The 60,948-nt window shown below is 43.8% G+C and overlaps 1 protein-coding gene across 2 annotated transcripts; it reads right to left on the reverse strand.

The window, feature by feature from the left end:
* Window positions 1–4,229: 4,229 nt before the first annotated feature.
* On the reverse strand, window positions 4,230–40,217 carry Ildr1 (immunoglobulin like domain containing receptor 1). Of its 2 annotated transcripts, XM_052158788.1 has the most exons (8): window positions 39,967–40,217; window positions 25,673–25,843; window positions 24,519–24,668; window positions 18,893–19,012; window positions 18,278–18,424; window positions 13,113–13,244; window positions 12,136–12,911; window positions 4,231–8,269 (listed from the first exon to the last, which is right to left on the reverse strand). In XM_052158788.1, the coding sequence occupies exons 1-8, from the start codon at window positions 40,019–40,021 to the stop codon at window positions 8,228–8,230; spliced, it is 1,593 nt and encodes a 530-aa protein (XP_052014748.1). In that variant the 5' UTR covers window positions 40,022–40,217; the 3' UTR covers window positions 4,231–8,227. The 2 variants fall into 2 exon arrangements, with proteins under 2 accessions (XP_052014749.1, XP_052014748.1); XM_052158789.1 differs by lacking the exon at window positions 13,113–13,244 and having other exon boundaries at window positions 4,230–8,269.
* Window positions 40,218–60,948: the final 20,731 nt, after the last annotated feature.

A 60,948-nucleotide genomic window follows, 5' to 3' on the forward strand; every position in this document is an offset into this window, starting at 1 on the left:
TTATACTCCTGAGTCATAGTATCAAAACACCATGAGACTGGCACAAACCAGACATGGGCACAGTGGAATAAAATAGAACACCATTAACATAAAACCACACTGCTCACACTGCTACAGTCAACTGCTTTTCAGCAAACGTGTCAAATGCGTGTGTTCAAGGAAAGACAGCCTTTCCCCACTTCATATATGGATGCATTTTGTTTTGATCAAATCTACTTTTCATTCTCTGCCTCCAACTTCCCCTGGGTGTTTTCTCCTATTTAACTCTCCCAACTTTATCATCCTGAATATTCCAGATGTTGGAGAATAAAGATAGAAATGCTGCAGAAAATCATTTCAAAATGAACCAAAGACCTCAGTGTATGATGGAACCCTAAATTGACAGACAAAAGCATAGGCAAGACACAGACATAGTCAAGGACTTCCTCCAAATGACAATATTAGCTCAGGACATAGTAGCAAGAATTGACAAATGGTATCACATGAAGTTAAAACGTTTGCCTAGTAAAGGCAATAGTTAACAATGAAAATAGCTTGTGGAATGGGGGGGAAATGTTTGCCAACTATTTCTTGACAGACAGTTAAATATGTAAAGAACTCAAACAGTTAAATACCAAAAGAACAAACAGTCCAATCAATGAAGGGTGAAATGAACACACAGTTCTCAAATGGGAAGGCACAAACAGACAATAAATACATGAGACTGGGCTTGGTGACCACGTGCCTATTAACCCAGCATTCAGAAGGAGCAATACAAGGCCAGCCTACACAGCAAGACCCTGCCTCAAACATTAACTCAACAGATCATCAATTCAATCATAAAAGCCTTTGCGCCTAAGTTCAGGAGAGATGTCAGAGCCTCACTGTGTCTTTTTCTGGATTTTTTCTGGCTGCTAATTGGGGTGATGAATTTTACCTGCTCTTCTGTGTCAAAGACTGGCTTTGACACTCAGGTAAATTGAGGTGGGATGTAGATTTCAACAGAAATGGCTAAACCAAAAAGATGTTGCCTTCTAGTATTTAACACACATTTACTATTCTGGGGCCAGAGCTGATGGCTTCTGGCAATTGACTCCTGCTGACAGCAGGGGATTAGAAATAGGAACTTAACTACTTAGGGTTTTTAACTCTTTCTTTCTAGCTTTCTTCCTTCATCCCCTTCTTTCCTTTTTCCTTCCTTCCTTCCTCCTCCCCTCCCTACCCCCCCCCTCTCTCTTTCTTTCTTTCCATCCCAAATGCTGCCCCTCTCTGGTTCCTTCTTGTAGAGTTCCTTCCCCATCTTCATCCTCCATCTTCTTCGTCTCTGAGAGGAAAGCACCCCCCCATTCCCCTACCCTGGTGCATCATGTCTCTACAGGATTAAACATATCCTCTCCCATTGAGGCCAGATATGGTAGCCCTCTGCTACAAATGTACTACCAACCAAAGGGCTCTTTACTCTTTAACTCAGGGGCCACTAGCCACAGAGGATTGGAGCTCATTCACTCTTCATGAGCTGGAGATAAAGAAAAAGGAAAAGAGAAAGTCAGATGGGCATGCACACATGTATGTATGTATGTATGTATGTATGTATGTATGTATGTATGTATGTACACACACTGGATGAAGCAGAAAAGAGCTACACCAAGCTTTTATTTTTGCTTTCAGCTTTTTATAGCTTTTTAGACAAAAGTTCCCTATGTAAGACAAAAAATTACCTCATAGATAAAATATTATACAAGAAGGAGTTACAGCAGGATATTAATTATAAGTTCAAAGCAGTGTTCCATTTGACAAGCTCATTATAGGTTCAAAGCAATCGTTTTGCATGGCCTTGCTTTATCACAGTGCACACCTGTGGCCTCGTCCTTGGACCAGTCATAGAAAGAATGTTTTTCCTTGATCATTCATTTGTTCCAAGCCTATTCTTCTTCCTAGTACAATTTCTGTGCTTATAGTGCATGAAAGGTCACTGCACTTCTTCTCATGCAGCCTTTGCTTACTATTCTATGAGAAAGGGACACATTCTATTCTTGATTCTAATTTTATTACATCTTTCTGCCAAAACAACTAAAACTTTCTATCACCTTAAAAAACTTTCTATCAATTATTCTAACTTCCAGAAATTATTTTAATCAAATCAGGAATTCTATAAAATTATTAATATATTTAAACAGCATTAATTCTATGAAAGTTTGTTTTCATGTTGATGTGAAGGAAATTTTGCCCAGGAATCAATCATAGCAGACTATACACAGAAAGGATCTATCTTTGCTCAATCACACCATGTAGAAAAAATGTGTAATACAGCAATAACAAACATGAGAAGACACATTAGTAGCAAGAAGTCACCCTGGGATGAAGCTCATGGGGCCATGGTTTTCCAGGACCCATCCGTTGCAGCCATGAAGAACGATGGGGCACCTCCAGGAAGATTACTTGCTTGCCATGGCCTTCCCTGTATGGCTTTCTCCACTTCGGTCATTTTTGTTTTGTTTTGTTTGTTTGTTTGTTTGTTTGAAGATTGCAGAAGGCTGTTGTTAACTCCCTCTCAAAGATTTAGCCTAATTCTTCAGTAAGACCTTCAGGGCCTGGAGATTTTGAGGAGTGTTTCAATAAAACTTTAGTTTCCCTAGTGGTAAAAGGGCTGCTTGGTTTATAGATTTCATCTAGGTAGACATAGTTCTCAAGGCATTAGTGCATTTCTTCTAAGTTGTCAAATTTAGAATTATATATGGGATACTCTTATTAATCTCTATCTATCTATCTATCTATCTATCTATCTATCTATCCATCCATCCATCCAACCATCCATCCATCCATCCATCCATCATCGTCATGGGAGAGAGAGAGGTATCTATGCATACTTACCAATGCCCTCTCTTCCCCCTTCCTGTGTGTGTGTGTGTGTGTGTGTGTGTGTGTGTGTGTGTGTGTGTGTGGTGTCCATAAATGCTTATCAGTGCCCACTCTCCCCCCCAAGTATGTATGTGTGTATGTATGTGTGTGGTGCGGTGTGTCTGATGTCTATGTATGCTTATCAGTGCCCGCAGAAGCCTGAGGAAGGTGTTGAGTCCTCCATCACTGGAGCAGACGCTTGATGTGTATTCTGGGAACCAAACTCAGGTCTTTTAGAACAATAGAAAATTCCCTTAACTGTAGAGACAGCTCTCCAAGCCCCTATAATTCTTCTCCAAGAAAAAAAAAAGGGTTTTCTAACTTACTATTTGTTTCTAGAGAATTTGTAATAGATTTTTATAGTATTTTGACAATGTTTGCTTTGAAATCCTTTTCAGACAGTCCCAACATCTAGCTCACCTCATGGCTGCCACCGATTGGTTTCCTTTTTCATTCATGTTGTCCTTTTTTTTTTTCCGTCTATTGGTTTATATTTGGGAAATTTCATCTGAGGCTCTGGGTCATATCTTACATAGTTACCATTTTCTGTCTCCTATACAAGTCTTTACCTACTATCCAACAATCCCAACAGCTATTTCAAAGCTCCTATAAAGTCATTTTGATTTATCTCTTCCTCTTTGTCACTAACCAGCATCAGCTGGTGCTTTCTCGGGGGACTGGGAGGTTTTCCTCTGGCCAAGTGTTGTATATCTCCTAAGCAACAGTGATATGTCCCCAGATGCCCAGGTTTGTCTGGGCTAGTGAATGGAGAGAGAATCCTGGTTCCTCTAAATGGTCTCTAGGACCAGGCTGGTAGGTCAGTTTTACTGCTTATACCCAACAACCTCAGCAACTCTGGGCAGGGCAAGAGTCTTTGGCTTGTAGGGACAGTGTGGCTTTCCTGACTGAGGCTCCTGTTTACCTTCCAGGATTTCCTGACTTATCTTGTCTAATAGCTCTCCTCAGAAAAGGGGGAGGATGAAAGCAGAGGGCCTCTTCTTGGGTGCTTTTCTGAAGCATGACTCCCCACTGGTCCTGTTGAGTTTGTCATAGTAACTCCACCAGGCCCATGGGGAAGAATCAATGATTTGGCTACCTTCTGTTGACTGGGAGATGAAGATACACGAACTCTATACTAATCCTCCAGGCCTAGGTTCTCAGACCTGCTCCTCACTCTTCTAGTAGCATTTAGAGTTTTGTCTCATGGCATTTCCAAGATTTATAAAATTTGAAAATCAGGGATGAAGATACCTCCAACAGTTCTTTTATTGTTCACGATTTTTTTTTTTTTTTTTTTAGTGATCCTGGGTCTTTTGTTTTTCCATATGAAGTTGAGAATTTCCTTTCCAGGTCTATAAAGAATTGTGTTGTAATTTTGATGGGGATTGTATTGAATTTGTAGATTGTTTTTGGTAGGATGAATATTTTGCTATAAATCTTACCCATCCATGAGCATTGGAGGTCTTTCCATATTCTGATATTTTCTTCAATTTTTCTCTTTAAAGACTTTAATTTCTTGTCAGATTGGTCTTTCACTTGCTTGGTTAGAGTTACAGTAAGATATTTTATATTATTTGAGACTTTTGTGAAAGGTGTTGTTTCCCTGATTTCTTTCTCAGCCTGTTTATTGCTTGTATATATGAGGGATAGTAATGTTTGGACTTAATTTTGTATCCAGCCACATCACTGAAGGTTTTTATCATCTGTGGGGTCAATTACATATACTATAATAGCCTCTTCAAATAGAGATGCTTTGACTTTTCCTTTCCAATTTGTATCCCCTTAATTTTTTTCAGTGGTTATATTGCTCTAGCTAAGATTTCAATTACAATATTGAATAGATATGTAAATAGTGCACAATCTTGTCTTGTTCCTGATTATAGTGGAATTGCATTGAGTTTTTCTTTGTTTAATTTGATGTTGGCTACAGGCTTGCTGTAAATTGTCTTTATTATGTTTAGGTATATCCCTTATATCCTCACTTTCTCCAGGATGTTTATCATGAGGGGTCGTTGGATTTTGTCACAGGCTTTTTCTATATCTAATAGGATGAACATGTAGGTTTTCTTCTTTCACTGTGCTTATGGGCTGGATTACATTTACTGATTTTCATATATTGAACCATCTCTGTATCTTGGGGATGAATTCTACTGGATAATGGTGGGAAAATGCAGGCAAATGGATAGAACTAGAAAACCAATCATCCCAAGTGAGGTAGCCCAGAAAGATAAATATGGTATTTATTTACTTGTAAGTGGCTATTAGCCATTAAGTAAATTATAACCAAGCTTTAATCTGTAGACCCAAAGTGGTTGCTAAAGAACAGGGTCTAGGGGGGGTTACATATATATCCCTGGGAAAGGGAAATAGAATATATTTTATGGATATACTGGGGGTTGATAGGGACAGGAGCAGGAGGGATCAGGTGAAGAATGGAGGGAGAGAATTCAGGGAATTATGGCTAGAATGGTGGTGGGTATGAATAGTGTGGAACCCTAGTGCAGTGGAAACTTCCTGGAATTTATGAGGATGATCCTAGAGAACTAGTAATGAGGATACAAAGTCTCAACTGGCCATCTTTTACAGGTAGGTAAGGCATCTAGTTGTGGGATTGGTTATTGGCCAATCTTTTTGGTTTGAGAAGGTACTCTGCAGGCTATGGAAAGAGAAACCTGGTAGCAACTCAGCCATAGAACCATTGACCAACATTCTGTTTTGCCTGAAAGATATGCTAGGACAATGGTAGCAACAGAACTTATAGGGATGGTGTCTTAGTCAGGGATTCTATTCCTGCACAAACATCATGACCAAGAAGCAAGTTGGGGAGGAAAGGGTTTATTCAGCTTATATTTGTGCATTGCTGTTCATCACAAGGAAGTCAGGACTGGAACTCAAGCATGTTAGGAAACAGGAGCTGATGCAGAGGCCATGGAAAGATGTTCCTTACTGGCTGGCTTCCCTTGGCTTGCTCAGCCTGCTTTCTTAGAGAACCCAAGATTACCAGCCCAGGGACGGTACCACCCACAAGGGGCCCTCCCCCCTTGATCACTAATTGAGAAAATGCTTCACAGTTGGATCTCATGGAGGCACTTCCCCAACTGAAACCCCTTTCTCTGTGATAACTCCAGCCTGTGTCAAGTTGACACACAAAACCAGCCAGTACAGATGGCCAACCAATGCCTGATTTAACTTGAGGGATCCCAGGCCAGAAATTGGGATGGCCAGAAACTGGAGACTGGTTAGCCCAGAGACCTAGGGTAGAATCAAAAATGACTGGTCAAGGAAAAAAAAAAGTCAATGAAATGATTCCTAATGATATACTGTTGTACTCATAGATCAGTGCATTGTTCAGTTGTCATCAGAGAGACTTCCTCTGGCATCAGATGGGAGCAAATCCAGAGACCCACAGCCATACATTATGTGGAAAAAGTACAAATAGGAGGTCTCTACTGTTTCCCTCACCCCAGAGCTCAGGAAATTCTGCAGACAGGGGGCTGAAGGATTTTAGAAGTCAGGGGGATGGAGAATACCAGGAGGACATGGTCCACTGAAACAACTAATCAGGGTTCATACGATCTCACAGAGACTGAAGTGGTGAGCATGGGGCCTGTGTGGGTCTTTACCAGGCCCTTTGTGTATATGTTGAGTTTATTAGCTTGGTGTTTTCGTGGGACTCCTAACTGTGGGAGCAGGTGTGTCTCTGACTCTTTTGCCTGCTCTTGGGACTCTTTTCTTCCCGTTAGGCTGCCTTATCCAGCTTCAGTGTGAGGGCTGTTTTTGCCTTGGCTTATTGTATTTTATTTTGCCCTGTGTTGTTGTTGTCTCTTGAAGACCTGCCTTTTTCTGATGGGAAATCGAAAGGGAGTGGATTCCGGGAAGAGGGGAGTGTGGGAGGAGGAGTAGAGGAAGGGAAAATTATGATTGAGATGTGTTGTATAAAAGAAGAATCTAATACACACACACACACACACACACACACACACACACTTTGCTAAGAGATAAGCTGAACAGTGGGCCTATGCTGTATGGTATGGTATTTTCCATATCAGAATAGCACAAACTACTCATTTTTACATCTACATTAGCTATTTTTTTCTGTTTCCTAATTTAAGTTCAGATTTCAAAAATTCTGAAAATAATCTCTGCCAAACACAGGAATTTAACCAACTTTTTTCACTTTTAATTATGGAGAAAAATAGATGGGTTAATACAATTAACTCTAAATTGACGTCGTGACCGTACAGATAGAGATATTGCTGTTGTTGCACAATATCAATATTGTTGGAACCATCTCCTTCCAGTCTACTCAGAGAAAGCCATCAATCATAAATACATCTGTGAAGCAGCTATATAGAACATGGGAAGCAGTGGTACCCATATTACACACAGGAAAGGTTTAGTTCTTTCCTCCTGGAACTCTGTACATGGCAAAACCCACCTAGATGCTAACACTTGGGACATGGAAACCCTGAAAGGTTAGCAGTCCTGGAGAAGGGTAGGTTTTGGAACTACCCAGCCTGTCCTGATCCTTCTCTGAGCTTTACTGGAAGATAAGCTTGAATCAATGAATAGAAGTAGAAACTCAGTGTAGAAAAGCAGATATTTATTTGAAATGGCATCTTCAGGCCATTACATTAATTTTCTTGTTTATACTGTATGGTGCTTGAAAGTATTTAAAGTGATTTTAGCATTATTATATTATTATACATAAGAAAATAAATTAAATGTACGGGAAAGGGGCACAAAGAAAGAAAAAAGAAACAAGAATATGGTTGGTGAACAGCTGCTTGCTTCCCTGTGGCTTTCCAGAGTTGCATTGCACAGCCTGAGTCACAGAGCTGTAGAATTTTTGCACTTGCTTGCTTGCTTGGACTGGAAACTCAGGAATGCTCAGGACCACAGGTGGGGATGCTCAATGTGGAGAAATCCTCAGGAAGATCAAGAGAGGACAGGGAGTTCCAATGGGAATTTGCCCATAATATTCCATAGGTTTCCTGTTCCTGTAACATGTTTGATTTCTTCTTAAAGATTCCTGAACTGTCATTTTGAGAATTTCTTGGTCCCAAGCTCCATGACCTACTTGAATACTTTGGGCTATTGTGTTCCCGAGGGATCCTGTCCTAGCTGGGATCCCTTACAAGTAAGAGGTTATGTAATAGACAGAGGTCATGAACGGGGGAAAGCTTGCTATTAATCCCACAAACACCTGTTTTGAAAACTCTTCCATTTGATTCTTAGAATCTATACCCAAACTGTGAGACACAGATATACAGTGTCCCTCCCAAGGCAGCTGGAAATCTTGATAATGCTGAGGACATTGGGATCCAAGAAGCAGTATGGTGCCTGGAGACTAAATGACCACACTCCGTCCACTATGGGAGCTCTCTCTCTCCTGAGGAACAAGAACACAAAAACTACATTCAGCTCAATCTACAGCCCACATACTCAATTCCCAAGGTGAGCTGGTCTAACCCACTATGTGGTAGCTGCGGTATTTCTGTCTTGACCTTTCAAGAGGCCATTCTTTTTCCTCTCAATGGCCTTCCTCCAACACTATTTCTGAAAGTTTCTAATCTTATTTGCTCTGCCTATCATTGTTGTTTTTGTAATAACGCCAAGTCTTCAGTAGACTGAAGAAAGGGCCTGCTTTCTTTCCACGTCCCAGTTCATCTCTACTTACCACGAAGACAGCTCTGTTCCTGGCTACACGCTGAACCATCCCTCTCCACCCCTTTCATTAGCTTCATACTTCAGTATTCCTTTAGAGTTATTTTTCACATTTTTCCCAAACAAACTTCAAAGAATTCTTCTTATTTGTGGGTCTGTTTGAGTTTTGTTGTTGTTGTTTTTCTCATTTGATATGTTTCCCGGACCTGTCCATGCATGTCGGGGGAGGGGGGATCATTTGATTATGTTTCTGAAAATCTACAGCTGGAGTTCAGGAATGAGAGCATCCCTATCTCACTTGAGAAGGGAAGGCACCTTTCCTGTAATGAACAGTCCTAAAGATATTGGGTAGGTATGTGCATCATGCTGCTTCAAAAAAAAATGTGTTTCTTATTATCAGGAAAGTAAGTGTGAAGGGCCAAGGTTTCTAATCAAAGGACTCTGGAGTAAATGCTCTCTGCAACAGAAGACAACAATGAGAAGAGACAAAGGGACTCTGTTCAGGAGCCTTGGCATGATCAAGGGATGCTCAGAGTAGAAGACAGCAGATCCAAATACAACATTTTTTATTAATAAAAAATTTAAGGCAAAAAAAATATAATATCTGCTATTCACTACAGGTTAGCCCAGAGATAAACACTATGGACTTCTCCTCACTAGAAGAGTTGCCTATGGGCCAAGTTTTGAAGATGCAGAGTGTCTTGGAACTCATTCTATCAGGGAAAGATTAGAAAGAGAGAGAATGTGTGTGTGTGAAGGAGGACTTCAGAAATACAGGGATCATTCAGCCTAAAGCCTCTGGAGGAGAAAGCTTGAAGTTCCTGCTTCAATTTGACTGAGTGAACGGCCTCTAAAAAGTGAGAGCTCACCCCACGTCAGCTGATCAGGTACTCCCACAAGACAGCATAAGGTGTGTATTTCTCTGGGCACCATGCAGAGAGAGCATCTCACCTATGTTGGCTTACCAGGCAGTTGTATGCACAGAAGCACTTGCTTGTGTATATTTAATAAGCTTTACCCTTGAGAAGGCTCCATGTGAGCCTAAAAATACTTAGTTTGTGTCCTATTTCTCTGAGTATTTGATGAAGTATTTTAATGGACTATTTTATTTAAAAGTTATGGTAAATCTGTTGCTGATAAAGCCTGATTTAACAGTAACATGTTCTTTTAATGAAAGGACCAGAGAAACCACAAGTGACACGCAGTCACAAGTCACCACCTAGTGGTCTAACTCTGCACAGTGTTGAAAATGGCAATGCCTTCAGAATCCTGTACAGGAAGTAGTCACCACCATCACGGAGACTCTTCATAACAGTAAAGCTATACAGGTAACAAGCTACACCCTTAAAATGAACGAATCTGCAAGATCAAGCCTTTGTCCTGGTCCTATGGACAGTGCCAGAATATAAAAAGGATTAATGCAATTCAGTGACATATCTAGAAACCAGACTCAGACCCCAGTCAATGGGGGGTTTTAAAATTATTTTAGACAAGATCTTTGCTTCTCAAAGACAACTTTATAAATGAAAATGGCAGTAGAATGACTTCTTGTGCACATCTTGATGATTAAAAAAAATAAAAGTACTGATGCTTGTAAAAACTTAGGAAGCCATAGTCACTAGAAAGTACTGTGCACCTCAGTGGTTGCGGTCTGTCTGAGGAAGCGGTGGGTTACCGAGAAGACCTGAGAACCAGAGGGCTATGTTCTTTTTCTATTGTTGTGTGCCTCGCCCTTGTTATTTAACCTTTCCGAGCTTGGTGAGGACTAAGCGAGTCTGGACTAGCTTTGTCATCTAGAGCATGTCTTGTACCCTTCCCTTAGATCCTAAGGCTTAGAAGGGCTACATACTTTAACTGGAGGAAAATAAAGAAAAGGAAAAAGGTAACTTAAAGGAAAATGGGACTCAGGTGTTGGAGGCAAAAACTTGATTTTTCTTCTACTAAAAAGAAGAAGCATATTTAGTCACTACATGAGAAAGGTCACCATGCGACAGTGACTCCCAAGCATCCCAGCTCTGTCGGGCTCCATGCCTTTTTAAAGGATTCATTCAACTGGGCACCTCACAGAGAAACAACTGAATGTGTGAATGAGGTCACTCCTTAAGCTTCTGTGGAGACAGTCAAAGGGACGCATGAGGAACTGGCCAGGGCAGAGGGCTACTGGCACACAAATCTTTAACTTAAATGGACCTTACAGTGCAGGGCTGCTGTGCGGCGTACAGAACACATGCAGAATGTGCACAGCCCTTTACCTCAGGCCATTCTCATGACAGCTTGATGAGCTCAGTCCTTGAGACACTTGTGAGAAAGTGACACGGTTGCCACTGATGATTTCAGAAGCACCCCTTCCTTCTGGGATGCACTGTCTTCCCCATCCACTGTTCCGTCTCAGTTATCACCCCATCCCCAGGGGCTCGCTCCTTTGCACACATGTGTTTAAGATAGACAGGCACATACATACATACATACATACATACATACATACATACATACATACTGATAATTGTGTCCTTCAAACCCCACAGGAGACTGCTGTTCTTAATGATGCCCATCCTCTGGGGCTTCCCTCAGAGCTTCCTGAGACCTAACTGTCTCTTAGCAGAAGAAAATGAGGAAAAGGGTATGGTCACGAGTAGCCTGTAAGGTGCTTCTGAGTAAGTAGTTGGTTTACTTTTGAACAGTACTGGAGTACTTTTATAAAGTATAGGCTGTCACTTGGGTGAGTTAATTATCAAATGGTTCCTTAAAGTCATGGCACTTCTGAGAGAGCGTCTGATACAGTAGACCAGGCTGGCCTTGAACTTGGGGCAGTTCTCCTGCCTCAGCCTCCTGAGTGCTGGCATTACAGACTGTACCACCACACCTAGATTAAAAATTATATACTTCTAAAAAAGAGAAACAAAGAAGAAGGAAGGAAGGAAGGAAGGAAGGAAGGAAGGAAGGAAGGAAGGAAGGAAGGAAGAGGGAGGCAGGGGCACTGTAGGCATGTACCCTCCTGTGTTTCCCCTTTAGAGTGCTAAATAATGACTGGCACCTTCAATGTTCACAGCACTCTAAAGTTTTACTCATAAGTGGGATGCCAGGGTCAGTTCTCATCGTCTTATGAGCCTTCCCAGGAAAACCAGGAAGACCTCATCCTCACACACAGCACGACTGCTGCTCACTTCAACATTCACAGCTCCTCCTGCCTGTTTCTAACCTGGCCTGTGAGAACAAAAGGTTGCCAAGTCAAGATCCAGGGCTGCAGCTGTGGGACCCGAGGTCCAGCGCCCCACCACGGGGTGCTTAGTCATTCTGAGCCTTAGTTCTTTCCCTGCATACCAGCAGAACCTACCTGACCTGCATGCAAGAGCAGAGAAGATGGCTGAAGTCACATTGGGACAGAGAAGAAAGACCCTTTGAAAGCTCTGGGCCTCTTCTGCACCCTGCACTGACTTGGCCCTTTCATTCTAAGAAAAGGCAGTAAGTACCTCAGCCTGCCGGGACAGTTAGTTATGCAGAACTAGGAAAACTCTGCTGGGCCTGTGTCAGCCACAAGCTGAGAAGCCTCGCTCATCATGCCCGACCCTCCACAGGATGCCCCAAGCTCACCAAGCGCCTCTCCACATTCCCTTTTTTCATGTTGTTCTTGCCTGGAGTCACATCCAGTGACCGGTAGCTGGGTGGCTTCTCCTCAGGCCAGTTTGGAGACTGTGAGCGGCGACGGCGGCGATGGTGACTTCGCTGGGCACCCCAGTTCCTGGGCAGCGACTCTTTCTCCTCTTCAGAGCTCCAAGAACTAGGGCCAGAGGGGAGGGGAGGGGAGTAGCTGCGATGCCTGCGTCTCCCACGTCTCTGGGCGCCTTCCCGGGGCTCTGGTCGTCTGGGGGACCAGGGAGCCTCACTGGATGACGGACATTCGCTCAGGCTGTCCCAGTCTGACCAGGGCATGGAAGACTCGCTGGGCCTAGAGCGGTGGTGTCTCCCACTCCAGTGGGGATCCAGCTCCCCTCTCCCCGGGGCCCAGGGTCTCATCCCCCTGTCCTGGAGCTCTCGGAGGAAATCAGAGTGATAGCGCTGCCTCTGTCTGGAAGGAACAGGGTTGAGCCGCTGCTGGTGTGAAGAGTTGCTGGTCCTGGAGGACAATGGGTCTCTGATCAGTGGAGGCAGTTGGATGACTCTGCGTTCCACAACCTCTGCAGAACCCAGGGAGGACAGCATGCTGCAAGGGTGGCCAGATTTGGCTCTGAGATCCGGAGGCAGAGGCTGGGCTGGGTTGAGGTTCCGTAATTCTTTCTCCAAATATTCCAGGACACCATTGGCCACCGGAGGGTGAGCAGCCATCTGGGTCATTGGCATCTGTGGAAGGCTGGACCGTAAGGACAGATCTGAATGGAAATAAGGATGGAGTACACTGAACTGCTGGTCCCAAATACCCTCCTAGGAACCAGGGCGTCAAAATGTCACGTTAGTAAGCAGGATTCCACTCCCTCCCACCCTCCATCGAAAGACACCCCATTAGTGTGCATGCTTCTCCGCAGACCGCACCCTCTGCCCTCCCCTTCCCATGACTCTCTGGCAAAGTTTACCTCGCTGCAGCAGCGGGTTCATTGCATAAGATGAAACTTGGGAGCTCCTGTCCGCCCCCCAGTACAGGGGTTTTTCCATCATCTGAGGACCTAGGGCCTGAACCTGCTTCATGTAGCGGTGGCGGGCCAGGGCTGCAGGGGAACAAGGAGAAACGCAGACCCTTAGCCAGCGGGAGTCCCACACCTCCTACTTGGTCTGTGCTTCCTGCTTCTCGCCTTGGAGCCCGTTCTTATCTATCTTGCACGGAAACAAGAATTTAGGGGCTGTGTCTTTAGCAAGGGGCTGGGAGTGAATTTCCTTATTAAAGACTACATCTCTCACACCCCAGGAAAGTTTACTTTTAAAAATCCAACTTTCTAGCCTCAAAACATGTCCCCGTGTTACTTGGCTCTCCACGTCACCCAAAGGGCATAGGCAGTCAATCAAACTTGAGGTCACACAGAAATACCCCACATAGTAAAGGCTTAGAGGAGGTTATGAAGCAGCCTGGCAGCTCTTGAGTCTGCAGGGCAAGCACAGGGCCATCTGTTCAGAAGGGAAGAACAAGACCATGCACTCTGTGTCCCTTAAGCAGATATCTCGCTGGAACACCAGCCCTGGGTGGGGGAAAACTCCTGGGACGAGGCCAGGGACACACAAAGCTGAAGTGAGTTGTAGCGAATCCTTTCTACTCTTCTCCTTCACTAGCTGCAAGGGTTTCCCCCAGTTAGGGGTGGACCAGGCAAATAGAAGGGAAATAGCCCCTTCCTGAGAGGACGGTGGGAAAAAAAGCAGCAGCACGAAGGGTCTATGCAATGTCATTTCTGTCCCCTGGGTGCAGCTGTTCTTACGCACACAACCTGCAGTGAATGCAATTGAAATTTTGTTCTTGTTCCTGAGTTTCCATTTTGAGGTGATTGTGGCTAAGTACCATTTGACTCCCAAAAGCTCTGCCTCTCCATGCGTGGAGCAGAAGCTTGCTTGCTACACAAACGGTGACAGGCTTCCACCCGGGTAGTCTCACCGACTTCAGGGTTTGCTGTAAAATGGCGGGGCTCTGCCCAGAAGAACAGGGCAGAATGCAGTGGGTATTCTGTTCTCAGCTACACAGTGTCTCCTGAGGCCACTGACAGGCCATCTTCTAACACAACAGGAAGTGGTTGCCACAGAGTCCCCAGAAGTGTCCAGGGCTCCAGCCCCATTAATGAGTCACATGCCTGCCTGGAAGAAATCGGAAGGAGCTCCTAGAGCTGCCACACCTTAATACCAACCCACTGCACTCCGGTCACCAAGGAGACAGGAGCAGGGACTTATCAGCCCCCTCTACTGGCCACCAACGGCATAGCACGCTAATCCTTCTCTCCTCACCCAGCTCTTCTCTGTGTTTTGAAACAGAATCTTATTCTATAGTCCAGGCTGGCATCAAACTTAATGATCTTACAGCATCAGCCCCTGAAAACTAAGATTAAAGGCTGGAGCCACCAGGCCTTGTGATGTGGGAAATAGAGGAAGTTGAGATCACAGAAGTTGTATTCCAACCCAACATCCTATAGCAAATGCAGATGCTTTTTCTGTCAGCTTGGAGCTGGCTACTTGAGGATTCAAGACAATTCAGAGAAATGAGGCCGCCAGGAATAGACTTCTTTAAGCAAAGGTTCAGAAGGCCAGATGGACTTCAACCACCCAGGCTATTCTAACTGTGCGAGTTTTCAGGGTCTCTGGGCTAGACAGATCTTTTGCAGAGTTGCTGTTGTTAAATGAAGCAAAACCCATGGAATGTCCAACAGGTGAGTCAGTAGAGACCCTCAGTTTTTATCATGATAACTTGTTTCTTCCGTGTTAGCTCCAGGAGAAACACACATATACGGAGTCTTTGTCTCTGAGGGAAAAGCCAGGGTATAATGTTTAAAGCTTCTACTAGGGCCAGAAATCACATTTCATCTGCTTCTGAAACCTATACTTCTCCCCCAGGGTCCCTGGAGACTGTCCAACTTCCCTTGCCCATGACTGGTTACCATTCCTTACCCCCACCTCTCTGCTGTCACAGAAGCCGGCATGATCTTTACCCTCCTCTTACCCCATGGCCTCTCCACCCTTTGCCTTTTCTCACTGGCCAGTCACATCGCCAACACCTTAGCAGCTTTGGGAACGCCAAACCCCCTCTGAACTCTTGCCATCTTAGCCTCAGGAAACCACTAGCAGAGGCAGACATTCTGGCCCTGGCCAAGCAATGGGACTTCAGATAATCCTCCTCAGATGGGCTTTCTTTGGGGGAACATTTCATTGAGCATGCCTTCCCCCCTTCCCCCCACTCCACATTGCTCAGGTCCCCTTGGGCATCTAGTGGGTTACTTCTGCTTTGACGAGGGCAGGAACCAAGCACACAGGAAGCCAGCAGCTATAGTTCTAGATCAGCAAGGTCTGAGTAACTGGAGCAATCTTTCTCCAGTCCTCACTCTCTCCTGCTATATATTGAGATTCTCTGGGGGACAGGAGGCCAGTAACTCAGAGACAAGAGAAGTTTCTTTAGTTCTTGTAGAAAAAAAAATAGGCTCAGTCCCAGAAACTTTTATCTTTCAGCCCTATGAAGGTTGTTTACCAATACTTGGTGGATAATCTGGATCTACTAAAAGTTAGCACCAATTCATTGTTCTCTCTAACTTCCTGTTACAGCTCAGGAAGGCGAGAACTGGCTGCGGACATGGACTGTGGCAGATGTTCAAGATCTGTGACATCCTTCCAAAGGCTTCCTTCTACCTCTGGCATATTTATTTGTTAATGATACTGAGATAGAATTCAGGGCTCTCCTGAAAGCCACTGAGCTATGTCACCGACTTTATGCTTTGATTTGCAGAAACCATGGCAGGCTGTGTGTTCCCTCACACTGACTCCTCCACATGCAGTGACCTCTCTCTTCAGAGGTCAGGCTGCCTACAGTTTTGTCTCTTTCCTTTTTAAGGCTAGCTCTTTCTTGGTAGAGACTGAGTGCTGCCTCTAAGGGTAAAGACACTCATCCAGGGTCACCCAACTTCGTAAGTGGGGCTTCCAGTTATTCTATCCCGGTTCTTTGCTTAAAAACCTTATTGGGGCTGTCTTGGTCAAACCAAAACAAAACACAAACAAAACCAACATCAGACTATTTCTCCTATTCAGAGATCTCTCCGTAACCATTTCCTGCCCCTCACCACAATTCATCTTCTCCCCAAATTTGTCAGGAAAGTTAAAAAGTGAACTTATCTGATCAAGTCCAAGGACCTTAACTTATGGCCAGCTGTCCTTCATTTTCATCAGCTCTAGTAAAAGAGCAAACTGTAGAAACCAAACCTTTGCTTCTCGGCTCACTGATGGAATGCATCCATCGTCCCTGCTAGCTTTGCCCCAATTCTGCCTGATGTGAGTGCCCTGTGTTCTAAGGAGTCTTCCAGTGAGGATTTATCTCAGCTCACATATCAGCTTACATGACAGCGGCTTCTCCAGGAAGGCCCCTGAAAGGTAGGAAACTCCTTAGACTCATGTTGAGCCCTCTACTATTTCCTCCTCTTCACAGAGTTTATATCACCTCAGCTAACCTAGAGAGGCTGTGGCAGTCCCCACTTGGGACACACAGACACAGGACAGAGGCTTAACGCTGTGCGATGACAGCTCCTTTGAGCTCTGGGACTGCTCTGACCTGGCCCATGAAGTGGTGATGACATATGCCTTTGGTGACTGAGGTGAGGAGTCAGTGGGGAAGTGGAGACAAGGGACATGCAATGAAAGTTATTTCTCTTTTCCTGTAAACACAAGGCAATCTTTGAGCACAGGCCTGAAACCAGATTCAGACCACTGACCTTGACATCACAGATTAAGTTGGGTGTCTGTCATCATGAGTAGTTGTCATGCTTTCCTTTCAGATTTTCTTCCTCCACATGGACCATGGAGTCTCTGGGGACTTGGCTTAGACTATTTTTTTTTATTTCTCAAATGTTCTACCACATGATATTTTACATCATCAGGAAAAGGAAATGTTACTTAAAACAAATACGTTGAAAGAAAAAACTTCCAGTTATACCACTGATTTGACTCCCATCTAGTTACTAAGGAAAGAACTTTATAGAACACCCCTTTAATTCTTTTGCTTTCAGCATCTATTCTAGCAGCTTTAAATGTTAGGGTATATTACCTACCGTATTATTATACGTTTATTCACGTGTGTGTGTGTGTGTGTGTGTGTGTGTGTGTGTGTGTGTATTCATGTTCTCTTTTTTCTACCCTGTGGGTTTCAGGGATGGAACTCAGGTTGTCAGGCTTAATAGCAAGTACTTTATCCATTAAGCCATTTTGCTGATCCAAAGTTTCTTTTAAAGGGTGAAATTTTAGTTCACAAAAAGTTCATACTAAGAGCCAGATCTTCTGTCCCTTTTCCTCTTCCCTACCACTAGATTCACAGCACCTGAGAATGCCTAAGAAATACACATTCCTAGGCCCTGCTCCCCAAGACCCATTGGCTGAGAAGCTGGGGGGGGGGGCGGGCGGTAGTTAATTCTGACCAAGTCCTCCACGTGATTCCAGTGTGAGTTGCAGTTTGAGAACTAATGCTTCAATGCCTTTCCTATTGCCCTGTTCGTTTCATCCCATCTCTAAGTAGTGTTGTGAAATTGTAACAGAATAAGATAAATATTCTGTCCTTGTCCCTAGTTTCTGAAATACGTTCCTAAAATTGTATTTTGTATTTCTTAGGCCCTCAAGAATGATGAGTGTCTTCCAGTCATAGATGACTGGTGGCTGGGGTCTCTAGAGAGCTTTGGGATGGATACAGGTTTCCCAAAAGACCAAGCACAGTTAGAGTGCTGGAATTTTCTATTCCACTTCTGACCTGGGAGAGAAGAGTTGAGTTTAACTTTCATTTAAAACAGATGATCCAACTCCGTCTGTTTACAAAAGAGAGAGAGAGAGAGAGAGAGAGAGAGAGAGAGAGAGAGAGAGAGAGAGAGATTTTTATAGGTAGAAACCCTGTTATTGGCCACCTTCCTTGTGAATTTAGAGCATTCTTGAGCATCATTTACAGGTACAGCTCAAGTCTTCTGAGCCTGTAAAGGAAAAGGCATAGAGGAGATCCCAGAAGAGCCAGGAACTAACCTGAGATGCTTGGGGTAAAGGGCATGTGCACCATCAGGACCAACCTACTGCCACTCTGTTCTCTCACCTTCCTCGGGGCAGCAACAGCGGGTAGGACAGCAGGGGCAGCGGATGTAGCAGCAGCAATACTGCGGACAACACTGGCACCAGCACACACCAATCAGCAGCAGGAGAAGGAGGGCTCCAAGGATGATGAAAATCACTGTCAGCCAATCTGCCATGGAGAGAAGCCAAAAGGGGCGGAACTAAATCCTCAGAGGGATGTCTCTACTCCAACACTCTAGACCAGTGGTTCTCAACCTTCTCAAGCTATGACACTTTTATACAGTTTCTCATAGTGTGCTGACCCCCAACCACAAAATTATTTTCACTGCTGCTACATAACTGTAATTTTACTACTGTTATAAATCATAATGTAAATATCTGTGTTCTCCAAAGGTCTTAGATGATCCCTGTGAAAGAGTTGTTCGATTCACAGACTCTAGCCATTGACCTAGATTTTAAGTTCAAGTGACATACTGTCAAAAAAAAAAATTTAGCTCTAGTAAGGGATCAATCAGAGGCTCCCAGTCCAATGACAGTAGCACAGATTTGTTTGTTTCTGGTCTTGCTGCTACTAGTGGATACTTTTGCAGGCAATATATATTGATAGCTGTCCCAGGAAAACTGCAGCAGCACTTACGTAGGACAATGAGCTTCACCTCCTTGTCTGGGTCTCCTGACGTGTCTCCTGGCGCCTCGATGGTGCAATAGTACACTCCATGATCCCACCACATCACTTCATTAATCACAAGATCTGCTCCTGTGTAGGACAGAAGGGGAAAGTGCCAGTTATCAGGGCGTGGTAGCTTCAGGACCTCAGAATTCTACTTTCTAAGAAGGCCTGTGGTAGATGAGAAAGAGGTCCAAGATCCTTCCTTACACCTTCCCTTGTTCTTAAAGATGGAGATGATGAAAGAACTCCCCATTGAACCCCACTATCAGTTGACAGGATCTAAATACATGTCTCATTTAATCCCCACCATATATCCCTATATGTGGGTGAGGTAGAGAATTCCAATTGTCTCCCACTGATGATGTTCCCTTTTCCTGGGATCATAGAATCATTGGCTGTGCCTACAACTGCTATAGTTTAAGTAAATAAATGCTTGTTCCCTTTCAAACTCATTCTAAAATGAAATTGTGATTTTATCAATATTAAGGGACTCCTGGAAGTTAAATCAAAATCTCTCTCTCTCTCTCTCTCTCTCTCTCTTTCTCTCTCTCTCTCTGTGTGTGTGTGTGTGTCTGTGTGCATTAGAGAGAGAGAGAAGAGAGAGAGAGAGAGAGAGAGAGAGAGAGAGAGAGAGAGAGAGAGAGAAATTTAAAATTGTAAGTATAGCTAGGAGTGGTGGTTCACATCTTTAATCCCAGTACTTGGGAGGCAGAGGCAGGTGAATCTCTGTAAGTTCCACATCAGCCTGGTCTACCCATGTGCATAGCAAGTTCCAGGACAGCCAGAGCTACATAGTGAGACCTTATCTCAATAAAACAAGCACAAACAGAAATGATAGGTGTTGTCCCCTCTTGCCCTCTCTTCTATTGCTATGTAATGGTTTTGCCATAAGACCCTCACCAGACTTCTAGAAACATAAGCTAGTGCATTTCAATTGATTATAATTACCTGGTCTCAGGAGCCCTATTATAACAGAGAATAAAATAGACTAAAACAGAGACCATGTAGAATAAAGTCAGTATTTCTCATCTTCTCTTCCACGTGACTCAGCAGGAAGAGTCCTAAAAATGGCATGTGAACTCCCTTCCTTTTCTTCATCTCTTTCACTTTGTTCCCTGGGTGCTAGGGATTGGATACACTTTGAGTGTGTGTTTCATGTGTAGGAAGCTCAGACCTCAGTGTGATCTCTGAAGGAACTCTAGCCAGGGCACAAACATGACAGGCCTTGCCCTTCTCCCCATTCCCTCTGACTCACTAAAAACCATTAGCTTGCAATCTTGAAGCTAGCCACCAAGGTCCATTCCCTTATTTGGTCACTTCCTCATCCTGAGGCTGACTACCTAGGGCCAGCTATCAGAGTATTGAAGCCCATCAATCAAAAGCCCCCTTTGGGCTAGATGGATGACTCGGTAGTTAAGAGCACTGACTGCTCTTCCAGAGGACCAGAGTTCAATTCCCAGAAACCACATAGTGGCTTGCAACCATCTGTAATGGGATCTGATGTCCTCTTCTGGTGTCTGAAGACAGCTATAATGTACTCACATACATAAAATAAATAAATAAATCTTTTTTTTAATAAAAGTCCCCTTTGGCTCACCTAATCAATTTGTCCAATTAAAATACAGGTTTTCCTATTGTTTATAAATGTCCATTTACCTATGGGTCACGTCTGTCTCCTCTCTATCCAGAGACAGTCCTTTGTCCCTGGGAAACAAATACTCTTCCCCCTCTCCTTTACCCCCTTTCTCCCCTATTCATTGTTCCCTTCCCTGTCTCCATCTTCCTCTACCACCTGTCTTTGTCCCTTATCCCTGCCCTTTGTCCTTCTGGGGAAAATACATCTTCTTTGTGCTGAGCACTTGGTCTTGGGGTGTCTTGAGCTGACTCCACAGTTCCCTTTGGCCTTGTTGGAATGTAGTGGATTCTTTAAAAAATAGAAAGTAGAACAGTAATTAGGTCACTTGGTTGTACTACTCTGAGCAGAGATAAAAGTCATTCTTATGGCACACACACACACACACACACACACACACACAGCCCCCAGTAAGTTAACAACAGAAGAGGTTGTAACAGAAGAAGAAGGATCCTTTGTGCTCTTTGGTCTCCTGTAATCCCCACATGAACTCTGCTTCTTGTAAGAATTTCTACGATGATGTTATCATGGTGGTCATCCAGCCATGAGCCTTTATGGGACCAAACCAATGGTACCATCTACTCTAAGACTTTCAGCAACCAACGTGATGAGATAAATAAGTCTCTTTTCATTGCAGATTTCTTTTCTTTGCAATTACCCACAGGCATTTTATTTTAGAAGGAAATAAAAAAGAACCAAGGCACCTAGAAAGAAGATGACAGTCTGGGCGAGCTGAAATGAACTTGGCCCTTGAGGATTTAATGGAATAGCGCCACCAACCTAGGTCTGGACTGTATGTTTCCGATTTATACATGGGATCAAAACAAACCACTAATATTTCTGGTTTCTGCTTAACTGCTATCAGATGTAATACCCATTGAGAAGAGTGTATGATTATTTAGCTATATTTCAGATAAGGAAAATGAGGACAGAGAGGCTACCAACAACATGCAACAGTGTTCAGCACAGGTGGATTCACTCCCATGAGCATGCCACAGATTGATGTTCTTCAACACTGAGCCTTGCTATCTTCTCCAAAATGGCTGGAAAACTCCACAGCCTGAACCCCCTGCCATTCCAAGATGATCATGTTGCTCTAGTATTCTAAGGGACAGCTTCAAACTTGAATGAGCACAGGAATCCTGCCCAGTATTTTCAGAGTGTTACCCAGGGAAAGAGTCAGCATTCCCATGAGTACTTGCTACCCAAATAAGATCAACCAATGTTTAACATATACTTTCAATGTGAGCAAATTTGATCAATGTTCACTAAGGCCCGATGACTCAAATTGTTAAGTTAAACTCTGTGGGAGACTTGGAAAGGAGCCAGCCCCTCTCCTGGCAGGTTTAAATGCCAGTCAGATCCTCAAAGACATGGCTTGCCAGTTTATCTCAGAAAGTAGAGATCAGGCCTCAGCACCATGGATTTGCTCTTGCACAGTTGGTGGGCATCTCTGCAACTCATTATTGTCTGTTTGTCAAGAAATATCTTCAGAGGAACTGAAACAAAAACGTGAGGTCACGCAAGACTGGGACCGAGCTTGACTTCTGTTTCCTTCTCCTTTACGTCAGTCCTTGAGACGCTCTTGTCCCCATGACTGTCCAAACCCACCACTTTCCCCATGGACAAGCTTAACCCTCCACCAGGTACTATGAAGACTGCGCTCAGTGAGCACTGCCAATCTGACCCAACAATCTCCGGAGTCATAAAGAGTTTCCGAGAAATGTCAGTGTGGCAAGGCTATTCAGATATGTTAGGAATTTGGACGACCCGTGACTTTATTTGGAAGGTAGAAACTCAGACACGAAAGTGTCAGAAAAATAAGGATTCTGGGAAGTCAGGATGAGCCTGGAAGTAGAAATAAAATCCAAGGAAAAATACTACTTTCCCTTAGGAGAGAGAGAACAAGATTGGGTGTGATCCAAAAGTGGTCAGGAGGGCGGGTAGTGAGCGGTACCACATACAACTAGATATACACAAGAGCAGAGATGTCCTCCAGATTCTCCACGGGGAGTTCTCACCCTTCAGGAGGCTTGCTAATTAAAGATGTGATCCTGGGGGTCACATCAGAGCCAATTCTGAGGAAATACAGCCATCAAAGTCTTTAAGGATGCACACAGACACTAAGAGAAATGAAGATGGTCCCTGAGCTAGAAATTCAAGGGCTACCTTGTGGAAACCAGAGGATGAGTGTGAAATGATACTTAAGTGTTACAAAATTAGAAGCAATGGTTAAACTGGCCCTTTAAATGGTCATAAAATATTCACTAATTCCCTATATTGTTTGGGCACCACAAGTAGCCTACTGTGTTTTTTCCCTTACAATCAGCAAATATTTTTTAATATTTATTTTTGTTATTTTTATTTGAGTGTGTGTGTATGTGCAAATGGATTCACAGGAAGGTGTGTTTGTGTATGTGAATGCAATGCAGCAGAGACCAGAAGAGGTCATTGGACCCCACGGAACTGGAGTTATATATAAGTGGTTGTGATCTGTCTGAAGTGGGTGCTAGGAACTGAATTTGTGTTCTCTGGTTAACAAAATGAGTTCTGTTAGCTACTGAGTGAACTCTCTAGCCCTACAAATATTTTTCTTTAAAATTTTTGATTTTGTGTTTATATATGTGTGTGTGTGTGTGTATTTCTGTGTGTGTATATGTGTGTTTTGCTACATATGTGAGTGTACCACTTGTATGCCTAATGGCCAGTAAATCAGATCCCCTGGAAATAGAGCTACAGACTGTTGTGAGCCACTATATATTGAATTGAACCTGGGTCCTCTGAAAGAATAGCTAGTGTTCTTAACTGCTGAGCCATTTCTACATCCCCACAAATACTTTTTTTGCACAGTATATAAAGCTCAGTGCAATAGTCTCTGAGTTCTGTCTCTATAGCGTCATAGTAATCTGGGCTGGCTGGCTAGGAGTGAGGGGCACTGGCCCATCTTATGTATAGAAAAACACCCTGACTAGATAATGTAGCATCACTCCACGCTGACTGTCCAATAAGTGATTTTCACACACCATGTCACAATTCTCTGTGAGACGGGCTCTTTAACCAGTCTCAGTTAAGAGAAACGGAGGCAAACCAAAACCTGAAGGTACTTGCTCAATTTCATGTTTCCCTGTAAGTGCAGAACAGTCACCACATCTGAATCCAGCCAGGGGGCGGGGGGGGGGGGCCTGCTTCCTGTGTGTCAGGTACAAAGAAAGGACCTGCTTTAGACCCAGCTCCCAGACTGTGCCTGCATTTCATATTTACCGCAGTGTGGGGAGGGCCCCATCCTATGTCTCTCTCTCTCTCTCTCTCTCTCTCTCTCTCTCTCTCTCTCTCAGAAGAGAGAAAAGGCAGAGAAAATGGCCGGCTTGCTGCTGGTAGATCAGCTTGAGAGTAAAAGCACTTCGACTCTCACCCAGGCTTGTGCCCAAGCCAGTGCTGTTTCCTCTACCGAGGGATGCAGAGGTCTCAAGCTGAGGCACTTGCCCTTCAGCTCTCGTTGGTACAGGCATGAAGAGTGGCCGAGGGGACCGAGGGGACCGCAGGGACCCGGTGTGTGTGTGTGTGTGTGTGTGTGTGTGTGAGAGAGAGAGAGAGAGAGAGAGAGAGAGAGAGAGAGAGAGAGAGAGAGAGGAGAGGGGGGTGAGAACAATTTCTAAAATTGTATCAAAGGAGCCAGATCTGTATTTTAGCCTGAATTTCAAGAAACAAAGGAACCAGCGACACCCTGACCTTTAACCAAGGCTGCAGAACATCCTCTCATCCACAGACCAAGTTCCAGGGAAGTGGGTTTAGATGGTGGAACACATTCTAAGAATCCGGCACTTGCTTTAAACAACACAGTGACCAATTCAGTCATTGAGCCCCAGAAGATCAGGGGAATCCCTTGCTGACTCAGCCTGCCAGGCCAGTGTCTGCATCCTCCTAAAACCCTAGTTCCCCTGCCTCCTCCACCCTACTCACGGTTCTGGATGGTGATCTTGCGCTGCCGGTAATCCACCCCCAGCACCGGCTCACTCTGCCCGCGCCGCTGGACCACGATGCGAACTTCCCTCTGATTGTCACTACAGTCATTGGAAGGGTCCTGGCCCAGGGACAAAGCGGCCTGGTATGCTGAGAAGAGAGAACCAAGTCACTCAGCATTCAGATTCTGCGAGTCGGTAGTAGGTTTTGAGCTAGCAGGCTCTGGCTGACCGCGGGAATCATCAATAAGTCTCCACGCCCCTGGACCGCCAGGTTTCCAAAGCCTGTCTGCATTATTTACAAAATGCCCACCCTCAGCTTCTGTTCCCATGGGGGTTCACTCGCCTAACCTTCACAGCAGAGAACTCAAAGCTGTTAAATCAACCAGGTGACTAATACTTCCCCCTTAACCCAAGTGTCTCAGAAGAATCAACGCCCCAATTTGGAAAGCTTCCTTTGGAGCCAACATCAGACTAAGTGGAGAGACTCGGTGAGATTTTTGGGGTTCTGTCCGGTCCTACTGTAAAGCTTGAGCTATATAGGAACCACAGCCATGCCTTCCTTCCTTTGCTTCACCTGAGACGCCCACTTTCTTCCCCCAAGCAGGCTGCCTGCTTGTTTGTACCCTCATCCTCTCTATAGGTCTGATCGCCCCGGGCTGACTGTGAGGCTCCAGGTTCCTCTGATGCCCGGAAAGAGGCTAGAAATGAGCATCATGATAAGAACTGGGGCAGTCTTACTGAAAGTGAAGGAGATGCTGTCTGTCACTGTTATACAAAGGCTGTCTAGAGGCAGAGGCCTCTCCACTATCCAAAGTGTGACAGCAAGCTGGGGGTCTTCCAAACAATGGCCGCTGACTTGAGGTCCCACAGGGCTCAGAGCTGGTCTGTATGAGGAATATATAGGAGGGACATACTAGGTCTTTTATGTCTGAGCTGTCTGAAATTGTTTTAGGACAACACGGGATAAACAAACTAACATTTGCCCTTGAACAACTCGTTGTGCAACCTGGGTTCTGTTTATCTGAAAAATAAAGGGACAGCGGCCCAGCAGGTTCTTCTATGATGACGATTAGTGATCTGTAACGGGCCCTAGGCCCCATGACAGCCCACAGACACCTGAGACCATGAGCAGAACAAGAAGGGGTTACTCACAGGCAGAGAAGTAGTCAAAGATGGGGTCCTTGCAGAAGGACTTGAAGCGCCATGTCACAACCACGTCCTGGAGCTGGGCAGAGGTGGTGTAGTCACATTTGAGGGTAACGGAGGCAAATAGAGTAACGTAGCGTTCTGTGTGCTGGACTGTGACCAGCAAGGCCAGACACCCTGAAGGCAGGAGCAGGAGACAATGCTAAAGGTGACCTACTTGAGTAAAAAAAAAGCCATGCAAATGAACAAAAGTGGCACATGAACAAACACTGCCCCCCTGCCCACCATGGGCTGGGAACTCAAAGACACAGGCTCCCTCTGAGGACAATACAGAAGGAAAGGTCTCTAAGCACCTGGAGGTGTGGGGGTGGGGGGTGGGGGGGGGAGAGTGGATGGGAGGGGGAGAAGGAATAAGGAAAACTTCCCAGAATTCACAGTCCATTAACACACCCAATACCAGTCCAACAATAACAACCACACACCCATAGCAATAAAAGAACTGTATTTAAATAAGGCCACAGTTGAAGTAGAGGTAGTGATCCAGTTAAAACTAGTTTTCCCCTGTCCCTGCTATTCCAAAAGTGCTTTCCCATTTGTGATCCAGTCAGATAGCACAGCCATTTCAAAGCAGCATTACAGCTGGGTGGGTCTGCATAGTGAGACCTGTCTTAGAAAGGGAAGGGAGGGAAGGAGGGAGGGAGGGAGGGAGGGAGGAAGAGAGGGAGGAAGGGAGGGAAGGAGGGAGGGGCAGGAAAAAAGAAGAAAAGAGAAAAACTGGTTTCTCATTTTCTAAATCAGACAATCTGCTCCAATGGTTCCCATTCTGTGGGTCATGACTCCTCTGAATACACTGATATTTAGTTACAATTTGATTCATAACAGTAGCCAAATTACAGTTTGACTAGGAGCTAGATGGCACACAGGCACCAGAGGGAATGGCAGAGGGGTAAGAAACAAACCCCAACCAGCACCTCGGAATGCTTCAAGGTTGCATAGAAGGAGGTCTTCCTTGGAAGGGCGGGAGAAGCGGGCTAGTGCAGAGGACGGATGGTACTCAAGGCTGTGTTACATCACTGTAAGGACTGGGACACTTCAGAGAGTTTCCGGTTCAGCTGGACTTAGGTGAGGTCCAAGAACTTACATTTCAAACAGATTTCCAAGAGAAAAATGAGAAAAATCTATGTCCAGGAGATACCGCTCTTGAAGCTGTTGTGCCAGGGGAACTTTGAGACCAGCTGGAACAGGCTACATGTGAAAGGTTAACTCCTCAGGCTTGGATTCAGGCACAAATCACGCTCTGCTGTTCACTTGGACACTAGATGAACTTCTTGCTTGGCTTCTCTTTCCTCAGCTATTGAGGTGGGGATTTGATAGCATCCTGCATCTGGAAACCCCCAAATCTGAAATGTTCTGAAAAGCTAACTTTTCTTTTCTTTTCTTTTCTTTTTTTCTTTCTTTCTTCTTTCTTTCCTTCCTTCCTTTTTTTCATTCGTTCTTTTCATATATATATGGTGTGCGTATCTCTGGACTGCATATAGAGGTCAGAAGAGGGTGTCTTTCCTATTCCTCTCCACCATATCACCTTATTCCCCTGAGACAGAGTCTCCCACTATCCCTGGAAATTGCTGTTTCCTGGTACTCAACAAACCCCAGCAAATGTCTCCACCCTCCCCAATGCTGGGGTTATAAATGCATGGCCACACCTAGGTTTTACACGGATGCTGGAAATCTGAGCCCATGTCTTCATGCTTGTACAATCAACTCTTACCCACTGAACCACCTCCCCAGCACCCCTAAATTTTTCTGAGTGCCCACATGACACCCAAAGCATTTTTTTTTTAAATTTTAGAACATCTCAGAGTTCATATTTTCAGATTAAGGATATTCAGCCAATAGAGACTATACAAATGTTCCCAAATTTGAAATCCCCAATCTGAAACTCTTCTCATGCCCGGCACTTTAGATAAGAGATACTCAACTGGCACTGACTTTACCATGTCCTTGCAGAAGGACAACCAGGGACTCCACTGCTCATGCTGCCTTCTTGCTCTCTCTAGCGGAGCTCTTTGCCAGTAGAGCCTTCCTTTCTGACTGAGCCATCCCTTTAGAGGGTAGCTAACTGGGCCTATCTTAACATCATCATCATCACCACCACCACCACCACAACCACCATCACCACCACCATCCTCATCACCACCATCACTACCACCACCATCATCCTCATCACCACCACTACCATCACCACCACCACCATCACCATCGGGGGAGACCCGTGTGAAATCAAATCAATACTCTGTGGATTTGGTTTTCTTCCACCTTTCTGTAGGTTCCTGAGATTGAATTCAGCTTCATCAGGCTTGTGCTGTTAGCCTGCAAGCCTGTGATCATGGAGCCATTCCCTCAGGCTCCTGGACGGGCCTTTTCCCCCTAAGTACATCACCGTTTTATTCCATTCTACGTTGTATACAGCTTGCACTGTGTAATGACATCTTACATAGAGCCAGTAGTATGAGTAGTATCACATTTAGAAAACTGAGATATTTTATCACAGTAGCAAACAACGTACAAACTTCTGAGATGCAGCTTACTGCCCAGTGCAGCAGACACGATGTCCTCGTAGAAACTGTGGTTTATGAAGGAGAGGCTGCTGAGAGCTAGCTCTGTAACCTGACTTTCCACAGAAGACTCAAAGGTCAAGTTCTGAACCTAACAGTGGGCTTCCGGGCGAGCGGAACACCTCTGACCCTGGAAGAACCAGAGGTTCTCATTGGGCAGCATGATTCTGCATTGACCGCTTCATCTTTGGCCAAGGGTCACCTAAGAGGTCTCAGGCTAGCTAATGATAGGCACCTTCTTCTGCATTTCTCACATCTCTAAGGAGACAGGAGAACGCTGCTCAGGGCAGGCTCTGGCACTCAGACATGGCCTGGTCAGTCTGTGCTACCACCCAAGCCTATGTATGAAGACTGTGCAAAAACAAGAAATTTAAGCCAAACCTAAAGACTCAGGTAGGTTTTTAGACCACACATCAAAATCAGGGAGAGGGTTGCACAGGGGTGGGCTGCTGCTTCAGGAAGGAAGAAAATGAAGGAGGAAAGCTTCTTTTCTGGAAGGTTTGCTGTTTAGAGAGCCTGGAGGGAACCAATCTGGCTGCAGCCTATGGGAGGAAGGTAATTCCGCAGGACAAGTGGTGATGGGGGTATGGGGTGGAGTCAGGACACGTCTATCATCTAGTTCAAGGATGATAAATAATAGATTACTATTGGCATCCCAGAAAGACCGGAGACCACAGGGGGAGGGCTGGGCTGTGCTCAGCTGTATTACTCAACTGTGAATGGAAAAAGAACATTTTCAGAATAAACCTTCAAGAGTTTGGTGGGAAAGAACCACCGGCCTTGCCAGGCGCAGGATTCTGAGAACTCGGGCCTGGCGGAATGGAACCACTGTGGCCTTACACAGAAGAAGACACAATGCGATTCTTACATTTACATAAAATGACCCCTACCCCTTCTTCCTCACAGCTGTGGCTTGAATGTTCTAAACAAACCCTTTGGTTCATGCGGCACCTTCCGGTGTTTTCTTTCACACACACACACACACACACACACACACACACACACACAATGTGATCCTGGAAGGAGCAGGTGGACAACGTGTGGGCCTTTGGCTTACCCATGGTCACTCTGAGGGGCACAGGGTCAGGACTTTCTCTTCGTGCAGCGTTCATGAGGTACTTCCTGGCTCCCCTTTGGGTTAGAAGAAGAGGTGCTGCTGGCGATCCCTGACTTCTCTATTTGGCTGAAGGGTAATTTGATAGGTGCAGCTTACTCAAGTTCCAGTCAGCTTTTGTGCAACGACGGAACACTTGAGAGAGGAGAATGTGTGTTTGCTGAGAGTCAGGAAAGGGAATCTGGTTGCAGCTAGAAGGTGCTCTGGGGGGAACTTTGAAGACTGCCGACTCTAAACCCTCGGAGGGAGAAGAATGGGATCTCAGGCGATGGCCTTGATTACCAAATGCACACCTAGCTCCTCTTACATGAATGTCCTTATTATGGGCAAGCCATAGCTGGAGTGACCCAGTCACCTTTACCAACGTCAGTGCTGGCTTTGTTGCCTGGGGACCCAGCCTCTCTGTCGCTTCATCCCTTGTCACTCTCAAGGCTTAAAACATTTCAGATCTTCACAGGTTCTGAGCATTAACCTCATTTTGCTTCCTCCCAGAGATCTACTAACCCACAATACCCTAATCAGGCTACAGGCCTTCACCTCTGCTCTGACACACACACCCAGGGATGGGAGGGAAGTTCAGGGGGAGGAGATACCAGAACACTCTTGTACCTTTCTGTGCTTGGTCTTCAGAATCTACTAGGCACCAGTGATGGATGGATGGATGGTCTTTGTTTCTAGTGCTCGCCTTCACGATAGGGATTAGCTTTGGTCATTCATAGGGATGAAAGTTCAGAGGGTGTAAACCAAGACCCATGTGCCTACCTGCACATGTCTAATTAATAAGTATCAGTGTTGGAGTAAACCTCAAAACCACCATGTCTCCTAAACAGGCCAAGCTCCTCTCCCAAAGTGGACATCAGGCACTAGACCCCTATGAGCAGTAGGAGTTTCTAGGCTGTGTGTGAGAGAAAGGAAGTAGTAATTAGTTCATCTCTAAAGTAAGATTGTTCCATCTTCCTTTTTCTTTAGCTTCTGACTTTTACTCTGCCCAACAAACCACACTGGACATCAACAGAAATCAACACATGAGGTTTTTTAGAGCGAGACCTGAAGAACCTGCAGAACCTGGGTTGGAAAAGTTTAAATTCAAATGAGAAGGTCTCAGATTATGAATGACCTAGTTACCTGTTTGTTCTTTCAAATTTAGCACTGAAACCTTTCAAAGCTTTTGTTCGTTTGCTTATTTTGGGTTTGTTGTTGTTGTTGAGACAGGGTTTTTCTGTAGTATAGCCATGACTGTCCTAGAACTTGCTCATAAACCAAGGCCTCAAATTCACAGAGATTTACCTGCCTCTGCCTCCCGAGTGCTGGGATTGAAAGCACGTGCTACCACACCAGGCTAAGTTTTCAAATTCTTGACTTCCCTTCATATTGGGACCCTTCCTAAGCCCAGTCTGTCACCTAATGCTCAACTGTCTCTGTCATTTTCTCTTACACACTTTAAAGTCTAGGGCCTCATTGCCTTCATTCCAAACCTAACACACCCTCTCCCCTTTCTAGAGATCTAATGAATTATTTATAAGCTACAGGAAATCAGACAATGGCATTATCTGTCTCAGAATAGAATGATAAATGCCCCCAATAATCAAAGAGCCCGGCACATTATAGACATCCAATGAGCATTAGCCATCACCTGTATCCTTTGGATTTATTTCATCTGAATCGAGAGTCTAATGTCAGCTAAGACCAGAATGTTAAAGGAAATCCTCTAGAGAGAATGAATACATTGAAATGATACAAATGTAAGCTGTCATGATAGTCTCTGCCTTTGTGAGAGGACTAGTGCTTTACAGCTACATACCCCGGCAAACCCATTCGCCGTTCGCCTCTTCTGTGAAAGAGGAAGGGAGCGGAGAGACCTGTCATTTAAGGGTAGAATGGAAACTTCAGATGAGGTATGAGAACACATGGGAAGGAGGGAAGGGGACGGGGTTCTTTATTTCCCGCCACCAGGTACTTTCCGAGACCATTTTGCTGTGCCAAGTGGGGACTGCCGTCTACCCTAAAGTACAAGGAAAACACACCAATGAAGGCACAGTATCTCACCAGCCAAATGCCATATATTCCCAAGTGCATGCAGAACATGCTATATTTCTTAATTCAGTGTGGTACCAAATGGGAAAAGAGGTTACAGTTTCTAAATGATGCCATCCATACAGAAGCCATTTTTTTTTGTCTTTGAATCAAGACTTTATGGTGGGGGTTGGGGGTGCTAAATGGTATTTCCCCTTCCACCCCATATAAAGTTCTGCTCAAAGGACATAAGCTATTGTTTGTATGTACTTGGGATGTCCCAAAGTGCCCAATGTGTCACCATCCTGAGATGGTGAAAACTCTAAGGAGGGGAAGTAAAGGTTTCCCACCACTTGGCCATGCGATCAAAGAGGACAGACTAAGGGATGCTGGTCTTCCTCTCCACTGAACCATCTCACTGCCATGAGGTGAGTTACTTGATTCTACCATAGTCACACTTCAGTCCCCAAAGCAACCCTGAGCTGAAACCTCCAAGGCAGTGGGCCAGTACAAACCTTTTCCCTTCCCAAGCCGAGTTTCTTTTGTTACAGCAATGCAAAGTTGACCCACACAAGGTGGTAAACGGGGACACAGAACCTGGCTGGGGAGTATAAGGCCTGGTGCCCCACTGATGGGAGTCTGGTTGGTTGAGGGTTTGCAAATGCACAGGCACCTCAGCTCCACTCAGCAGGTTGACAAGAAGCACACCGGCTCAATCTTATCAGAGTTTATGTCCAAGCAAGCAATCTCTGTAAGTGTATTTGCTGTCAGTACTCGCTACATTCCCTTAGATAACAGAGCAAATATGATAGAAGTTGAAAGGAAAGGGACCAGCAATGAGCAATGAACAGGAAGGGACAGGGAGCACTGGGAAAGAAGTGTGGGTGAGGAAAATAGGTGGAGGAGGAATTAGGTCCACACATGCAGAGATGGGCTGGGGGTGTGGGGGAGGAACTAACCACCAGGCTTCACTGAGGACACCAAAGGAGCCTGAGCATCTCCTGCACTGTCAAACTCAGTACTGTGTGCTTTGTTATCACATGTTATCTCCTTCTACCAATGGAGAAAAACAAAAGACAATTAGAAGTTCTTTTTTATTTTTTTCAAGTTTATCAGTGGCAATCCTCAAAGGTCTGGCCTATATGTATGGCACATAGCTGGTAAAGCCCAGAGGTACATGTTGACGGAAACCTCCTAAAGTCCTAACTCTGCACTGTCCTTATGATACCAACCTAGTTTCCAGACATGGTTTCAAAAATGGTAGAGATGTAACCTTTTGAGAAATAGTCTCAGGGCTAGAAAGATGGGTCTGTGGCTAAGAGCACTTGCTGCTTGGCCAGAGTCTGGTTCCCAGAATCCTCTTCGGGTGACTCATGACACCTGTAACTCTAGCGCCAGGGGATATGATGCCTTCTTCTGGCTTCCACTGGTGCCCAGACACGTGGGAGCATACATATGCAGACACTCAAATAAAAATTAATTGTCAAAGAGAAAACATTCTCAAATTTAAAAGGCATTCACAAATTTACATTTTAACTATTGCACATAGAATTTTTTCCTTGTTTATTAGTAAAAATAAACAAGACGCTTCAAGCAACAAAGAGTGTCAAAGTAAAAATGTCCCTCCCTGCTTGCTTTAATTCTGCTGTGTGGAGGTGTCATGGTTGACAGTCTGGTGTGCCTCCTTCCATGTTTTCCCCTCACTATTTAATATGCACATTGATTAGCAACTTCGTCTTATCTTCAGATGGTCGACATATTCTATGTAAGTATCTACAGATCTATTTGTTTCCAGTGACTACATGAAAAACACTCTGGGAAGTATAACTTATTGAGAATTTTCCTAACAATGGGGGTTTGGGGTGCTTTTAATTTTTCACTATTATAAACAAGGATGCTGTAAATTGCTGGAATGGATATTTTAATGTAATTATCTATTTATCTGCATTTATTTCATAGTGTTTGCCCAGTCAGAGGAAATAAGCTTTATATGTTTTAATAGCTGCTTTGGAAATTAAATTTATAGTACCATAAACAGTAAATGACAATATTGTGCTTTACCACAACCTCTCTGAAAGGGGAAACTTACAATCTTAAAAAAAAACAAAGAAAGAAAAAGAATAGGGGGAAAAATTTTTTTAAAGGTACCCACTCAGGTAACTTGAACTTGACATTCCATTGGTTACTAATGGGAAAGGACAAGACTTGTTTAAGGGGCAAACGCTTGGAGTTTCCCAAAGTCATCTGCCCAGGTTGGTGATTCATGCCCCCACACACTAATCTCAGAGCATATGCAAATTTGGGCCCCACCAGAATGCACACATACATTTATTTTTGAGTGCGTACTCTGAGCCAGACGCTGTTCCAGGAGACAAGGTCTGCACTCTTGGAACTCACCCTCTTGGTGGGGACTCAGTAACACACAATAAAACACACAGACAAAATATCTGTCATAAGCAAGTCTGGCAGGGGTTTTGGGAACCGCCAGAGCTTGGAGGCCAGCTCCTACCGCTGTATACCAAGGGACTGGCAGACCCGTGCACCAAATGCTCCTGGCAGCTCCTCTTCAATGTTTCCAACTCGCTGTGGGTCTCTTTCATGCTCCCATTTAGTGGGTGAGCAAGACCAAAACTCAGGAACCACCCTTAACATCTCTTTCTTCTTCGTTACTCATATATAGCCTTGCCACACTGGGTTTACTTATCTCTTAAGCACCCCTGCGATCTCTGTTCTTTGTCACAGCCATCTCAGTACTTCTCAGCCATCGCTTCCAGCCTGCATTTTGCCTTAGCTTAGCTGTTACAGTAAGCCTCTGGGTTCCTCCAGTGTATGGATTCTATAGTGCTGTTCATCTCCCAACACAAACTCCTTTAGATCATCCAATAGCTTCCTGTTGCTCTTAACAGCAACAACAACACATGCACATGCAAACACATACACACACATATACACATGCATATGTTCACACACACACACACACACACACACACACACACACACACACACACATGCACACATGCCTCTTCCCACCATGACCTGTAAAGCCATTCACATCCGGTCCTTCCCGGTGTTTGTCCTCCTCACTGTGTCAGCTTTCTCTGCTCAGCCTCACTGGCACTTTTACCCCTGCCTCACACTCACTGAGTTCCTATCTGATGATCCGGCATGTACTATTCCTTAAATTTCAGACAACCATTCCTCAACTCAAAACATGTCTTTGAGGAAGGACTCCTGATAGGAAAAAGAACCATCCAATCATTATGTGCTCTCCTGGTACCTTAACCCAGGTTTATACCCTCTGCCTCCGTTCTGTATCAGCATCAGTGTGTATTCTCCTTAGAGCATCGGCATCTTGGGAGCCAGGACCATGCCTACTTTTGTTTGCCAGCACAGGAGCCTCATCTAAAATGATGCGTTATGTGTGTGCTGGTTAAAAGAAAAAGACTTAACTCAGGATAGGCTAAATTGCTTGGAACAAATGTTTCATGTTTTAAATGCTTACCTTTTTTTAAAGTCAGAGTTAACCATTAGTAATATAGCCATACGAAAGACACAAGGAGTGTCTGGTCCTGGGGTATACAAGCAGACTCCCATCAGCGGAGAGATAGGGCTGCCTGTTGGTGAGCCCTGACATTGGAGAGTTTTGAATTTCATGGAGTTTATAAGCTATAGGCAACTTCTTGAATGGAGGGGTAAAGTGAATGAGGAAAAGGTAGGCGTGGCAGGCTGCCTGTCACTCTGTGTGTCGAGGATGACTGACAGGAAAGAGACAGTGGTGTGCAAGCAAGGAGCTGTGCAGACAGTGGGTTAGCGTGGCTGTTGGCACCCAGAATAAAAGTAAAAATAAAAAAATGAAGCCAAGCCTGGAACTACACAACAGAATGTGGTGATTAAATGAGAAATGAACAAAGTGTCAAAACTGCTGGCTGCTTGACCCTGCCTTGCCCACCAACATTCGGACACTGAATACAGTGCAAGCGGGGCTGGGATGATCTTTGTAAATTTGAAAATGCACAACTTCATTTTTTCCCCAAGAATAAATTACTATGCTGAAACAAATCCAGGTAGAAGAAGGTCCATTAATTACCCAACATTTCACCCCATTCCATTGAACTTGGGCCTAGATGTCTAATTGGCATCTATTTAGACACTGAGGGCTAGTCCCCTGCACTAGTGTGCAGCAGGTTTCAACTCCACCAAACCAGCCTGCTTCACTGTGTGAAATGGGGAAGGAGCTCGGTGCTGCTGTGCTATGTACTGTCTCGCTGTAACACATGGGGCTTCCCTGGATCCAGATTCTCCATCTGTACTAACAGCTGGGGTGGGGGGTGAGCTAAGAGGAGGGGAGATGATTTCTCCTTGTGTGTGACAGGGCATGGGAGTTCTGGAAGGGATTTCAGGAGCCCCATATTGGTGCTTTTGTAAGATTTCACTAGTTCTGAGTATGATCCACCCCTCCACCCAGTACCGACGGGAAATCATTGATGTTTTGTCTAAAGTTCTTGTCCGCCGTGTGTCAGCTGTTGGATTTCCAAAATCATAAGAATTAGCTGGATATCTGATGGTTCTGTAAAGTAATACAACTCTTCTACGAGTGGGGCGTAGCAGCAGTTGCCTTTTATCCCAGCACTCTGGAGGCAGAAGCAGGTGGATCTCTTTGAGGGCGGCCTAGTTTACACAGAGAATTCCAGGACAGCCAGGGCTAAATAGAGAGACCTTGTCTCAACAAACAAGCAAACAAACAAAAACAAAATAAAACAGAAAATCTTATCACAAAAGCACAAATGACAGGAACCCTTTTAGAATGAGAGGGAAGCTGAACTTAACTCTAAAAATGAACTCAGAGAATGGACAGAAGCAAGAGAAGGTATGAGCCAATAATGTGAATGGCTACCGTGCTTATTTTAGCCTCATTAAATATTTTATTTAAGGAATGAGAATTGAGATATCATTTATGTGATTTTAAAAAAACAATTCTTCCTAAAAATGACTTCTCAGAATAGCAAAAGAACCCACAACTGGCAAATGATCTTTACAGAGCTCAGGGCCCAGTGATGGGAACTTTACAAGACTCCCTGACCTCAGCTCCTTCCTCTGGAGCCTCACAGCTCCATCAGCAGCCTGCACTGTACAACTGTGGAAACTCAGATGCTAATCAGGGGGTTGGCTTGACGCTTCTCAACAAGCAAAATGCAACAAGCTGCTAGACCACAAAGGAACTCACTTAAGTACAGGGTTTTCCAATAAATGCATTGCAATTGGAATAGGTGGTCTTCAGAAAACGGTTTCCTGTTCAACAGGTTTTATGTGGAAATTATTGTCTCTGGGTTTTAACATCAATAATGTTTCATGCTAATTATCATCTTATCTGACACAGTAACAGAATTGTGTGGACCTTTTCTTTCTATATCCTTAACGTTTGCATATGTACACACTCTGCTGTGTTGTCACTGCATATGTAGCACACATGTCCTGTTACTGCAAGTTGTGAGAGAGTTTTTGATAAGCATTGTTTTGTGAGATTCTGCAAACAAGCAATGTTTCTATAGTTTTATCTGAAGGGTATTTTGTGATGTTTGGTTTAAAAATAAGGAAAAGGGTAAAGGCTGGGGGATGGGCTCATTCCTAGGACTGCTTGAAGGGGTGCCATGCCACAGCTACTGTGCTTGAATGGAAGCCACCCCAAAAGAGATGGTCTGGCTGGGTGTGTGGGCAGCAGTGGTGTGAAGGACTTAACTCATCTATTTTCTTGATGAAAAGAGTTGAAATGACTCACCCAAAGTTATGAGTATTAAGAGGCAGAGTCTGAATTCTAACTTCACTGCTACAGCTTGGGCTTGAAGTATTTCTCAAAGTCCCAAGTGTTAAAGATTTGGTCCCAGTTTGGCACCATCGGGAGGTGCTAGAACCTTTAATAGGTGGGGTCTTGAGGAAGGTAATTTGAAAAGTGCCTTCGAGGAACATATTGGGACCCTGGTCCTATGCTGTTGCTCTGTCTCTATTCCTAGCCACCTTGAGGAGGGCAGGCAGCTTCTTCTACTGTGTGTCTCTACATGAATGTACTGCCTGACCACGACCCCAAAAGCAATGAGGCCAACCAACCATGGTCTGAGAACTCTAAGACCCTGAGCCAAAATAAACCTTTCTGCTTTTCAACTTGATTGTCTCAGTTATTTTGTTACAGTAACAGGTATCTCATTGTTCCTTCAGTTTCCTAGCCACAAGGGAAAAACAAGTTAGTTTCTTTAAGCTTAGCTTTAAACAGTCTTACTTGGGTCCAAATCATAGCTAGCATTATCACCATGGTTTATATTTATTAGGCCGCCCTTCATCTTGTGCAAGCAGTATATAAAGCACTTTAAAGCCTTTTTTTAATTCTTATAAACACTGTATGAAATGATATTACTATCCATGTTTACTATAGGCTTTAGACAGTTCAGTAAATTACTAGAGTCACACAGACATCAGCTCTACAAACTCAAAAAAAAAAAATCATCTAGAGCAGCAGTTCTCAACCTTCCTAATGCCGCAACCCTTTAACATAGTTCCTCATGTTGTGGTGACCCCTAACCATAAAATTATTTCATTGCTACTTCATAATTACAATTTTGCTACTGTTATGGGTCATAATATGAATATCAGTGTTTTTTGATGGTCTTAGGCGATCCCTGTGAAAGGGTCATTTGATCTCCAAGAGAGTCTCCACCCATAAGTTGAAAATCACTGGTCCATATAGCAGATGCAGTATTACTGATGGTACTCCACATATTATACAGGGACAGTATCTGTCAAAGTAGCTATTTCCCCTCAGAGTGCCAGGGTCTCAGTTTCTCATCTATGAAATGAAAGTGAACCTGGATAATCACTGTAGACTTCACTTTCCACAGTCTCGTAAAACACCGGCCTACTTCCACTTAGGGAAGACCAGGCTAGCACCACACCCTGTAATATTGTCTTGTCTCAGGAGCCTAGCTGCCAACATCCTGTGGCTGGCTCAGAGACTTGGGGCCATGCTGTTTGCAGTTAGCATGTTAGATACTCTAGTATGTATCTGGCTATAGGAGCTGTATTTTATTGCCATTGGCAATGTTCTTCATTAAACAACAACAACAACAAACCTGGACAGTTTAAAATATTTAAGACAACAGGGGTTATAGCCTGATAGACTTCATCTGCAGATATTCTTGCGCTGCTAGAAGACTGCTACATCAGAAGTCTTCTTTCCAGAAGAGCTGGAAAACAGGATGTCAAGGGCTGATGGAAGCAGACTTCTATTTTCCTAAGGCAACTCAAACAGAAATTCTGTCCCCAGCTGCCACAGACTTGGAGAAGAAAAATCCAACACACTGGAGAAAAGACTGTAGATAACTCCAGAATTCTTACAAATTTGCATTTAGGTTCTAAGCTGGCTAACTACTCTGGGGCGTTTGAGTACCTAAACTCACAGGAGGCTTCATGCTGTTTGACATTTAGTCTTGCTAGCTTTAGACAATTTAGAAACCCTCCCTCTGGCAGAACAAGTTGAAAGCCAGCCTGCCTCAGGAATGCCTGCTTTTCTCGGTTCCCTACCCTTTGTAACCCTCCCTACTTTTATTCCCAACATTAAGCTCTGGTGGACTCTCATTTCCATGAGATTTGATTACATCTGAGCAACTCTCTAGCTCATAGAAAAGAAACTCTGCCTCCATTTCATATTACATCTGCCTGAATGAACTATATAATCTTCCAATTGGTCTGTGAGCAAACTGATCTTCCCAAAGGGGAGCAAGAGGGAAGTGAGTCGGGAATAAAACTGGGTGGAAACGTCCAAAGGAAATTAAAATTCTTGTTTGCAGAGTCACAGCTACCTGCTAATGTGAACAGCCCAGAGAGCCTTCCCTTCTCTCTCCTTTCCTTTTCCGCCTCACTCACAGACAAGACCTTGGCCAAGAGTTTCCAAGAGATTCCCTTAAGACATGCAAATTCCAAGTGAGACCCTTCCTGTGGAGGTAAAAAGAATGGTGTCCGACCGCGGGCGGGGCTGGTAATGAAGGGAAAGGTGGACGCATAAAGGGGAAAAATGACAATGACAAGTGCTAGCGGGTGGTCTGTAAAAGAGACTCAAAATTCTGCCCAACACTCCTTCACACACTGCCGGCGCATCTAACTTGTCAGGAAAGAATAAAAGCACTCTGGACCAATATGGTTGTCGTCACATCTACACTCTGAAACCTAGTACGACACAGGGTACGAGGAAAGGGGTAGGAAGAAGTTGAAAAATGGTGATTTCGCCTCTACCGATTCAGTTTTAGCCATCAAACATCTAAACACCTGTTGGGGTGTAAATCCAAAGGCTGAGGTTTCTTTTCAGATGCATCTGTTTCCGAAGGCCCTGGGCTAATAAAGGAAGAAAACAACAGGTTTCCACCGGCAGACACTCGATCAGGGCCCCTGAACTTCTCGGTGCCAACAGTAACCGGAATGCACCGCCCTGCGGGTGGCCGGCTCTGTATGGCCAGGCAAATGGCTTCCTGTCTCTCGTGCCCCCGATGGGACTCTCCCTTTTCTTCAGGGCTCACCTGCTGGAAGCCAGGTGAAGAGGAACAGGCCAGCAGCAAGCAGCCCGCACCCCATGCTGGCTCCTTCTCTGGCTGCAGAGGCTCAAGGGCCCCGGGGAGCCGCGTCTTTCTTCATCAGCTGCCGGCTGGGGACAGGCATGTCCGAGGAGCCCGCTGGTCAAGCTATGCGACCCGAGAGTCCCCTCTGGTTCCCACAGGTACTGCGCAGCCCACCGACACCTGAGGCTCTGAGCTCCGCCCCAGCCCTGGGCTGTCTCGGTTTCCTGCTCCGCCCTGGCTGGCTTGGGGACCGCAAGCCTCCGCCCTACCTGTCACAGGCTGCCAGGTGACCCATCTCCGCAGGAAACGGAGCCTCTAGCCGGCCCGCCTGCGCGCGGAGAAACTTGTCACAGGCTCCCATAAGTTCTAAGTCACCCTCACGCCTTGCAATTCTTCTCTGGTTCCAGAATTACGTGGCTGCAACTTTTGGGGAATAGTATTTCTCGTGGTGCACCTCTCTCTGTTTCTCTCTGTGTGTCTCTGTTTCTCTCTGGCTTTCTCAGGCTCTCTTTCTGTCTCTCTCTATCCCTCTTTGTCTCTCTCTCTCTCACACACACACAGAAAATACACTTCTGATGTTTATACATAATGTCTTCTTGCCTTTCTTTACTCAAACTAAAGATTCTAAAATGTAGAGCGGGAACCAGAGTCCACAAATCTATTTTTCCACACTTAAAAAACTAACACATGCTCACAGGAAAGTAGGAAAAGTGTAATGGAAAAAGTGACCCAGACTCTCTCACTGTACATAGATGTGGCTAATGTACTTGTCCTCAGGTTCCCCACCTATCTTCCCTCGTAGCTCAGATCTCAGGTAGCTCAAGACCAAGGTTTAGACCTTTGACCTGGTGCAGACAACTAGTTCTCTTAGCCACTCTACCCAGGTTATAATCCTAGTCTCTAGTGTTCCTTAGCAGGAAGTGACTGGGACCACGGGAATTTTTAACTACTGAAAGAAAGGGGAGAAAGTTGAACTGACCTCATTAAACCGATCAAGACATTAACTTGGAAAGTCACAAATGTTATAGGCAATGTAAATAAATAACAAGATAGTTTGCACACCTTTCCCTTACAGGGATTTCCATTGTCTGCTATATTCTCCTGCAAGAAGATTGTCCTTCCTTCCACCCCTGCCCCCACCTCCAGGCTCCCTGCCCATCACCTTCTTCAAGGATAGCATTATAATGTGCCATTAGACAGAGCCCAGTGCCCCAACCCTGGTCACGGAACAGGATGCAACAACTATTATTTCTCATGAGCACCTCTCTTGTCTGCTTTGCTTTCAAGGGCATTGTCTTCACTGTTACTGCTAGAGTTCTCCATCCCATTCCGGCCCAAAGAAGCCTGCGGATCTATGGAAACACGCCCCCAGCACACACATACGCACTCCCTCGATGGGCCTCTTCACTTTAAATGTTTTTCCTGCAGTCTTTTCTCTTCCAGAAAATAGAAAGTAAATTCAGGAAGTACGTGGCCTAAGGCAGGTTATGAAGAGTGTGTAGGAGCCACGTTGGCTCTTTCGGGGTAGAAGGCATCGTGGCAACAGGAAGAGACATTACATTGTGTGTGTGTGAGTGTGTGTGTGTGTGTGTGTGTGTGCTCCATACTCTCCAGAGACCTTGCATGTGTTCCTAGGAACACTGGTCATGCCAGATGTCTAGCAGAAGGGATTTAGGGATTTGTATGGTTTCTGGTTTTGGCACTGACCTCAGCAATTTTAAACCCCAGTCTGAAGAACGGGAGCTCTTATCTTCACTCACCCACCTCCTAAACCTCTCAGCCCTTACTTCGGTAGAAGGACATTTTAGTGCTCATCTAAGCAAGCATTTCTCCATGTTCGTTGCACAGGATCTTACTAGACAATAATAGGTAGGAATGGGGCTAACTGAGCCACGGCCTAACTACCAACCAAGGTCTGAGCTGTGAGCGCATCATTTATAATCATCTTCCTTTGAAACTTTGCCCAGAAAGCATCCCGAAATCTGTGTGTTTCCTGAACACCCTTCATATACTTCCATGTTTAACACTGCAAGCATTTATTTTAAATTTATTTATTAAGAATGAAAATTGCCTGATCCACATTTAAAAACAGGATGATGTGAATAAAATCACCAGAGGCTTAGGGCTAAATACTAGCATACAGACTGTGCCTTCTGCATTTTTATTTATTTATTTATTTATTTATTTATTTATTTATTTATTTGTTTGTTTGTTTATTTATTTTTGTATAGTTAGACCTACCATAAATACCTGCTGGAAAGAGAGTACTTAACAAACATTTGCTCAATTCTACCTGTAGGTCCTAGAGGAGGTGACAGCTGACCTGGGACAAAATGAACAAGGCATCACCAGACTCACCAACCAGAAACACCAGAATGCACAGAATTTGTGGCACGAGGAAACAGCTGAGCTGACCCGCACGGGCTTCAGTTCTGCTAGGCTACTGTGTTAGAAAACCAGTCAGGTTGCATAAAGGGCTTTATTTAAGCAGCTGAAGAACCACAGCTCTGTACAGTAGACAATGAGCATAGTGTTTGAAGTTGGGTGAGGCATGAGCAGGAGAACATTTTAGAAAGAGAAACTTGGCAGTCACAAGAAGAACAGCAGGAGAGACACCACCTACGATAAGGTTAGGAAACTGTTACTGAAGTTAAGACTGAAGGAAACACCAAGGGCCCAAACCAACCACTCTCCTTTAAATAGTAGAAGAGGGAATGCTTGGTCAGATACAAGAAGGTAGAACTGTTGAGATCAGTCAGCATAGATACCAAGAAAAGAGTACAGGTTTCTGCCAGGAACTTTGGGTAGGTAGGGACATATTTAACAGACTCACTGAAGGAATAACAAGGTTTGAATTATTCAGATACAGTGCCCTAAAAGTCCTTTGGGTTGGACGCCTTCCTTACGTGGAATTGTCTGAGTGAGTCTGGTGTGAGCTTTGCAGATAACCAGGAAGGTCTGAGTCAGTGGCAGGTTGGAGCACCTAATTACTGGACATAACGAAGTCAAAAGGCAGTGTGGCCCAGGAAAGGAAATTTTAGAACAAGAATGTGAACTATTTTCACTCCTATTTAGCGTCATACTGGACAGCAGCATAATGAGAAATAGTGAAAACCCTGAAAATGAAGAATGGAAGTGTTACTTACAGTTTCAGGATTATCTATATAGAAGAACAAAAAGAATCAGTGTGTGTATGCATTATATATGCACATACGTATATATGTGCATATATATATATACATATACATATGTATATATGTGCATATATATTTATATTTGTTGTTGTTGTCGAGATTGTAGCCCTGACTATGCTGGAACTTGTTATGTAGATCAGGCTGGCCTCAAACTCAGAGACCTGGCTGCCTCTGTCTCTCAAGTGCTGGGATCAGAGGCATGTACCACCACCACCCAGCAAGAATCTGAATATTTTATAAAAGCTGACAAGAGAGGTTGCTAGAACAAGGTCAACACAGTAATGTTACTGAAATATATATATATATATATATATATATCAAAAATACATTTGGAAGATACTATTTTAAAATATACATTTATAGTAGAAAACTTACAGTAAAAAACAACCTAAATTAGAAATAGAAAACAACCTAGAAATAAAATTAACAAGTATGTGGAATATCTTAATTAAAATCTTAAGCACTTAGTGAAAACTTTTTTTAAAAGAAAAATCATTTCAAAACTGTGTCTTGTTCTTAGAGAAGACCACTCAACAGGACAAAGGATGACTACTAAATCAGTAAAGTCTCTATCATTCTAGTAAAATATCTGAAAACAATTTTAAGAATTTTATGGCTTGTTTCTAAAATTGAGTAAAAATTAGAGGTGGTTAATTAGCTAGCATGTATTTCAAGAAGGAGGAACTAGGGGAATTTTCTATACCAGACATCAAAGCTAAAAATCTGACCTACGAGAACAGTATGATGTTGGGTAAACAGACAGAGGGAACATAAAATATTCCAGAAATAGACAACCATGCGAATTGAGATACATAGATGCCCAGGCATTTGAAACCTTGGTCCCTAGTTGGTTTGGAAAGACTATGGGGGAGGTACAGCTATGGTGGAGCTCCACTGTCATGCCTCCCTGCTGTCATGCCTGCCCGATGTCATGCCTCCCCGCTGTCATGCCTCCCCACTGTCATGCCTGCCCACTGTCACACCTGCCTGCTGTCATGCCTGCCCGCTGTCATGCCTGCCCGCTGTCATGCCTGCCCGCTGTCATGCCTGCCCGCTGTCATGCCTGCCCACTATAAAGATTCTTATCTTTCTGGAACCATAAGCCTTTCCTTGCAATTGTTGCTTTGGTCACATTAATTTTTTCTCTAGCAACAGAAAAGTAACGTGTGTGTGTGTGTGTGTGTGTGTGTGTGTGTCCAAAAGTGGTATTATAATTCAGTCAGAACCCTATAGTGATACCCAGACAAGTAGATTTTTAGGTGTCTAAAGACAAGAAAATGTATCTTCATACAGAATACAAAATCAATTTTCAACTGATTGATATCCAAAGGCTAAAATGAAGCATTTCAAGTTGTGAGAATAAAACACAAGAGAACATACATGTGATCCCAAAGGAAAGCATTATGGTTAGACTGCCAAGTCTACCCCTAAAAAGCACTTATGTTGTAAGAGTAGTTCCCAAAGAGGGAGGGAAGGAGGGAGGGAGGGAGGGAGGGAGGAAGGGAGGGAGGGAGGGAGGGAGGGAGGGAGGGAGGGAGGAGGGAAAGAGAGGGCGGGAGGGGGAAGGGAAAGGAAAAGGAGGGAAGGGAAAGGAAAGAGAGGGAGGGAGGGAGGCAGGGTGGGAAGGAAGGAAGGAGAGAGGGAGAGCAGGAAGGAAGGAAGGGGAAGAAGGTAGGCAGCCAGTGACAGCCAGGAGCCGAGCTGTTGCTGTGAACACCAGAAGCCTTTGGAACTGCTTTGCAGAAGAAACTGTGGTTCTGGTGTGAGCACAGAAGAGCACATTGTTAACAGGGATGTAGACAGTAAAGACCGCCATGAGACCTCAGACAGTGAATGTAGACAGTAAAGACCGCCGTGAGGCCTCAGACAGTGAGTGTAGACAGTAAAGACCGCCGTGAGACCTCAGACAGTGAATGTAGACAGTAAAGACCGCCGTGAGGCCTCAGACAGTGAATGTAGACAGTAAAGACCGCCGTGAGACCTCAGACAGTGGATGTAGACAGTAAAGACCGCCGTGAGACCTCAGACAGTGAATGTAGACAGTAAAGACCACCGTGAGGCCTCAGACAGTGAATGTAGACAGTAAAGACCGCCGTGAGACCTCAGACAGTGAATGTAGACAGTAAAGACCGCCGTGAGACCTCAGACAGTGGATGTAGACAGTAAAGACCGCCGTGAGGCCTCAGACAGTGGATGTAGACAGTAAAGACCGCCGTGAGGCCTCAGACAGTGAATGTAGACAGTAAAGACTGCCGTGAGACCTCAGACAGTGAATGACTCCACAGAGAACTGGAGCAGAGGCCATGGGTGCTACTTTCTGGTGAAGAACCTGTATGCATCTTGTCTATGCTCCGAGATTTGCAGGAGGTGATGTACTGTTTAATCTGGTGGAGGGCAGGTCAAGGCGGTGCAGTGCACGGGTGTAGCACGGGCGTAGTTGCTTCTTCTGGCAGATTTGCAGAGAATCAGAAGCAAAACAGAACAGAAAGTTTTGAAAAAGTTACAACTTTTTCCAGAAAAGAAGTGTGCTTAAAGTTGAGGACAAGGAGAGCATGGGTGTTAAAGAGATTACACTATTAATTATAAAACCAAAAGCAAAACAAAACCAAGTGCTTTGTACTGGCAGAGTAAAAAAGGGTGCTTTGAGAGATCTTGAAAATTAGCAAAACAGCATCTATCTCAGGCTCCAGGGTAAAGTTTCCTTTAGAAGTCAGCACCTCTCTGGTACTCTGTTGATCCAAGAAAGTCTAGGAGGTTATAGGTTATGTATCGTCCTGTGATTCATTCCACCTATATTATTATTCAGATAACTTACAACCCACTACAATCATGATCCAAGAAGACCTGGCTATTGCTTGAGCCGGAATTAGCCATGTGATGCTGGTTTTCAAGGAAGGCAGAAAGCAAGTACTGTGGTGTCTGCAAGGCTTCCACCTAGATAGCTAAAAAAAAGTAGGAAAACCAAGCACAGGGTATCAAGGTCAGTGGGCTAGCAGGATGCCCTGGAAGGGTGAGTATGAATCTGTGAGAGTGAAGCCAAGCTGCAATGAGAACCCAGGACATCGGAAATGCCAGGAACGTGGAAAATCTGCCAAAGAAAGGTAAGGGAGCAGATGGAGCCATCCTAGATGAGAAGCTGTTTCCCAAAAGAGATGGACAGACCAAAATGGAAGATGTGATTATTCTAACCTAAATTCCTCCCATTTCAATCTTGCCACCACTCACTGCAACCAAATATTGGGTTTTCTAATGGTTTCTTTTCCAGTGTCTATAAGCTGGAATGGAAGATGTCTACCACCACCACCACCACCACCACCACCACCACCACCATCACCACCACCACCACCACCACCACCACCACCACCACCACCATCACCACCACCACCACCACCTCCACCTCCACCACCACCACTACCACCACCACTACCACCAACAACAACCACTACCACCTCCACCACTACCACCTCCACCACCACCACCACCACTACCACTTCCACAACTTCCACCACCTCCACCACCACCACCACCACCACCACCACCACCACCACCACCTCCACCACCACCTCCACCACCACCACCACCACCACACCATTATCCCCATGCTTTTCACCTCCCTGGCAGGAGAAAACAGGAGTTTTCTGTTTAGCCCTTTTGCTGAGCAGCCACTATACAAACATTTTCTGTAAGGTGTCAGGAGGGTCAGAATAGCCAGGCCGTCAGGCCAGCTTCAGAGCATATGATTCATGCTATGGGAAAGCCCAGGCAAGTGTGTTTAACACATTCCCAGGCAGTTGCAATGCACAGACAGAGTTAACAATCTAAGTGAAGGGTGAACTGAATGAGTGTCCCACATATCTGAATCCCAATAGGGCATTCCCCAGGGCAGTCCCTAGATGGAACACTTTCTCATAGTATCAGCTCTCACTGGTAACCATCCTGCCAACATCTATGCTGACAGAATAGGAGAATCTCAAGACTTGTAATGTGCAAGTTTCTCCTCCATCTTCCTTCTCTTCCAGAACAATGGGAGATACTCCTCCTATACTCAGACTGGAGTGAATCTCAGGATGTTTCCATCAAGGACTTGTATAACCAATGTAACTAACAGAGTCTCTTTCTTCAACATCTGGTCTCTATTTGTAGCGTTACAACAGTGGCTTTCACACTATGTTCCAGGGAGTTCTGAATTCTTGCAGAAGGATTGTTATGAAAAAAAATCGCTGGACCAGATGATTCAATGGCTGTTTCTGGAACTAGCATTCTACCGTGGTAAAATTCTAGGGGGCAGATTGATTCTAGCAGCTTGAGGTAAACTGTACACTTGGATGTTTGCTTAAGACTGTCTACTACCATTACTACCTAACATAGCAGTCCTTGGAGATGCAGTCATGAAGGTAAATGGGGAGATGGTTAGATCATGAGGTGACAACTGAGATTGGTGCCTTTTAAAGACACACCCAGAGAGCTCCTTTTCATGTCCTTCCATTTAAAGACCAAAAGATAGACACCCATGTTCCGGGACTCCAGCCTTTACCGGAACTGTCAGCAACTTGACTTTGGATTTCCTAGCCCTCAAAACACTGAGAAATAAGATTTTGGTGTTTGTAAACTACCTGCTCCACATAGGACATAAAGAGGGCAGCTTAAGGGAATCTGTTCTCGTCTTCCACCATGTGGATCCTGGCATGGACCTCATACCATCGGGCTGGCTGGCAAGTGCCTTTATCAGCCATGCCATTTCATTGGCCTACAATGGGCTTTTATAACAACATAATCAGACTAAGATATAACCCCTCTTCAAAAGCTGGTATTCCAAACTGATTACTCAGAAACCTAAATCAGTGTGTACGTACCTATTTTGTTTATTAGGTAGGTTTATTTAATCAAATAAAATATGATTTTTTTTTGTGTGTGTAAGCATATATAAATCAGAGATGTATGGTCCAATGAACTGCTATAATATAAAAACAACTTTGCTACAAACACTAGGGGCAACATGTAGTACAGCATTGCCATTCAGGAAGCTTCTAGTAGCACCACATAAGCATTGTGTTGTATTGGATTGCATTGTATTGTATTTCATTGCATTGCATTGCTTTGTATTGAATTGCATTGTATTGATCTGGAGACAGGGCCCATATATTCCAGACTGGCTTCAAACTTACTGTGTAATTTAGGATGATCTTGACCTTCTAATCTTTCTACCTCTACTTCCCAAGTACTGAGGTTGTAGGCATGCCCCATCAAGGCTATCTGTGTGGTGTTGTCTAGCAACTCTAGGGCTTTGTACATGCTAGGCAAGCACTCTTCCAACTGACCTACATCTACATCTTTTGCACATAAGCCTTTTTTTTTAATAGTAGATCTTTTTATAAACAGATAGGTATTTTCCTACAACATAATCTTCATGTTCCCATAGAATCCTATACATTTTTTAAATTTTAATTTTAATTTGTTATTGTATTCAACACAATATATATATATATATATATATATATATATTATACATATATACCAATCATAAAAATGATGGACATGTTATTAAATAAACATAAAAAGATAACGTCTTTTTTTGTTTGTTTGTTTGTTTGTTTTGTTTTAAGTAGAGCTTAAAATCTTGGCTCTTACTGTGGTTAAAAAGCCAACATAAAAACAATTTTTAGACACTGGATTTCATTGTAATAAGGCTGTACTTCAATGTCCCTCACATCACCGAAGGATTTTACCTCCATAGTAGCTAAGCTAAGAGCTCACAGTTCTGCTGTGCCAAGGAATGAATTGTAGGCACATTATTTGAATACAGATTTCCTGCTATGGTCAGAGCTATTTGACTTGAGTGATTGTCATCATTCTCAGCCCACAGGGAACAGGTTACATTCATTTAAAAAATGGTGTGTGTATTAAGATGGTCTATCCATGATGTCATTCACCAACTGTTTCAATGAACAATAGTTCTGCTTGGAGGGTGGCACAGACATAAGTTGAGGATAAGATTCTGGTTCATTGGCTGTAATGATTTTGAAAAGCATTCATCTCAGAAAAAGAGTAACTTGTAAGGTCATTTTCTTCAAAATTGATACAATAATTATAAATATCAAGCAAAATATTCAGTCTCATTTTTTGTTCTCTCACAAGCCACCTCCCAAATTAATTGTCTACATTTCTTTTGGCTGTATAAATAATTTGAAATATGTAAGCTGTTCTGAAAAACCATAGTATAGTGTTAAAAACATCAAATAAATAATCCTACTTATAGAGATAGAAGAAGCATGATTTCAAGACCATTACGTAATACACAGTAAGATACACTGTCACTTACAAACAAGCAGGAAGTATATATGGATTGTACAATATTGGACATATTTCTCCAATTACCAAATTAGAGAGACCACTGGGTGACACCAACAAATTTCTAATTCCTCATATTTTTTAATTTCAATCGATTAGGATGTTGGTAATATTAATTTTCATATTAAAAGATATTAAGAAAAAGTGATTGTTACTTCCTGTTATTTTTGTTGTTAGAGGTAGAATTATGTTTGTGTGGGTTTATTGAAAGATTATTTTCTTGCTTTTTCTAGGGTGTAGTTTCCTTCCTTGTGTTGGGGTTTTCCATCTATTATCCTTTGTAGGGCTGGATTTGTGGAATGATGTTGTATAAATTTGTGTTTATCATGGAATATCTTGTTTTCTCCATCTATGGTAATTGAGAGTTTTGCTGGGTAAAGTATCCTGGGCTGGCATTTGAGTTCTCTTAGGGTCTGTATGACATCTGCCCAGGATCTTCTAACTTTCATAGTCTCTGGTGAGAAGTCTGGTGTAATTCTGAAAGGTCTGCCTTTATATGTTCCTTGGCCTTTTTCCCTGAATATTTTAATATTTTAATATTTTAATATTCTTTCTTTATTCAGTGCATTTGGTGTTTTGTTTATTATGTGACAGGAGGAATTTCTTTTCTGGTCCAGTCTATTTGGAGTTCTGTAGGCTTCTTGTGTGTTCATGTGCATCTCTTTCTTTAGGTTAGGGAAGTTTTCTTCTATAATTGTGTTGAAGATATTTACTGGCCCTTTAAGTTGGGAATCTTCACTCTCTTCTATACCTATTATTCTTAGGTTTGGTCTTCTCATTGTGTCCTGGATTTCCTGGATGTTTTGGGTTAGGAGCTTTTTGCTTTTTGCGTTGTATCAATGCTTTCGGTGGTATTTTCTACAGCTGAGATTCTCTCGTCTCTTAGTGATGCTTGCATCTATGACTCCTGATCTCTTTCCTAGGTTTTCTAGCTCCAGGGTTCTCACTTTGTAATTTCTTTATTGTTTCTAGTTCCATTTTTAGGTCCTGGATGGCTTTGTTCATTTCCTTTGCCTCTTGATTGTGTTTTCCTATAATTCTTTAAGGGATTTTTTTGTTTCCTCTTTAAGGGCTTCTAGCTGTTTACCTGTGCTCTCCTGTATTTCTTTAAGGGAGTTATTTATGTCCTTCTTAAAGTCTTCTATCATCATCATGAGAAGTTATTTTAGATCTGAATCTTTCTTTTCCAGTGTGATTGTGTATCCAGGACTTGCTGTGGTGGAAGGATTGGGTTCTGCTGATGCCAAGTAACCTTGGTTTCTGTTGCTTATGTTCTTAAGCTTGCCTCCCGCCATCTGGTTATCTCTAGTGCTACCTGCCCTCACTGTATCTGACTGGGGCCTGTCCTTCCTGTGGTCCTGGTTGTGTCAGAACTCCTCAAAGTCAAGCTTTCTCTGTGATCCTTTGATCCTGGGTGTACCCAAGCTCCTGGGAGTCAAGCTGCCTTTGGGACACTGAGATCCTGATGTGACCAAGCTCCTGTGATCCTGTGATCCTGTGATCCTGTAATTTTGTGATCCTGTGATCCTGCCTGGGTGTATAAAAGTGCCTAAGAGTAGAGTTTCCTCTGGGTGTTGTGGAACTGGCTGCAGAGTTTGCGTCAAAGGTCTGTTCAGAGCACCGGCCCAGACAGACTAGAAGGAACCTGTGCCATTGGTCTGGAAGAGTTCCTGCATGCCTGGGTCCCGCTGGCCCCAGTTACTCCAGGTGTTGGGATAGATGTTGTGTCTTCCTCACCTCTGATCCTGTTGCACATAAGTCTTCTTAACCAGTTCCTCCTTCCTATTCTGAAGGTAAGCACCATCTTCACACCTTACATTATAGGTTAGTCTTGACTCCTTTTAATACTTATATAAAAATAATCTAGTTCACATTTTGGGTATGTCCCTTTCGCTTAATTATATATTAGTGAGATCCAGCTATGTCTAAAATGTATTGTCAGGTGGTGGTGGTGCATGCCTTTAATCACAGCACTCAGGAAGGAGAGGCAGGCGGATCTCTGTGAGTTTGAGGCCAGTCTGACCTACAAAGTGAGTTCCAGGATAGCCAAGGCTACACAGAGTAAACCTGTCACATAGAGGGGGTGGGCATTTAGATGTGCTTACAACTCATTTTCATTTCTGAATAGTGATCCATTACAGTATCCTAAAACTTTTTAGCCAAGCTATTATTGACAGTCATTGATGTTGTTTCTATCTGGCTATTATGAATGATGGCATAATATTTTGTACACCTTTCTAGGTACACACTATTTTTGCTTCTGTAGCTAAGCTTAAAAAAATGGATCACTGGAAATGTGTGGCAATTTTAAGGTAAGCCCATAAATTCTTCAATCCACCTACCTTCAGAAGCTTTGTAAGCCCATAACCCTCACATGTGAGCTGTAGCGACTCACATCTAATGAACAGAATAGAAATCATGGTGTGTCAATACTAGATCAAATAGGCATTGTAGCTGTGGGAAACCAGTTGTCATTTCAGGAGAATATATGAGCTGGTCTTTAGAGAGATCTATAAAATGAGAAGCCAAGGCCTTCTGGGGATAGTCATTTGAACATTTAGGTATTATTTGCTGCAGTCTTTTCTGTTCCATTTTCTATCTTCCTATAAGGGATTGTAGGATATACATATACAGAAAATAAAAAATAAGTCTGGTTTTAAAGGGTTTCTGGGTTGTAGCTTGTATTCATGTGACTGAGTCATCTCTAAAGCAAGGTCTTCAACTACAGTCAAGTCTGAAGAAGAGCAGATACCTACTGAAAACTCATAAGACATCATCAGCCCAAAAGCATGCAGCTGAGCCTCTAACACAGTCCTGACACACAGAAACAGTGAGAATGCATAGGCATTGTTCCCAGTCACTAAGCTGTGGAGAAGTTTGTCACCTGAATGCTTTTTGAAGCACATGTTCAACCTTAGTGGATATATCAATTTTTTTTTTCTGCAACCAGTTGTGTTTCAGATTTTGTGGGTGTATTCTAAATCCGTGGCGACATTCAGAATCGACAGAATTTTCAGTCTTAGCCCTTCGGGGCTCGGTGAGCTACTGCATACCCTGTGGTTTTAATTTGCATTTCTGATGACTAAGGAAGTGGAGTGCTTTTTTTGTGGTAACTGGGCTTTTGAACTTTTAATTTTTTTTTTTTTTTTTTTTTTTTTAGATTTGAACATTTAGGTATCATTTGCTGCAGTCTTTTCTGTTCTGTTTTCTATCTTCCTATAAGGGATCGTAAGGCGCACATATACAGAAAATAAAAAATAACTCTGGTTTTAAAGGGCTTCTGTGTTGTAGCTTGCCTTTTTGTTCTCTTACCAATGCTAGTTAATGAGCTGACACTTTTTATTTGTTTTCGTGACATTTAACATTTGTTTCTTGTGTGTGTGAAAACATCTAAACATCTTATTTTATGTATTGACTGTGTATCCAGAAAACTCTTGTGTCAGAAAATATTTTTGATCGAAAAAAGGTTTTGCATAGTCTCACTGGCTAGTCTCACTCTGTAGACCAAGCTGGTCTTAAAACTCACAGAGATCCACTTGTCTCTGCTGAGATTTAAGGGCAGACAGCATGCTTAGCCAGATTTTAGGGGGAACCATATATTTATATATATTTCCATTTATTTATTTCTATATATATATGGGAAAGCATGGAAGTTATTTCTGGTTTTTATCTTAAAGATACAGAGAGCTAGAAATAGAGTTACTCTCACCCTCCCAAAAATGTGCTGGAAAAAATGCAAGCTAAACTTTTGAGTTCTTAAGAGAACTAAGGTCACAGAGGGGGTAACAATTAGCAAGATCTGGAAGGGCACTGGTTCATATCTGGAAAATCAGGCATGAGCTCCTTCAGATGTCATCTAAACCAGCAGCAGTCATCGCCTGGTAACTTACTTATTTATGAATAATGACTTATTTGTTTTTATGTGTGTGTGTGTGCTGGCCAGAAGAGGGTATCAAATCCTCTGGAACTAGAGTTACAGATGGTCGTGAGCCTCCATATAGGTGCTGGACATTGAACCTGAGTCCTCTGTAGGACCCGCCAGTGAGTGCCCTTAACCACTGAGCCATCATCTCTCCAGCTCCTCACCTAAAAAGTTATCGTAAGTTGCTAAAAGTTGGGTGTGGCTGGTGATATAGTGAACTCAATGGTGTTTACACCTTTTTGCAGAGTTTTGTTTGTAAGGATTCTAGTGAGAGCTCACTAGGAAAATTGTTAAGACCCTGAGAATGTTTTTCCCCTTTCCTTGGTTAGATGAAGAGAATAATGAGCACCAACCTCTGCCAAGAAACCATCTGCCCCATCTTTCCCATCTTATCCTATCCCTCCAGGACATAATGCTTATGTAGAAAAGACAAATGGAAACATTGTATCCTTAGGTAGTTTAGAGACCCTTGCTACTGGGAAAAGCAAAAGGGAAAAAGTATTTGCACCTGGGAGAAAAGGAAGCAACAGAGTTTAGAATTAACAAATTCTAAATGTGGAGGAGGGGTTAGGAATACCAGCAGAGGCTTCTAAGAAGTAGTGTCTGATTAAAATGAAAACCTAATTAGAATATCAGAGACCCTCCCTTGCCATTGTGACTACTCCAACAGGGCACAGCTGCAGAAAAATAGAAAATGAGCCATGATGTATGCATTTCTCCGTGTTAGTTTCATTTTTTGTTTCAGGTGCAAAATACTTCCCAGTAGCAACTTGAGGGAAAGTATTTGATCTTACAATTTGAAGGGATATGGTCCATCCTGAGACAGCAGTTTGTATTAACCTGTGATCAGCTAGCTTTCTCTGGGCTGTTCAGTCCAGGATCCCTGTCCATGCAATGGTACTACACAGTTAAGGTGGTGCTTCCCACCTTAATTAAACTAATCAAGATAGTCCCTTATAGACAAGCTCAAAAGCTAACTTAAACTATATGATCTCCCAAAAGTCTGTCTGGGGGGCTTGCCTGCTAATTGATTCTAGAGCCAGCCAAGCAGTTGGCAATCAAGAGTAACCATTCTAGCCTCTATTTGGAAGGACCAAAAACAAAAAAGACCCCTCCTGCTGCAGGGTCTGAAGCAGAGCACCTGAGGACAGTGAAGGCATGGCAGAGGTCCTGCAGAGCACAGAGCTGCACAGCGGCTTACAAACGAGGGAAGGACGCACACAGCAGTCACTGTTCCGCCCTCCAAGTCAGCATCATGCCTGAATCACAAGAGATTTTCTCATAGAGCACCTGAGGCTGCTGCTTTAGGTCACTTGCCGAGTATGAGAGACTACTAGAGATGGAGAAAAAGCTAGGTTATGCCCACCCCACCCCAGGCCTCTGCTGCAGTGTTATCTTAAGAGCCTGCCTCTTCATCATCCTCTGAAACAGTAGACAAAGCTGTCCCAGAAGCTCAGTCGGCCCTGTCTACCACCTAGATGGACCTACCCAAGTCCTTACCTCGGAGAAGTGGCCAAGAAGCCCACCCACCCTGAGGGTCTTAGCGTTTGAGAAGCAGCCAGGTGGCCCTGATCAACATCCTCAGGTAAGAAAAGGAGCTGGGAAGCCTGTATCTAGCAGATCAATACCCAAAAAGCTTTGTAAAGGCATTCAAGTGGTCTTTAGACAGGAAAGCATCCCCCTTAGTGGCCCTAATACTACATGGCCAGTGGGAATTTGTTCTCATCATTAGGAATGCTGCATTATAGCTGTCTGGGGCCTCTGAAATGTCTGGTCAACAGGTGTCAATTCCTGATACTGTATGTACTGCTCCATTGGAGTGATCCTATACCAGTGCTCTGTGAAGACTAAAGACTTCTTTTGCCCTATTACTACATAAATTTTACCCAAAGCCAGCAACTGCAGTTAAAGAAGCTACACAGAGATGATAGATAGTACTGTGTCCAGGTAAAGTAAAAAATGGTAACCAACCAAAATGATACTCTCAAATCTTCAAGAGACAGTCTTTTCCTGCAAAAGCCACCCTATAAAATTCACATAGATAACAGATCAGCCAGGTGTCCTAATGCTAACTCATTGACACTAGAACCATCAAAAATCGATTAACACGGTGCCTCAAATAGAGCACAGTAACTCGAGGAACAGACAAAAGGGAAAGGACATTCATAAAAATACCTGGAAATAATTCAAAATAAGAAGTCCAAGGAAACTTTTCAAGACTAAAAGAAATAGACAATTCAACAATACCATAAAATACATCTGAATTAAGCATCAGAAAAGTGATTGGAATTAAGAGAGACCATAAAGAAGAACCAGACTGAAATATCTCCAGCTGAAGGATTCAGTTGAACACATTTTTTAAAGTATAGCTGACAGCTTCAATAAAAACCTAGATCAAGCACAAGAGCTTCTGAACCTTAAGACTGATTCTTTGAAATAAACTGAGTCAGATAACCATCCTAACAAGGAAGAAAGGGGAGCAATTAGATGAATTATGGGATTCAGATTCCTTCAGAATTATGGGGAACACTGCAAAGTTCCATTCAGAGACCAGCTTAGGTGAGCAACCTGTACCCCAGCACAGGCATTGCTGGAAAGATTTTGGACTTATTATTCACTGTAGTTAACCACAGTGACAGCAAACTTAGAATACAACTTTGAATGTAGATCAACAGAAATCCCTCTACTACCACCTGAGTGAGAGGAAGTGCTTTAAACCAGTGGATGAGAAAACCCAGAAATAAACAACTTCTGATTTGAGAACTTAGTTATCCCTTAACATGGCCAGGTAGTGAAGCCAATGTCACAGGAGCTAAGCCACAGGTTGACCTGTAATCTCAGAAACTAGAAATAAAAAGTTACATTTCTAACCAAGAACTAAGACCCTGCCAAACTAAGGAAGGATGGAAAAAAGCCTGAATTTTAAGAACAGCATACTTGGTAAAGAACATATAAGAATGAGCACAGTACATTCTGCCCATTGTTTTCAGGAGCTCTGGGAATGTTTAGAGGAGGGGTATGGATGGAGAAGCAGCTCACAGGGAGCAGCATATGCTGAGGGACTCCATCTTTTTCCAGGTTCCTCTTCCTTGCTGGTTTTGCTTCCTGCTGCCATGACCTGAAGGAACTTCCCCACCACACATTCCCAGATTCCCAGTACAACAATGCCCTGTGCACATAGCACCGAGAGAGTCTGGCCTGGGCCTTCTGAAACTGTAGCCCTGAATGAATTTCCCCTCCTTTCAGTTGTTTTGTCATGTAGTTCATGCAGAAATGTAAATGTAACTAACACAGAAAACTGTTTCCAGAGAAGCAGGGTGATTGTTACAGCAAATGGATGGCCAAGAGAACTCTCACTATGATGTTGTGGTTCCTCTAGACCCTCCTGAACCTTCACATTAGCATTGTGACATTTTTTTCTATGTTAGGAAGATGCAGGAGACCCACCACCAACCCCATTCAGGTATAAGTAATTTCAGAAACATGATCTCTATCCCAGAACCCCTCGAAGGTGAGGAATAAATTGTTGGGGTATTGGTAATTTATTGTCCCTAAGGGAGGCAGACATGTTTAGGGGAAATGTTAACTCACCTTGAAAGTATCCTGTAATTTTGTTTCAGGTCAAACTTTTAGTGCAGGGGTGGGGGGTGGACGGTGCTGTGGAGGGGGAGGCATGGGGGAGGGGCTGAAAGTAAAAGTAAAGAGTACAAAGTAAGACATTAAGAAGTGAAGAAAACGCCCATGTGTCCAAACAGGGGGTTTCCCACACAGGTGTCTACTTCGGCTGCTGGCTAATGCTGTGTCTAGTTACCATTTTTTCTGTCATCTCTCTTCTCTCCCTTCCTTTATGATGGAGATGTTTTCTGATGTGTTTACAAAAAGATAAAGACAGAAAGAATATGTTCTATAGGGGTGTGGTGAGGTGTGGGGGAAGGAGGTGTCTCAGCGAGCACATGCCAAGGCATCCCTTCCCCCTGAGGGGCCAGACACACAACAGTATAGCATAGAATAGAGTTTATTGAGGGCATGGTGAGGGGAGTTAAGAGGGTAGTAGAGGCAGAGAAAGGCAAAGGGAGAGAGTAGAGAAGCAGAGACCGGCCATGAGAACTTGAGGGAGGAAGGGAGGGGACAAGCAATCTCTTTTATAGTGGGTTAGCCTACCTGCTGTTGCCAGGTAACTGTTGGGAGGAGCACATCTGGCTGTTACCAGGTAACTATGGGGTGGAGATTAGACAGAATGCTAACATTTTCCCTATATGTTCAAAGTACATGTGGAGTTTTGAGAAAAGATGGAACTACATGCTTACAGAGATGTGTAGGGATAAACCGATTACATTTTTGCAGTATGAGATAAACATGAGCCTTTGAAGGGGCCAAGCTCAGGGTATTTGGAAAATTCCACCAAGACCCCAGAGCATAAAGACCCCTCCCTTCCTGGATTACATTCCTCAGAAAATCAGAAGGGGCCAAGCACTGGCCACCTACAGACAAGGGAAGTCCTTACCACCTCATTCCCTAAGGGCCAATCAGTTTAAAAGTCACACTTTCTGCCAATCACATTGTTCCTAGTAGCTGATGCTCTATTCCACCCCTGGAAACTGTGTAAAAAACTCACCAAATAGGCCACCTGGGGTCACTGCCTCTCCATTGGGTGCAGGATGACGACCCCAGCATGCTGGAACAGTAAATTCCTCTTGCTTTTGCATCAATCCCAGCTCTTTGTTGTTCACTCAGGGGGTCCCCGGTAAGCTAAGGCTCATCAGAGTCTTACACCTTTGGAGTCAGGTATGGAGTGTTATGGCTTAAATATGAAATTTCACCTACAGACCCTTATGCTGGGGCTTTGCTACCAGCCAATAACCTTTTGCACTGTGACTGGATCCTGAGGACTATGACCAACATGTTGGATTCATAATATGATGAGAGGCTGTAAAAAAAGAAAAGACAGAGTCTAGTTAGAGGAAACAGGCCTAGGTAGTGGGTTGACATCTTGTCTGCCCCTCCCCCACCACTGTCTTGTGTTTCTTGGCTGCTGTGGAGTAAGCATCCTCTACCAAATGCTCTTACTGCTGCTATGCCCTACCTTTATTCACCACCCAAATACGGTCCAGCCATCCTGGTGACCCCTTCTTTGGGGAAATAATAGAGCATGTATTCAATATTCCAACATTTTATGAGTCTGGCCAAGGAGCTCTGTATTAACTTTCTTATTGTCTTAACCAAGATGCCAGAGGGAAGGCATCTTCTTGGGAAGGGCAAGCCAAAATGCATCTTTTTCCCTTTAAATTATTCCTTTCAAGTGTTCACCATGGTGATGGAAAGTTTGATGAGCACAGTCTCTCTGGGGTCTAGTGACACATGTCCTTTGGATAATAACACACAGGTAGTAGCATTTTGGCTCTCAGCAGCCTTTGATTATCTAGAGAGCATTGTGTCCTGGCACTGCCTGACCTCAGATCACACAGAAATAAGTTTCTGATGGTTAATATTAACTTGATTGGATTGAGATCTGGGAGGCCATTTCCAAAGAGTTAGTTCATGAGGGTCATGATCTAATGGATGGGTTAATTCTTTGATGGATGCATAATATGATACTATTGTTTGGAGGGGGTATAAGGTAGGAAGGAAGTATATGACCTAGCTGGGGAATGTAAGACACTAGGGTATGTTTTAGAGGTATGTCTTGCCCTTGCCTCTTCCTGTATCATCCTTTACTCTGTTTTCTGTCCCTTATAAAATTAACAACTTCCACACTCGCTCTCCCACAGCCAAGATGGTCTACTGAAGTGCAGGAAGCTAAGAAGTCATAGACCGAACCATGAGTCAAGAATAAACTATTCTTCCTGGAAGTTTTTCCCTCTGCCATCTTGGTTAAAATAAGAAAAATAATTAATTCAGAGTTCCTTGGCCAGACTCTTAGAATGTCAGAACACCAAATACATGCTCTATTATTTCCCCAAAAGAAGGGGTCACCAAGCTTCAGGCCTCCTTGCTGTACCCCACATCTGCTGGAGCAGCACCCACCTGTTTATTTCTTCCCAGCAGCCCTCAAGTATCTACAGTCTGCTAGGTCCTGTCAGTGCACAAAGACGGTCATAAAGGAAACCAAACCTCATAAATACCCTTCCCCCACAAAATAGGAACACTAGATGCTTGCTCCAGTCTTATCCGCGAGGACAAGTCTGATGCAATATCTGCCTGTGCCTGGTGTGTTGAGGGCACTCGCGCAGTGCGACTCTGTTCTCCTATGCACTCTGTGTTCCCTGTCATTTAAAGTATTCTGGGTCTGTGAGATCTCATATCTGTGAGACGGACAAGACAGAAGCAATTTCCTCATGTAGTCCTTCCCCTGAATTAAAGCCTACATGGTCCATCTCTGTCTCTCCCCTGGGATTGTCCAAGTATTAGGAAATCATTCCAACCCGACCAATCATTCATACCCGACCAAGGAACCAAATTCCTGCACCAGTGTGCTGCAAGTGTCCCCTCTGGCTTTGATGCAGCTGGGTTTGTGTTCACCTGGTGTGAGGAAGCTCCTTAACTGACTTCCAGATTATGTGTGTATGTGTGTTTGTATGTAATGCATGTGTTTCTGCACGTCCTTCCACACAGAATCACATTTACTTCCTGAGCCATCTCAGCCAGCCCATGTATGATATTGTTGAATGAACATCTGTGGGAGGAAGGAGGGCTGAGACTTCCTGTTCTGCCATTTTGCTGACGTTCTCTGTGGTTATGGTTTACCTTCCCATGATGACTAGTAGTTATGAAATATATTTTCCATGTGCTTATTGGCTATTTGAATACCTTCCTAAGGAAAATCTGTTGAAGTCCATTATTTTAAAACTGAATTTATTCTGGATATCAATCCCTAAACATTACTGGGTTTGAGCAACTAACTTTTAGGATAATCTGTTTATGTGGCAATGGAAGACACGGAAGTTCATACATAAATATCTAATAATAATTGTTAATATGGAAAAATATTACAAGCTATATACTGCCTGACATTCGGGGAAGAATTTTACTATAACATTTCTATTTGATATACCATCCTCTTAGCTACTTTTCTGTTGCTGTAATAAAACACCATGGCCAAGGCAACTTACAGAAGAAAACATTTGTTTTGGTTCTGGTTCCAGGTGGATAAGAATATGTCATGGAAAGGAGGCGTGGCAGCAAATGTAGGTATAGAGGCAAACATGGTGGTGGGAGGAGAAAGCTGAGATAGCACGTATTCAACCACAAACATGAGTTAGAGAATGAGACAGAGATGGGCTAGACTGTGAACATTCAAATCTGGCCCCAGTGGCCTGTTTCCTCCCTCAGGGCTGTTCTTCACAAATGTCTCCAATCTAGGGACTAAGTATTCAAATGTATATGTCCATGGGAAACATTTCATGTTATACCACAGCAATTAATATACTATTTCAAAATGCCTAGAGGGTCATAATATTGTGAGAAGATTCTTACTGAGTC

This window comes from Apodemus sylvaticus, chromosome 15 (genome assembly GCF_947179515.1).
Source record: "Apodemus sylvaticus chromosome 15, mApoSyl1.1, whole genome shotgun sequence".
Lineage (NCBI taxonomy): Eukaryota > Metazoa > Chordata > Mammalia > Rodentia > Muridae > Apodemus > Apodemus sylvaticus.

Bases quoted from the DNA above. Each gene is read 5' to 3' on its own strand.
- Ildr1 (XM_052158788.1), bottom strand. From the start codon at position 40,021: ATGGGGTGCGGGCTGCTTGCTGCTGGCCTGTTCCTCTTCACCTGGCTT. The intron at 18,425-18,892 runs GTAAGTGCTGCT...TCTCCATGGCAG, and splicing joins GGTGAAGCTCATTGTCCTAC to ATTGGCTGACAGTGATTTTC. The intron at 13,245-18,277 runs GTGAGAGAACAG...GTTCCCCTGCAG, and splicing joins CTGTTGCTGCCCCGAGGAAG to CCCTGGCCCGCCACCGCTAC.